Source organism: Pelodiscus sinensis, chromosome 1, assembly GCF_052426305.1.
Source record: "Pelodiscus sinensis isolate ZL-2025 chromosome 1, ASM5242630v1, whole genome shotgun sequence".
NCBI lineage: Eukaryota > Metazoa > Chordata > Testudines > Trionychidae > Pelodiscus > Pelodiscus sinensis.
This window is the reverse complement of record NC_143052.1, coordinates 356,167,200-356,238,241: the sequence shown is the minus strand read 5'-3', so window position 1 is coordinate 356,238,241 and position 71,042 is coordinate 356,167,200. Positions and strand designations below refer to the sequence as shown.

The 71,042-nt window shown below is 47.1% G+C and overlaps 5 protein-coding genes across 5 annotated transcripts; all 5 read left to right on the top strand.

The window, feature by feature from the left end:
- Window positions 1–10,530: 10,530 nt before the first annotated feature.
- On the top strand, window positions 10,531–11,478 carry LOC142827529 (olfactory receptor 52R1-like). Its single transcript, XM_075923132.2, has one exon. It carries the CDS (start codon window positions 10,531–10,533, stop codon window positions 11,476–11,478), a length of 948 nt encoding a protein of 315 aa, XP_075779247.1.
- A 9,718-nt stretch (window positions 11,479–21,196) lies between these two features.
- LOC102456304 (olfactory receptor 52R1-like) lies at window positions 21,197–22,144 on the top strand. The gene has a single exon (XM_006130379.2). The coding sequence runs from the start codon at window positions 21,197–21,199 to the stop codon at window positions 22,142–22,144; it is 948 nt and encodes a 315-aa protein (XP_006130441.2).
- Window positions 22,145–32,747: 10,603 nt separating this feature from the next.
- LOC102456064 (olfactory receptor 52E4-like) lies at window positions 32,748–33,737 on the top strand. The gene has a single exon (XM_075937416.1). It carries the CDS (start codon window positions 32,793–32,795, stop codon window positions 33,735–33,737), a length of 945 nt encoding a protein of 314 aa, XP_075793531.1. The 5' UTR covers window positions 32,748–32,792.
- Window positions 33,738–45,065: 11,328 nt separating this feature from the next.
- LOC142830721 (olfactory receptor 52E4-like) lies at window positions 45,066–46,061 on the top strand. Its single transcript, XM_089772277.1, has one exon. It carries the CDS (start codon window positions 45,066–45,068, stop codon window positions 46,059–46,061), a length of 996 nt encoding a protein of 331 aa, XP_089628403.1.
- A 9,710-nt stretch (window positions 46,062–55,771) lies between these two features.
- LOC102455580 (olfactory receptor 52E4-like) lies at window positions 55,772–56,746 on the top strand. The gene has a single exon (XM_014577149.4). It carries the CDS (start codon window positions 55,802–55,804, stop codon window positions 56,744–56,746), a length of 945 nt encoding a protein of 314 aa, XP_014432635.4. The 5' UTR covers window positions 55,772–55,801.
- Window positions 56,747–71,042: the final 14,296 nt, after the last annotated feature.

Genomic DNA, 71,042 nt, shown 5'->3' with positions numbered 1-71,042 from the left:
GCAAACAGCAGGGTAGCTTCTTAAAGACACCATAATAGCGGCTCAAAATAAAGGTCTCACCATGCTAATAGACATGGCAATATAACCGAAAAAGTGCCACCGTAGCTGAACTACAAAGCAAAAGAAGCAAAGCGCGTTAAAAATGCATCCTTGAAAGAGTGGATGTTAAATTCGAGTGAGGAAAATGGAAAGGGACATAAACTCTGGCAAATGAAGTATGAAGGGAACATTAGGAAGGCCAAAAGAGAATGTGAAGAACAGCTAGCCAAAGACGTCAAATGTAACAGCAAACCAGCTAGCAGGTGAAGGAACCATGAGGATGAACCTTCATGGGCCCTCTAAGAGGAATACTGTGCTGAGAATACTGAGTCGAGTGGAGAGAAAGAGTGGGGGGAAACTGGAAAGAATAAAGTAGGGGGAAGACACTTATTCCTCCTTGGAGGGGGATGATCCTTGATACATACCTTAGCTTTAGCTAAGTTTTTGATACGGCTGTGACTGTCCCCCCCACTTTATGAAAATTGGCTTATAAATATAACTATGTTTCACTCAGGGATGCTATAGACAAAACAACTCATGTAACCTACCAGTTGTAATGTTACCATCTGCTGGATCCTATTTTGGTGTGTGCATCATTCTTATATGTAAAGTGACATTTATGAACTATGAGACTGTTTGTTGTTTGAAATGTGCTAATCAGAGCCATTACTGATGCTTTGGAAACCTTAATGACCGGGTGATCAACTCAACAACGTGTAAACAGCCTTGTTTGCCCTGTAAGTTCACTATGACCATACCACGTGGTACTTGGATTCCAGTCGGAGACAGTTTTCCATGGATGGAGAATGGAGAAAGATTCCCACCATGGGTGAAGACTATTTAAGCAAGAGGAAGTTATCAGGTCTTTGTTTTCAGTTGGTCTGGGGAACGGCCTGGCGCACTAAAATACAAAGAGCATTCTAAAGAGGGCTGGAAATCCAAGTAAAAAAGATCAATTTTGACCTATAGACTAGCCTCAATAAGAACAGCTCTTTCGGAAAAGAATCTACTTTCAATACGATTTTAGTGAATTAGGACTAGCTATGCATTTTCTTTTCATTTTGATTTTTAATAACTTAATCTGTCTGTTTTCTCTTGTAACCATTTTAAACCTCCTTTTTGTGTTAAAAAACCCTTCCATTTATTCTCAGGCTCCGTGTAAATAATTATTACCTGCGGGAGTGTGACAACCAGTGTGTCTGTCTCTCTCTCAAAGATAAAGAGGACAAACATCCTCATGAGCTTTCTTTGCGTAAAGCTTTTACTCAGAGAAGGATGGGTTTATTTTAGGTTTTGATCCCTTTTCAGGGTTGGTTTCCTGGGAGTTAAGCCCTAGAACCGCATCCTCCCAGAGTGGAAGTGGTTTAGGGTGAGCATTGCTCTTTAGGGAGGTGGTAACACCAACTCTGTGTCTTGTCTGGGGGAGACCAGAGAACCTGGCCCGGAAGGACAGGATGGTGGGAAGATGCAGAGGTCAAGAAGAGAGGTGTCAGTGGCATGTGCAGCACATCGGGGAACAATCCAAAGGAGTCTTCTGTGACCACACCCCATCACAACGGTCTCCCACAGGATTCTTTCTAGCACATTAAAGAAGTACGGCTTGGGTGAATGGACGATAAGGTGGAAAGAAAGGTGGCTGGATCGTTGCACTCAATGAGTAGCGATCAACAGCGCAATGTATAGGTGGCAGCCAGTATCAAGAGGAGTGCCCCACGGGGAGGTCCTGGGACAGCACAGGGGGACCCGATCAGGCAACAGGACTTGTAGGGGAATCGCACTGGGGCAGGTCCCTTGGGAGAAAGGTCCCTGACACTCATGTGGCCACTGCCCAAGCTCCATGGCATCTCCACAGCACAGCCAGGGGCTGAACAGGGGGCAGGTACATGCGAGGGCCACACTGGGACCTGCCCTGACATCCCAGTGATGGGTGTTCGTGGTGTCCTGCTGCTACCGGGTGAGATGACGTGTTTCCCTTTAGCCTTTCCCGTTTGGTACTTTCAGAGGGTTGCTGTTTCATGAATTGTACTTGCCTGAGCAGAGACGTGTCCAGAGCAAGGAGAGCACCTCAGAATGAGGGCAACCTAGGCCCTGTCCTATGATTTCCAACAAGATCGGGTAAAATCCCCATGAATTCTGAGTCCAGCTTTTTCGAGGCTGACGCAGGAGAGTGGAAGGGGAGCCCTTTCAGGCAGGCCTCTGGATGACGACAGTGGGAGCGAGGACATACATCCTTTCTATAAAAAAAACCAACAAATGGTCTGGTAGCACTTTATAGACTTACAAAACATGTTGATGGGATCATGAGCTTTTGTGGGCACAGCCCACTTCTTCAGATGACATAAGAACATATGAACATAAGAACGGCCGTACTGGGTCAGACCAAAGGTCCTTCTAGCCCAGTATCCTGTCTGCCAACAGTGGCCAACACCAGGTGCGCCAGAGAGGGTGGACCGAAGACACGATCAAGCGATTTGTCTTCTACCATCTCTTTCCAGCCTCTGACAAACAGAGGCCAAGGACACCATTTTATCCCCTGGCTAATAGCCTTTTATGGACCTAACCTCCATGAAATTATCTAGCTTCTCTTTAAACTCTGTTATAGTCCTAGCCTTCACAGCCTCCTCTGGCAAGGAGTTCCACAGGTTGACTACACGCTGTGTGAAGAACTTTCTTTTATTAGTTTTAAACCTGCTCCCCATTAATTTCATTTGGTGTCCTCTAGTTCTTCTATTTAGGGAACTAAGAAATAACTTTTCTTTATCCGCCCTCTCCACATCACTCATGATTTTATAGACCTCTATCATATCCCCCCTCAGTCTCCTCTTCTCTAAACTGAAAAGTCCCAGTCGTTTTAACCTCTCCTCATATGCGACCCGTTCCAAACCCCTAATCATTTTAGTTGCCCTTTTCTGAACCCTTTCCAAGGCCAAAATATCTTTTTTGAGGTGAGGAGACCACATCTGTACACAGTATTCAAGATGTGGGCTACCATAGTTTTATACAGGGGCAGTAAGATATTCTGTGTCTTATTTTCTATCCCTTTCTTAATAATTCCAGGCATCCTATTTGCCTTTTTGACCACCACTGCACACTGCATGGAAGTTTTCAGAGAACTGTCCACGACAACTCCAAGATCTCTTTCCTGATTTGTTGTAGCCAAATTTGCCCCCATCATACTGTACGTATAGTTGGGGTTATTTTTCCTGATGTGCATTACTTTACACATTCAATTTCATTTTCCATTTTGTTGCTCAATCACTCAGTTTGGTGAGATCCTCTTGGAGTCCCTCACAGTCTGCTTCTGCCTTGACTATTCTAAACAGTTTTGTATCATCTGCAAATTTTACCACCTCACCGCTTACCCCTTTCTCCAGATCATTTATGAATAAGTTGAAAAGGATTGGTCCCAGGACTGACCCTTGGGGTACACCACTAGTTACCCCTCTCCAATCTGAAAATTTACCATTTATTTCTACCCTTTGTTTCCTGTCTTTTAACCAGTTCTCAATCCAAGAAAGGACCTTCCCTCTTACCCCATGGCCATGTAATTTACACAAGAGCCTTTGGTGAGGGTCCTTGTCAAAGGCTTTCTGAATATCTAAGTATACTATATCTACTGGATCCTCCTTATCCGCATGCTTGTTAAGCCCTTCAAAGAACTCTAAGGGTATGTCTACACTACCCTCCTAATTCGAAATAGGAGGCTAATGTAGGCATACCGCACTTGCAAATGAAGCCCGGGATTTGAATTTCCCGGGCTTCATTTGCATAAGCGGGGCTCCGCCATTTTTAAACCGCCGCTCGTTCGAACCCCGTGCAGCGCTGCTACACGGGGCATGAACTAGGTAGTTCGAACTAGGCTTCCTAGTTCGAACTACCGTTACTCCTCATTCTGCGCGGCACGGGGTTCGAACGAGCGGGGATTTAAAAATGGCGGAGCTCCGCTTATGCAAATGAAGCCCGGGAAATTCAAATCCCGGGCTTCATTTGCAATTGCAGTATGCCTACATTACCCTCCTGTTTCGAATTAGGAGGGTAGTGTAGACATACCCTAATAGATTAGTAAGACAGGATTTCCCTTTACAGAAACCATGTTGACTTTTGTCCAACAAATTATGTTCTTCTACATGCTTCACAATTTTATTCTTTACTATTGTTTCATGACTGGAGTTATGACTAGGGGATATGAAAACTCGAAATAAATAGGAGAGGGAAGGAGAGGGGGGAGAAAAAGAAAAAAAAAAGGTAATAAGACAGGGTGTGTGAGACAGGGCATCATTAAGTATGTGGAGAATTGGTACTCAAACCTAAGCAGATCAAAGTCAATAGATAGATGCTACGACAGGAAGGCTACCACTCACAGAGCTATTAGCATCTTCAGTGGTTATGAAGTAGGTCATGTCCTAGCCAGCCCATATCACGATTGAGTCCATTAGCATGTGAATTGAATGTGTGGATGAACGGGGATTCCAATCCTTCCCTGTGTATTTGGCTTGTGGCGCTGGCCTGTGACAAGACAGCCACGTGCAGATCCACATGTTTTGTTAGTCTATAGTGCTACCAGACCATTTGTTGATTATTTCTGTCACAGACGAACTCGGCTACCCCCTGAATATCTGTCCTAAAGTCAATTCCACCAGGGTGGTGCATACGCCAGGAAAGTTCTGCACAAAAGGGACCCTTCACCCTCTCGCCTCTCTGAGGAGTTTTTCAAAGGACGGGCCTCACTTTTCTCTGCAGGTGAAACTTTTACCTATTTCACACGTTGAAAGTATACATGGCTCTTTGCATTTCTGCAACTGTGTGTGATAACCTGATAGCTCCACTGGACAGGGGTTGTGGTGGTTTGGGAGGTTTCTGAAACTAGTTTCCCAGGATTCACTCCTCCCGGAAGTGGGAAAGCACAATCTCCAGCTATTTCTGAAAACCTCACGTTCACCTTGAGAGAAAAACTCAGGTTCCCTCTTCCAGCCTTTCCTCGGCTTCCCACCCAACACCCAGACCATGCCAAAGAGGTCATCAATTAAACCCTTGGCATGGCAGACAGACCGTGGTTATGGGAGGGAAGTTAGGACTGCTGATTCTGTCACCCTGCTACTGAATCTCTGTGTGACTGTGGCCAAATCTGTGCCTCAGTTTACAATGAGATTTGGTTCGTAGTGACTTTCTTTTGCTAAGTGTCATGATTGCTACTGATGAGAATCACTGATGAGAATCACTGGTCACTTAGTGCCAGCCCATGTGCCTGTAGAAAGTGATTTTCACGCCCCACACTCATCTGTCTCCAGAACTGTATGTTCACTTTCTACCTGTCCTGCCTGCGCATTTACATGGTACAAGAGACATAAGAATATAAAAACGGCCATTCTGGGTCAGACCAAAGGTCCATCCAGTCCAGAGTCCTGTCTGCCGACAGTGGCCAATGCCAGATGCCCCCAGAGGGAGTGAACAGAACAGGGAATCATCCAGTGATTCCTCCCTTGTCACCCATTCCCAGCCTCTGACAAACAGAGAGTAGGGACACCATTCTCATCCATCCTGGCTAATAGCCATTGATGGACCTAACTCCATGAATCTATCTAGCTCTTTTTTAAAACTTATTAAGTCCTGGTCTTCACAGCATCCTCTGGCAAGGAGTTCCACAGGTTAACTGTGCGCCGAATGAAGGAAAACTTTCTTCTGTTTGTTTTTAGCCTGCTATTGATAAATTTCATGTGGTGACCCCTATTGTTTATGTTATGGGAACTGTTAGAATTGAAGGTTTTATTCTTTTTTACATTTGTATTTTAGGTTTAGTAATGTAGTAATGTAAGGTAATATATATAATCATAGTTAATATTGTAGTAAGTCAAATCCTTTAGTTACATATATATCTTCTATATTTCCTTGTTCTAAAGTTTAGTAATTAAAGAGACAGGATCTCGTATTGTGTCTATGTCAATAAGATTAGAGGCGTGTTGAAGACCTGAGCCGTCAGTGTGAAGTGTTTTAATAAAGGCAATTTACAATGCTGTTTGCTTTTGTTTAATATAAAACGTTGCTGTTTGTAACTCTGTGAAAGACTGTTTGTATGAATGAAATACGGTGTGAAGGTCATCGTGAGAGCCAGATGGTCAAGAGAGAAGGGGGAGAATGTGGGGTGAAGACAAACTGTAAAAGACTGGCTGCGAAGAAACATATCGGCGTCAGAAAAACCATCAGTACATACCCACAGTCAAGAATTGATCAGACTGGCAGAATTGATGGCTCTAAAGGTGAAGGGCGGGCACCCCTGAAAACAACGGATTAAATCCAGGACAGGATGATTGACATCAACAAGATAACATTCCGGTCAAAGGCTGACAGAGAGGGATCCATAGACATCAACAGAGAAAAGGATTATAAAAGCAGGGTGCCTTGCTATGGAGTTTTGGGTTTGTCTTGCCACCAACTCCAGAAGAGCATCAGATCGATTGACCAACAAAGGTCCTGCTTCCCTTCTGTGATCAATCTGGCTGGCCACTAGATTGATACAGACTCTGGACTGGCAGCTATGACATTGTCTAGTGGGACTGTGTATGCATGGTGTTTGTGTGGGTAAGTGATTGAAAAGCATATGCAACTGTTGTATTCTCAATAAATACAGCATACTGTCTTTTCCCCTATAAAAGATCTCGTGTGCTTCGTTTAAGCAGATAGCTTTTCCTTATTCACTTTTTCCACACCAGTCATGATTTTATAGACCTCTATCATATCCCCTCTTAGTCTCCTCTTTTCTAAGCTGAAAATTCCCAGTCATTAACCTCTCTGCATATGGGACCCGTTCCAAACCCGTACACATTTTTGATTGCCTTTTTTTAACCTTTTTCAATAACAATATTTCTTTTTTTGAGATAAGATGACCTCATCTGCATGCAGTCTTCAAGATGTGGGCGTACCATGGTTTTAAATAAAGGCAATAAGATATTCTCTGCCTTATTCTCTTTCCCTTTTTTAATATTCCTAATATTCTGTTTGCAACCCTAACCCTATGGAGATCTTGGTGTTATCCCTAGTATTCTTAGTAGCCAACAATAATTTTTACATTTTACACAAGTACACAGAGCAGCCAATTCCTCTGACTCAGCCCAGAACCCAGGAGTTCTCATCTTCCTTAGTAAAGGTCCCTTAATTGCTGTTTACTCCCAACGCTGGATAAATAGCCCAGACGTCAAGACATGGAAGGAGTCACGGGAGAGTAACTGACAAGAAAGTCTTTGTTCTCCACCCTGGTTACATCCAGATGCCGCTTCTCCCATAGAGGCTGAGTGAACCCCACTGGGACTGCCCAGAGCTGTGATATAACCAGTGCACAGCCCTGTGCTGGTTCTCAGCGTGGGATGCTGCTGCAGATGGTGAGGTGAGAGAGGTGCAGGACACAGCTGCCTGAAGGGGATTCCCAGAAAAGACAATTTGGTCTCAGAATTCCCAGGTACCATCTCTTGCTGAGGAGCTCCCCTGCTTAACAAAGCCAGTGCTATATGGGTATGATGGGATAGACAGTAAGTCTGGGTCCTTTCTGCTTTGCACAGACACTAAACGTTCTGGGGTCCTTCCAATGTTGTAGAGCTCTCATTTTTTTCCCAGAAAAATTTCTGTTAGTACATTAAATGCCTAAGGGTGTGTCTAGACTACACCTCTCTGTCGACAGAGAGATGTACATTAGGCACATCGAAATTGCTCACGAAGCAGGGATTTAAATATCCTGTGCTTCATTAGCATAAACATGGCCACCACTTTTTTTTGAAACTGAGTTAAAAAAAAAAGGCAGTCTAGACGCAGATCTGTCTAAAATAACCCCTTTTTTTACAGATCCTGTAAACCTCATTTTTTGAGGAATGTAGGATCTGTCAAAAAAGGGTTTAGTTTGAACAGATCCACATCTAGACTGCCGTTTCAAAAAAAAGTGAAAGCGGTGTTTATACTAATGACGCGCAAGATATTTAAATCCCTGCTTCATTACCAATTTCGATGTGCTTGATTTGCATCCCTCTGTTGACGGAGGGATGCAGTCTAGACATAGCCTCAGAGACTGTTAAGTTCATTACATCTGCAGGGTTCCTTTGATCAACCAAATATCTACTGTCATTAAAGACAAAATCAAGCTCATTTGACAAGACCTGTTTTCCATAAACACTGTTGTTGACTGGCATTATTTAAATTCTTTGAATTCTTTAACTAGTTCTGGGCACCACATTTCAAGAAAGATGTGGAGAAATTGGAGAGGGTTCTGAGAAGGTCAATGAAAATGATTAAGATCTAGAAGACATGATATATGAGGGTATGTCTACACTACCCCGCTAGTTCGAACTAGCAGGGTAATGTAGGCATACCACACTTGCAAATGAAGCCCGGGATTTGAATTTCCCGGGCTTCATTTGCATAAGCGAGGAGCCGCCATTTTTAAAACCCCGCTGGTTTGAACCCCGTGCAGCACGGCTACACGGGGCACGAACTAGGTAGTTCAAACTAGGCTTCCTAGTTCGAACTACCGTTACTCCTCATTTCACGAGGAGTAACGGTAGTTCGAACTAGGAAGCCTATTTCGAACTACCTAGTTCGTGCCCCGTGTAGCCGCGCTGCACGGCGTTCCAACCAGCGGGGTTTTAAAAATGGCGGCTCCCCGCTTATGCAAATGAAGCCCGGGAAATTCAAATCCCGGGCTTCATTTGCAAGTGCGGTATGCCTACATTACCCTGCTAGTTCGAACTAGCGGGGTAGTGTAGACATACCCAGGGTGGTTAAACACTGGAATAAATTGCCTGGGGAGGGAGTGGAGTCTCCATCATTGAAGATTTTAATAGCAAGTTAGATCGACATCTATCAGGGATGTTATAGATGGTGATTGGTCCTGCCGTGAGGGCAGGGGACTGGACTTGATCTTTCGAGGTGCCTTCCAGTTCTCATATTCTATGACTCTATGATTCCATGATTTTAATATATATAATAATATCATTGTTGTATCCTTAGCTCTGCTTGATTTTTCATTGCCTTTAACATCCTTTATCAATTTTCATAACTTTCTATTTGTAATGCTTGCAACTGATTTTCCCAGTTTACTATATATTTCCCAGTTTACTATATAAACTTTTGCCCAGTTTACTATATATTGCTTCTCCCCAATTGCTGCCTGCAATTTGCAACTGAAGCATGTTTTTGTCCAAAGTTCTCTAACTTCTTGACTGTGGAATAGTGGCTTTTAGCTGTCTAATAAACTCTTTTTAAGAATTCTCAATTTATGTTAGCATTTTTCTATCTCATTTTTCCTCCAATCACTTTTGGTGATAATTTTTTTTCAGCTTTAGGGGATCAGCCCTTTTGAAACACTAAGGACTGATCTACACTAGACCAGGAAGGTCAGCTTAAGGTACGTGACTGCAGCTACGCAAAATGAGTACCTGGAGTTGGCTTACCTTAAGCTGATCCTTGATGGCGTCCACACAGTGGAAGGACAACAGGGTCTTCTCTTATTCCTCACAAAAGGAAGAATAGCAGATGACGGCGGGGGCTGCCCTCAGCATTTAATTTAGGGGTCTATACCAGACTCACTAAATCAAACGCCAGAAGATCGACCCCTGGGGTGTCGACCTTCCTGTAAGTATAGACAATGCCCTACGTGTCTGGAGATATTGCTGGTTGCGAACTGTTTTCTGTTTCTCCATTTGAACGTAATCAGTTCCATTCTTTTGTTTTGTTTTCGTCTCGATCATTTGCCTGATTTTTTGTCTCTTCTCTAAAGTAAACACTCCCAGCTGTTTCTGTCTGTCCATCTATAGCAGCCTCCACCATTCCCGCCACCTGTCTTGAGAATTCCTCTTTCTATCTGCTATATTCTTTAGAATGACTCGGTGACAGAAACTGAGGGAATGTCCAGACCAAGTCATTCTCCACCCCATTCCTTTGGCACCTGAATATTGTTTATTTTGGCCATTGTGCTGAATCATCGGCTGGTTCCATTGAGCTGCCAGTAATGACGCCCAGGCCTTTCCCTGAGAGGTATCCTAAATGGGAACTTATCCCCTGGCACATCCTGGGAAGTATTTATCTCCCTTTCCCTGATTTTGAGCAACTGGTTTAGTGGAGAGCTCCCCATATCATGGACTGTCTAGCTTGGCTTTTCTTGCATTAAGGAACAAAGATAGATAACCAGTATCCACACTTGTGCTTCCGCCTGGTGTCTATTAAGATTACCCTCATCACAGTATATAGGATGTATTGACATATGGAACTGCCATTCATAGGTTGCTCGTAACTCACTTCTCTGGATAATGAAAATAGCATTTCTAGTGTCTGACAAGTGATTAATCCACTCCACCAATGAGAACAACCTCCAGCAGTGCATGTCGTGTCTCATACGAACATTGTCTCTCCATTCAGGAATCGTGCTGTGACCATCACCTGAGACTCTAGGTATATACAAGAAGTCAGGGGAATGAACAGGTGCTTCAGAGTTGGACAACTTCTTTTTACTCCATGTCAGATTCCAACACAACTGATCTCACCAGCCCCTCCTCCTTTATCCTGCTGGGCATTCCTGGCCTGGAGGTGGCCCATGTCTGGATCGCCATCCCCTTCTGCACCATGTATATCATAGCCATCTTGGGAAACTTCACCATCCTGTTCACTGTCAAGATAGAGCCGAGCCTCCGTGGGCCCATGTACTATTTCCTCTGCATGCTGGCTGTCACTGACCTGGTCCTGTCCACCTCCACTCTGCCCAAAACATTGGCAATATTCTGGTTCAATTCCAGGGAGATAGAATTTAATGCCTGCCTCACCCAGATGTTCTTCCTCCACTGCTTCTCAGTGATGGAGTCTGGGATCTTCGTGGCCATGGCCTTTGATCGTTATGTGGCCATCTGTGATCCCCTGCGACATTCCACCATCCTGACGAACCCCGTGGTGGCCAAGATCAGCCTGGCCGTGATGCTGCGTGCTGTCATTTTCACATTGCCCTATGCCTTACTGGCAAGGCAGTGGCCATACTGCAGAACCAACATCATCCCTGAGCTGTATTGTGTGCACATAGCTGTGGTGAACTTGGCCTGCGCCGACATTCGTGTCAGCAATTACTACGGTCTCTTTATGGTGTTCTTTGTGAGAGGTCTGGATGTGATTTTTATCACTGTATCCTATGTCCAGATCCTCAGGGCCATCTTCAGCCTCCCCACCAAGGACGCCCGGCTCAAGACTTTTGAGACCTGCAGCTCGCACCTCTGTGCCATCTTGGCCTTCTACATCCCTGGACTTTTCATCTCCCTCATATACCGATTTGGCCAGAATGTGGCCCTGCATTTCCAAGTTCTCATTTCCAACCTGTACCTCTTCATGCCCCCCATGTTAAACCCCATCATCTACGGGGTGAGGACCAAACAGATCTGGAACAGGCTGCTCCGGCTCTTTATTCATAAAGGTACCTAAAATTTCCCCTGGTTCTCTGGCTCTGAGGTTCACCGTAGTGAAGAGGTGGTTGGTGATATGGTGCTGGGCTCTTCTCCGTGAATCCCTGACTGGGGAGACAAAGAGACATTATACATTGTCCTGACCTCACTGTAATGAGTCAGGGTGATAAACTGAGGAAAATATCTTTGTACAACTCATTAATTCATAATTAATTGCTGCTAAGCTGATCCCTGAGATTCCTTCCCCTTCCCCATCAATTTTCCCAAGTCCCCAACTCCTTCATAACCCCTTCCCACAAAATTTCTGCCTTTGTTCTACCTCATCCGCCAACACCTCAGACCTCTTGCTCTCTCCTTGATCCCCAACCCCACTCTTTCCCTGGATCATCTCCACCTCCCTCCCTTGCCAAGTGGGCTCCTTCTGCTGTGACCGGAGCTGCTGAAGCCCGACAAGGAACCTGTCATGAGGGCAGGGAGGATGCAGCAATGGGGCCAACAGACCAGTCAGGGGCAGAGAAGGAAGCCACAAAGCCATGTAGAAGCTGCTGGGGGTCAGAGCAGAGTTGTGTTGAAGGCAGGCAAGATTGTGCATCGTACAGCTGGTGGGCCCGACAGCTCAGATACAAAGCCTTGAAAAAAGAGAACATTGTGTTATTGTCTTTCTTATTCATCTATACCAGGGGTGGCCAAACCGAGGATTGCGAGCTGCATGCGGCTCTTCTCCCACCCTTCCCACCCTCCCTCCTACCAGGTGCAGCTCGCGAGCTGCCTCCCCTCCCCCGTGGCTCAAAAGATGCCCCCACGAATCCAAAAATGGCCCTCTCCTCCCAGCTCCCTGTGCTGACCTGGGCAGGGGAGCCATCCAGCACAGCCATTAAAGCAGCATAAATAAAGATGGCAGCAGGTGGCAGGAACCAGCTGTGCCCAAAAAGCCTCAAAATGTGGTTTCTTAAAGGGGAAGAGCCTTTTTTTTTGTTCAACAACTTTGCACTGGATCTACTGCTATCTTGGCTCTTTGCTCAGAATGGGTTGGCCACCCCTGATCTATACCTCCCTATTGGGGGCCTGTAGCTGGTAGGGTCTCCTCAATGACTGTGACTTGGGAGCCCTTTGCCCTTAGCATGGGAAGGGATCCGTTTTGAAGCTAGGTGGACAACAGCTGTGAGAGATGGAAGGATACGCCCCCACATTATCTGGGAAGCTGGGATGCTGGGCAGAGGCCATGGTGGAGGGAGATAAATGGATCCCCTTCCATACATAACAATTTACGCACGTACATGACACCTTCTCTGGAACCCTTTTCCTAGGGGCTGACACTGACCCGTGAAGCTGAGTACAAGCCATAAGTGTGGTCTCCGTAAGCACCCCAGTGCTTGGCTCACCATCCAGACACTGGTCTCCATCACGATCATTAACTAAAAACTAATGCTCTAATCTCAAGAGAGCAGCTCTTAGCTGGGTCAATATATAACTCAGATCTTACCCAATAATCATGTTGCTGTCCATCCATTAGTAACCAAAACCAGAAGACTTAATAAAGGAAAAGAAGAAGTGATAAAGGTTTAAAACTAATAAAAGAAAGTTCTTCTTCACACAGTGTGTTGTCAACCTGTGGAACTCCTTGCCAGAGGAGGCTGTGAAGGCTAGGACTATAATAGAGTTTAAAGAGAAGCTAGATAATTTCATGGAGGTTAGGTCCATAAAAGGCTATTAGCCAGGGGATAAAATGGTGTCCTTGGCCTCTGTTTGTCAGAGGCTGGAGAGGGATGGCAAGAGACAAATCGCTTGATCATTGTCTTCGGTCCACCCTCTCTGGGGCACCTGGTGCTGGCCACTGTCGGTAGACAGGATACTGGGCTAGATGGACCTTTGGTCTGACCCAGTATGGCTGTTCTTATGTTCTTATGATACATTCGGTTAATAATAGATTATCTGCAATGAACTGGAGAGAGTTTGTCTGTCTGTCTGTCTCTGATCGTTTGTTGAAGTATTTCTCTGAAACGGTGGGGAAAGGTACACAGCTTCCTCTGATCAGAACTTAAAGCAAGCTAAGGGTGTGGTTGTGCCAGGACAAAGAGATGTGCCTGGAACACGATTGCTTCTGAGAAAACTGAACAGAAAAGAGACAGAATCACGAGACGTGTGAAAGGGAGCCAGGTGGGTGTGTGCAAAGCTTCCTACCCCTTACACACCCTTTAGGGATGGCAGGCTAAGAGTTGATGCTCCCCCACCCCCGATTTGTATGTGAACATCGCTGGCTGTTCCTCTCCACCAGGGAGCAAGGGGGAAAGTGCCCAGTTTGCTGCATTCCTCACTCTGCCCAAGGAGTGCAGGGGCAGGTGAACCTGGACCTGCCCCAGCGAGGGGACATTCCCCCCTGTGACACGTCTCTTCCCCGTGCTTTATGAAATTGGCTTATACATATAAATATGCATAAATCAGAGATGCTTTGGACAAAATACCTCGTGGAACCTGTCAATGTTAAAATCTGCTGGATCTGTACAGCCTATTCTTGGTGTGTGTATCATTCTTGTATATAAAGGTGTAAATATGAAGTATGAGACTGTTTATGATTTTACATGTGCTAACGTGAGCCATTACTGATGCCCTGAAGCCTTAATGACTGGGTGATTGACTCAACTATTTGTAAACAGCCTTGTTTGTCCTGTAAGTCCAAAGGTGGCTGTACTAGTAAGACACGTGACCATTCCACCTGGAATTAGGATACCATTGGGAGCCAGGTAAATTTCCATAGAAATTGGGATGTTGAAGTCTAATTGAGCAAAGGGAAGTTATCAGATCTTTGTCTTTGGTTGGCATGGGACACCAAAAAGTGAGCTGAGTACCTGGGTCAGGGTAAAAGAGTATCTGACCTGAAGATTATGGGTCCGATAAGATCAGCTCTTTAGGTAAGAGGCTGTTTGTGGTAGGCTGGAGTTTATTAGAACTAGCTATGTGTTTTCTTTTCATTTTTACGTAGTAGCTTACTTTGATCTGTCGGTTTTCACTTGCAACCATTTAAATCCTACTGTTTGTACTTAATAAAAACACTTTTGTTTACTACCAAACCCAGTGTAGATAATTGTTTTCTGGGGGGGAGGGGGGGAACGACAACCAGAGTGTATCTCTCTCTTTCATTGTTAAAGGTGGCTTACCGGAATGAGCTTTCTTTGTGTAACATTTTTACACAGTGAAAGATGGGTTTATTTGGGGTTTTGATCTCTTTTGGAGGTTGGTTTCCTAGGTGCTAAGCCCTAAAACTGCATCTTTCCAGATTTGAAGTGGTTCAGTGTCTTAAGGAAAGTGCAAAAGCGGCGAGGAGTCCTGTGGCACCTTATAGACTCAGGGTATGTCTACACTACCCCGCTAGTTCAAACTAGGAGGGTAATGTAGGCATACTGCACTTGCAAATGAAGCCCGGGATTTGAATTTCCCGGGCTTCATTTGCATAAGCGGGGAGTCGCCATTTTTAAAACCCCGCTGGTTCGAACCCCGTGCAGCGCGGCTACACGGGGCACGAACTAGGTAGTTCGAACTAGGCTTCCTAGTTCGAACTACCGTTACTCCTCATTTCACGAGGAGTAACGGTAGTTCGTGCCCTGTGTAGCCGCGCTGCACGGGGTTCGAACCAGCGGGGTTTTAAAAATGGTGGCTCCCCGCGTATGCAAATGAAGCCCGGGAAATTCAAATCCCAGGCTTCATTTGCAAGTGTGGTATGCCTACATTACCCTCCTAGTTCAAAGTAGGAGGGTAGTGTAGACATACCCTCACTGAAGTGTTGGAGCATAAGCTTTCGTGCTCTTGCATCTGACAAAATGGGTCTTTGCCCAAGAAAGCTTATGCTCCCACACTTCAGTTAGTCTATAAGGTGCCACAGGACTCCTCGCCGCTTTTGCAGATTCAGACTAACACGGCTCCCCCTCTGATACTTAAGGAAAGTGGTAACCTCAACTCTGTACCTTGTCTGGGGGAGGCCAGAGGGTCTGGCCCAGCAGGACAGGTTGGTGGGCAGACCCAGCACGAAGGTAGGCATCCGTGGCATAATCAGCACACCAGGGAACAATCCCAAAGGGCCATCTGTGACCGTATCCCATCACATCCCCCTCCCCCAGCTGTGGTGGCAGAGGGCTGAGGTACTCCTCTCTCTTCAGGGCAGCCCGCATACTGAACCCCTCATCCCTAGCCCCAGAGCAATGAGTGAAATGAAGCTTGTACCTTTTCATTGTATTCTGTTGTACAAAGAAAGGAGGAAAGAGTTCTGTAAAAGTGAGCAGGAGGCACCTCTGAATGTTTCTGTTTTCCTTATCCCCCATACCAGTGATTAACACCCTCACCTGGAACACGGGAGGCCAACCAACAAGAGTGAGAGCCCACTCCAGAATATTCTCTTTCCCCAGGGCACTCACATGGGATGAGGGAAACCTGTGTTTCAGTCCTGGCCCAAAAAGAAGTAGAACTTCACCCGGGGACAGACCTCCAGCTGCTCTCTATCAACAGGAGGATCATTTGGTTGGTGCTGTTTTACTAAGTTTGTTCCCACAGTGGGACATCAGCGATTGTGATGGGTAGGCTGGTTTCTGATTTGGAGGGGCAAGTAGATTCCCATAGTTCACACCTTCCAGGAGCAGGATGCTCACAAACTCCAGATTCCTCTTGAGAGAAAGCTGAAAGCATGCTCTCCCAATCTTTCCTCTGCTCCCCACCCAACACACAGGCCATGCCGGAATGGGCATCCATTCCCCTCTTGCCATGACAGAGACACCATGGTCATGGCAGGGAAGTCAGGACTCCTGGTTCTGTCTGTTATCCTATCACTCAACCTCTGTGCGACCCTGCCCAAGTCCGTGCCTCAGTTTCCCTGTCAGTATAAAAGGGGATTGGATCACAGTGACTTTCCTCTGCCAGGTGATTTGAAGATACTGTCGTGAAAGGGGCAGCACAGGATGATGATAGTTACTGAGGAGAATCACTGATCTCTGACAGCCCGTGTGCCTGCCAAAAGTGGTTTTGACACCTCACAGTCATCTGTCTCCAGACCTGTTGGTTCACTCTCTACGGGTATGTCTACACTGACACCCTAGTTCGAACTAGGGTGGCAGTGTAGTCATACCCTACCTCTCCTGCCTGGCAATTACAAGATACAAGAGCCTATGGAAACCCTGGCATTATCCCTAGTTGTCTTCGTAGCCAGCAATATTTTTTTCAATATACACAAATGAACAGAGCTGCCAATTTCTCTGACTCATCCCAGAGCCCAAGAGTTCACGTCGCCCTTTGGGAAGGGCCCTTAATTACTGTTTACTTCAAAATCTGGATAAATAGCCCAGAGACACGGAGAGAGTCACTGGAGAGACACGGCCAAGAAAGTCTTTGTTCTCCAGCCTGTTTACATGCACATGTTGCTTCTCCCCTAGAGGGTGAGCGAACCTCCCCAGGATTGCCCAGAGCTGTGTTATAAACAGCGCACACCCTTGTTGGCTTCTGGTGCGGGATGCCGGGCTGAGAGAGGTGCGGGACGCGGCTGCCTGAGGGGGATTCCTAGGGAAGACGCATCCCTCTCGGCACTCACAGATCTCTTGCTGAGGAACTTCCCTGCTCTACAAACCCAGTGCAGCGTGGGCATGATGGGATAGGCAGTAAGTCTTCGTCCTTTCTGCTTTTCGCAGCCGCTAATCATGTTGGGGTCCTTGCCACAAGGGGGATGAGTTTGTTCCAATATTATTGGTTAAAATGTCCCTCTTTGCTCATGGCCTGCAGCCCCAAGTCAGCTGCATTTCAGTCGCAAAGTGGATCCTTTAGTATGAAAGGTTTTAGTAGATGGACAATATTCTTTGGTCATGGACCATACTTCACTCAGCCCACACCAAGGGAAAAAACTCCCTTTGGAATAAGACCTGAGTAAAGAACTCAGGAGCCAGCTGTGTGAATGCATGGACAAGGTCAGCTCCTCTCCTTGCATCTTACGGCTCTGGCTGTTAACGGGGGGCTGTTGCATGACTTGTATCTGCTGAAAAGCAGGGAGGTGCTGGGGATCCCCACTAGAACACTTGTGAGAACACGGCCCGGCTTCCTTCTAGAAGTTGGCTGAATAGTTACACCTCTAACTTTCCAAAAAACAAATCAGCCAGAAGGAGACATCCAAGGACTTAAAGTTCAGCCAATTTACTTAGTCATTTTTCTTTTCGATTTCAAGTTGTCAGGCAGCCTCAACTAAATATGAGGTCACCATGATCACTAACAATGCTCTGTCCGTGTATGAATCCCATTCAGCTAAGATTTTTGCTCCAATAATAATAGGCATCGTGTGAAGAATTTTCTTATGCCAGTGTTATATATTGAGAATTTCAATGCAATTGAATGCTCCCTTGTTGGTGTGTTGAGACACAGTCCATAGAAATGCTTGATCTACTTCTATAGATCGATTTGTGGGGTGTAAGGCCAAAAGGGACCCTTAGATCATCCTGTCTGAAATTCTGTTTAACACAGGCTATTAAATTTCACCCTATTGTCTCTCTATTCAGTGATCTGTGTGTGAATAAAGCTTGGTGTAAACTAGGATCATGCAGGATAGAACCATAGAGCCACAGGTTGAGAAGGGAACATATGGGTCAGCTCGTCTATCCCTCTGCAAAGATGACCTATTCCTTTTGTCCGAACCATCCCAGACTAATGATTATGCAGCCTCCTTTGGAAAACCTCAAGTGAAGGAGCGTCAAACATCTCCCTAGATACCCATTCCATTGTTGTGCTTTTATTACAGTTAGGGATTTTTTCCCCTGAGTTTTCATTTAAATCTTCAGTAGTTTAAATCCATTTCCTCTTTGGCTGCCATCTGTCTGAAAGGAGAACAGTTCTCCCCCACTCTTCTAAGGGAAGCCTTTCAAGTGTTTGAAGAGCAATGTCAGGTCCCTCTTCAATCTTATAAAAACATAAGAACGGCCAGACTGGGTCAGACCAAAGGTCCATCTAGCCCAGTATCTTGTCTACTGACAATGGCCAATACCAGATGCGCCAGAGTGAGGAAACACCACAGGTAATTCTCACGTGATCCCTCCCTGGTTTCCCATTTCCAGACAAACAGAGGCCAGGGACACCATTCCTACCCATCCTGACTAATAGCCATTGATGGACCTAACCTCTATGAATCTATCTAGGTCTTTTTTAACCCCTATTACAGTCCTAGCCTTCATCACATCCTCTGGCAAGGAGTTCCACAGGTTGACTGTGCACTGTGTGAAGAAAAACTTCCTTTTGTTTGTTTTAAACTTGCTGCCTTTCATTTCATTTGATTGCCCGTAGTTCTTATATTGTGGGGATAAGTAAATAAATTTTCCTTATTCACTTTTTTCACACTTGTCATGATTTTATAGACCTCTATCATATCCCTCTCCTCTTAGTCTCCTCTTTTCTAAACTGAAACATCCCAATCTTTTTAATCTCTCTTCATATGGGACACGTTCTAAACCCCTAATATTTTTATGCCCTGTTCTGAAACTTTTCCAATACTAATATATCTTTTTCAAAATCAGATGACCACATCTGTATGCAGTATTCAGGATGTGGGTGTACCATGGTTTTATACAGAGGAAATAAGATATTCTCTGGCTTATTCTCTATCCCTTTTTTAATGATTCCTAGCATTCCGTTTGCTTTTTGACTGCCACTGCACACTGGGGCTATGTCTAGACTGCAAGCCTCTTTGGAAAGAGCATCTAGACTACAACCAGTACTTTTGAAAAAGCAAGCTGCTTTTTTGAAAGAGAGCACTCAAGCAGTCTGGATGCTCTCTTTTGAAAAAGCACTGTTTGCATTAATCAGTGCCTTTTTTCAAAAGAGCACTTTTGAAAAAAGGCGTTATTCCTCATAAAACGAGGTTTTCCATGGTCAAAAAAACTGCCACGTTCTTTCACTTTACTTTCGAAAGGATGTGGCAGCAGTCTAGACGCAGGGGAAGTTTTTTTTAAAAAATGCTGTAATATAGACACACTGAGTGGATGTTTTCAGAAAACTATCCACAGTGACTCCAAGGTCTCTCTGGGTATGTCTATTCTACCACCCTAGTTCGAACTAGGGTGGTTAATGTAGGCAACCGGAGTTGCAACTGAAGCCCGGGATTTGAATTTCCCGGGCTTCATTTGTATGTTGCCAGGCGCCGCCATTTTTAAATGCCGGCTAGTTCGGACTCCGTGCCCGCGGCTACATGCGGCACGGACTAGGTAGTTCGGATTAGGCTTCTTATTCCGAAGGAGTACAGGTAGTTCAGAATAGGAAGCCTAGTCCGAACTACCTAGTCCGTGCTGCGTGTAGCTGCGGGGCACGGAGTCCGAACTAGCCGGCATTTAAAAATGGCGGCACCTGGCAACATGCAAATGAAGCCCGGGAAATTCAAATCCCGGGCTTCATTTGCAACTCCGGCTGCCTACATTAACCACTCTAGTTCGAACTAGGGTGGTAGTGTAGAGATACCATCTCTTGAGTAGCTGTAGCTAAATTAGTCTCCATCATATTGTATGTATAGTTGGGATTATTTTTTCCAATGTGCATTACTTTATATTTATCAACATTTTGCTGCCCAATAACTTAGTTTGGTGAGATCTTTTTGAAGCTCTTCACATTCTGCTTTGGTCTTAATTATCTTGAGCAGTTTGGGATCAGCTGCAAATTTTGCCACCTTATGGTTTACCTCTTTCTCTAGATCATTTATAAATATGTTGAATATGATGGGTCCCAGGACTGACCCTTGGGAGACCCTACTAGCTACTTCTCTCCAGTCTGAAAACTCCTCTTTTCCCAAGTGAACATGCCCATTACCTGCAGGCGTTGTCCATAGGGTACACATTCAATCTCTTCCACTGTCTTTGTCTTTTACTTTCAGAATCTTCCCAGATTTTCTGAATTGTCTATCTGTCTGCATATGGTAGCTTCCCTAATTCTGACATGCATCTGACGAAGTGGGTCTTTGCCCACAAAAGCTTATGCTCCTACACTTCAGTTAGTCTATAAGGTGCCACAGGACTCCTCGTCGCTTTTCCCTAATTCTGATAGATGATCTCAGGAACCCACGTACAAATTGATATGTCCTTTATAGACACGGGATGATCCAAACTGAGAACATGTCCCAAGCAGGTTACTCTCCATCCCACTCTTTAGGAATCTGTACATTGTCTTTGTTTTGGCCACTGCTGTGAAGGGTGCTTCTGTGAAGTTTCTATCAATGATGGTCAGCATGTTTTAGTTGGGATGTTTCCCTCTTGAAAATGTCTTGGAACAGGTTTGGATTTTTTGCCCTCTCTGGTTTGGACCAGCTAAGTGAATGGGGAGTTCCCTGCAGCATAGCTCTCTCGCCTCCATTAAGGGTCAATGAAACATAACTAGTATCCACCCACGAGTATCCTGCTGGTGTGTATTAATGTTTACCAGAGCACAACATAAAGGAATTATTGACAGCTGGGGCACCATCAAATCAACTGGCATTCGTAGGGTCCGTTCTTCACAGTTCATTTATCTTCATCATGAAAATATCCTGTTTCAATGTGTTAAGACCAATCCATCTGCTTCACCCATGAGAACAGCCTCTGGTAGTGCATGCCGTGTCTCATATTTATATTGTCTCTCTATTTAGGCATTTGTACTGCAGCCATCACCCTACACTCTCAGCACGTACAAGAATTTTATGGAATGAATGGTAGATAAAGGAGACACTGTTCTGGTACAGAATTATATTCCTGCTCTACTCCATGTCAGATTCCAACACCACAGCCTTCACCAACCCCTCCACCTTCATCCTTCTGGGCATTCCTGGCCTGGAGGCGTCCCATGTCTGGATCGCCATCCCTTTCTGCATTATGTACGCCATAGCCGTCTTGGGGAACTTCGCCATCCTGTATGTCGTGAAGATGGACCTAAGCCTCCATGGGCCCATGTACTATTTCCTCTGCATGGTGGCCATCACCGACCTGGTCGTCTCCTCATCCATCATGCCCAAAACGCTGAGCATCTTCTGGTTCAACTTCAAGGAGATCGATTTCAATGCCTGCCTCACCCAGATGTTCTTCATTCACGGATTCTTAGTGATGGAGTCTGGGATCTTCGTGGCCATGGCGTTGGATCGCTACGTGGCCATCTGTGATCCCCTGAGACATTCCACCATTCTGACAAACTCAGTGGTGACCAAAATTAGCCTAGCAGTAGTGCTACGTGGCAGTCTGCTTGTGCTTCCCTATTCCCTCCTGGCAAGGCAGTGGCCTTACTGTAAAACCAACATCATCCTGCACACTCACTGCGAACACATGGCCGTGGTGAAGCTGGCCTGCGCTGACACCCACATCAGTAGCTACTATGGCCTCTTTGTGTTATTGTTTGTGAGGGGTCTGGATGTCTTTTTTATCACCTTGTCCTATACCCAGATTCTCAGGGCCATCTTCAGCCTCCCCACGAAGGACGCCCGGATCAAGACTTTTGGGACCTGTGTTTCCCATCTCTTTGCTATCTTAGTCTTTTATATTCCACATCTCTTCTCCTCCCTCACACACAGGTATGGGACTAATGTGCCCCTACATTTTCACGTTCTCATTGCCAACATGTATCTCATGATGCCCTCCATGCTAAACCCCATCATCTACGGGGTGAGGACCAAACAGATCAGGTCCAGGCTACTCTGGCTCATTGCTCATAGAGGCACATAAAGTTTTCTCCTAGTGCTTGGCCTTTAGACGGAGATCTGGGCAAATCTAGCTGGTGACATGCTGTAGAGGCCTCTTCCCTGAATCACTGAATGAATAGTCAGAGAGACACTACAACTTTTCCTGGTCTCACAGTGCTCTTTAAAGAATCAGGTAAAAAAGCTGCAGCCAGAAAAAAAATAGGATACCACACAGCTCAATCTTCAGCCTTGTCGTGTTCGTTGACCAGGTATGCTGAATGCTGACATGCTGCCTAGAACTCTGCATAGAGGCCAATGATGTGGTGTAAGAAACTAAATGAGTGTACAGTATGACTTAAGGGTTCTGATTAGGGCCTTCAAATCAGTGATGGAATCAAATGAAAAGTCTTTCTGTAAATTTCCCAAGCAGGTTGGGGGTTATCAGTCCTTGCTCACAGCTTCCTTTGTGGAAGCCCAGCCAAGAGAAATTAAGATAAGATGGGGGGATCTCTCAGGGAACCTTTGATATTCTCTGCCCTGTGTGTGGAATGTTAGTGTCCCAAACAAAACCCACAGTTCATGTGCTTGGAAAATTATTATCCCAAGCTGTAGGCCAGAGTGGAATGATCATCACATATCCTCTGTCATGATCATGAGAGATGGCCAGCAGCCTGGGGACTAAAGGGTCAACTATACCTAAGCCAGATAGAGTCAGCCAATAAAAACACAGAGAGGGATTTCAAACTGGGACAAAGGAATTTTGGGGTTTTTCCCTCCTTTGTCTCAGGGCAGTTTCTTTCCAGCTACTGAGTGGGACAGACAAAACATCTCCCTCCAAGAAAAGACTCTTCACTATCTCTAAGTAGGGTGAAGTTTAGATAAATCCCCCCATAAGTATATTAATTGGTGACTTTTCCATCTAGTAATTATCCTTGCAACACGAATATTGTGGTGATAATAAAAGTTCTTTCTCTTTTCTTTTATTAACCTCATATTGGTTAATTTTTGTGTCCTGGTTTTACTTTTGGGACTGAGATTTCTCTGGTTTCTTTATTATTACTTGGATGGTGGCAGCGGATTTTTTATCCCCACAATCTAGAGTTTTAAGACTTGGGGGTGGGAAGTTTTTTACCAAAGCCTGGTGGATAAGGTTTTGAGGTACTTTTGCGGCGCACACTTCTGCATTTATCATGCCAGAGTGGGGAAGAACCCTTGACATCTTCCCATTCCTAGACACATACAATCATAGAACTGGAAGGAACCTAAAGAGGTCATTAAATCCAGTCTCCTGCCCTCACGGCAGGACCAAGCACTGTCTAGATCCGAGTTTCTGAAAGTATTGCACTGAATCACTCTCAGAAACACATTAACACGTCACTTTCCGTAGCTCCCCTTGGCTGCAAAGGACAAAACGGAGCCAATGGGAGCCGCGAGGCTCTGTGGCCGCAGTGCCGGTAAATAATCAAACCAGAGAGGCCAGTTAACGTGTTTCTGAGAGTGATTCTGCGGAACACTTTCAGGAACACTGGTCTAGATCATCCCTGATAGATGGCTATCTAACCCACTGTTAAATATCTCCAGGGATGGAGATTCCACAACCTCCCTAGGCAATTTATTCCAGTGTTTAATCACCCTGACAGTTACAAAGTTTTTCCTAATGTCCAACCTAAACCTCCCTTGCTGCAATTTAAGGCCGTTGCTTCTTGTCATATCATCAGAGACCAAGGAGAACAATTATCTCCCTCCTTCTTGTAACACCCTTTTAGATACTTGAAAACCATTACCATGTCCCCCCACTCAGTCTTTTATTTTCTAAACCAAACAAGCACAGTTCTTTCAGTCTTTCCTCATAGGTCATGTCTTCTAGACCTTTAATAATTTTTGTTGCTCTTCTCTGGATCGTCTCTAATTTCTCCACATCTTTCTTGAAATGTGGAGCCCAGAACTGAACACAATACTCCAACTGAGGCCTAACTAGGGCTGAGTAGAGCAGAAGAATGACTTCTCGTGCCTTGCTCACAACACTCCTGATACCTGAAAACGGTTATCATGTCCCCTCTCAGTCTTCCCTTTTCTAGACTAAATAAACCCAATTGTTTTTCAATCTTCTCTCACAGGTCATGTTTTTTTAAACCTTCAATCATTGTTCTTGTTTTATCTAGAGATTTTTTACCCCCATTTGTCAACATTTTACCTCACATGAGACGTCCAGAACTGGAGCCTATACTTCAGTGTAGGTGTGATGTGCAAACAAACACAGTGCAGATTGTACAGCTTCCATTAAGTAAGATGCTTTGTGTACTGCAGTACTCCAGACAAGGCTTATTCAGCTTCAAGTCAAGTGGAAGAGTTACTACTCATGTCCTGCTTATTACATTCCTCTTAATGCACCCAGAAAGAGGTTTGTGTTTATTGCAACTGTGTTACTCTGTTGATTCATATTAGGTCCTGGTCCTCCATGACCACAAGCAAAATATGATAACTCAGAAGGCAAGCCATTGATCATATTCTTCCAGAGATGTTTTTAATCTATTGCCCGCTGTAAAAGCTAAGGCTGCGGCTACACTGCATCCCTCTTGTGAAAAAGCCTATGCAAATAAAATGTGGATTAGCATATTGCCACACTTAATTTGCATAATTCATTAGGGGCCGTTTTTGCTTAAGAGGCTTTTGAGCAAAAAGGCATCATCTTTGCAGCTCCTTTTTATGCAAAACCTGCCTTATGCACAAGAGCCGTTCTTCCTCATTTTTTCCTCTTGTGCAAAAACGGGCCCTAATTAATTATGCAAATGAAGTGTGACAATATGCTAATCCGCACTTCATTTGCATAGGCTTTTGCAAAAGAGGGATGCAGTGTAGATGTAGCCTGTGTGTCCTGAAAGCAACAACTGCATCCTCCTTCCTCAAAGGGCAAAGAGCACATAACTGCCCTGCCTTAGCTATCTCAGGTATTACCCCATCATAAAAGACAGGTGGAAGATGCTAGTAGATTGCAAATATTCATAACTTCAAATGCAAACATGACACATGCATAGAAGCATGAGAATGAGACTTAGCAAATCATCCCTTTCCCAGGGGCTGTGTCCAGACTCAGGGGTTTTTTCGGGAAAAGTAGCCTTTTTCCGAAAAAACTTCACCTGCGTCTAGACTGCAGCCGCGTTCTTTCGAAATTAAATCGAAAGAACGCGGATTTTCTTTCGACGGCGGTAAACTTCATTTCACGAGGAAGAACGCCTTCTTTCGAAAGTGCTTCTTTCGAAAGAAGGCGTTCTTGAATGTAAATAGGGCTTCTTCGAAAGAGAGCATCCAGACTCACGGGGGGTATGTCTACACTAGAAAGTTAGTTCGAACTAACGGACGTTAGTTCGAACTAACTTTCCTATGCGCTACACTAGCGCTCCGCTAGTTCGAATTTGAATCGAACTAGCGGAGCGCTTAGTTCGAACTAGGAAAACCTCATTTTACGAGGACTAACGCCTAGTTCGAACTAGCTAGTTCGAACTAAGGGCTGTGTAGCCCTTTAGTTCGAACTAGTGGGAGGCTAGCCCTCCCCAGGTTTCCCTGGTGGCCACTCTGGCCAACACCAGGGAAACTCTATGCCCCCCTCCCGGCCCCGGACCCCTTAAAGGGGCACGGGCTGGCTACGGTGCCCGTGCCAGGTGCAAGCCTGCCAGCACCCAGCTAGCAGACCCTGCACCTGGCACGGCACAGAGCCACCCACCCGATGCCTCCCAGCCCACCCCCTCTTGCCGGGACCAGGCTGGCGGCTCCCGGGAGCTTGCCCTGGACCGCAAGAGGCGGGCACCTTCCTGGGCTAGTGCGGACATCGTGGACCTCGTCCACGATCTCCGCACTAGGCACAGGAAAGTGGCCGTCTAGGGCAGGAGAGCTGCCAGCCTGGCCACCCAGGAGCAGGTGTGCATGAAAATCAAGGGGGTCCACTGAGACCCCCGACCCTGAGCCCTGAGCTTACAATGGCCGTCCTGGGTCAGACCAAAGGTCCATCTAGCCCAGTAGCCTCTCTGCCAACAGCGGCCAACCCTAGGGACCCTGGAGGGGATGGACCGAAGACAATGACCAAGCCATTTGTCTCGTGCCATCCCTCTCCAGCCTTCCACAAACTTTGGGCAGGGACACCACTCCTACCCTCTGGCTAATAGGACTCCATGGACCCAACCTCCATCACTTGATCTCACTTCCCTTTAAACTCTGTTCTAGTTCTAGCCTTCACAGCCTCCTGCAGCAAGGAGTTCCACAGGTTAACTATTTGCTTTGGGAAGAAGAACAACTTTCTCTTACTAGTTTCAAGCCTGCTACCCATTCCTTTCCTTTGGTGTCCTCTAGTCCTTCTTTATGGGAACTCATGAAGAACTTTTCTGAATGCACCCTCTCCACCCAACCCCTGCTTTTAGAGACCTCTATCCTGTCCCCCCTCCGTCTCCTCTTTTCTAAGCTGAACAGTCCCAGTCTCTGTAGCCTCTCTTCATCTGGGACCTGTTCCCAACCCCTGATCATGTTAGTTGCCCTCCCCTCTCCCAGCCTTTCTCTTCCCCTCTCCCACCTCCTTTTCCCAGTCTCCCCCAGTTTTTTTCAATAAAGACAGAGTCAATGTTGGAAGAAACATTAGCTTTATTTTGTACATCAATAAGAAGGGGGGCTAGGGAAGGGCAAGTGGAAGAAGGTGAGGGAGGAATGGGGCACGAGCCCCCGATGGGGAGGACTGGGCTGGCTCTGCGGGCTTCTGGGGGTGGAAGCTCTCCTGCAGCCCCCCAATTACTCCCTCTCCCCAGATGGCAGCCTGCGGCAAGTGCAGCCGGGCTGATGGCCGAGTGGTGTGATGTGCCCAGTGTGGGCACTCAGGGCACTCCAAGACAGAACTTCTTTGCAAGCGGGGCACCCCTTAGAACTGTGTGTCCGGGGTGGGGGTCGGGACCCTTTAAGCGCAGCCCTCGGCTAGCCTGAGACAGTATCTCCACGCTCTAAGTCCTCCTTTTATGCCCTGCCGGCACTGCTTCCGGCCATCATTAAGCCCTGTTCAGAGTCCACTCAATGTGGACTTACTAGTTCGAACTAGCAAAACGCTAGTTCGAACTAGTTTTTAGTTCTAGATGCGTTAGTTCGAACTAGCTTAGTTCGAATTAACTAATTCGAACTAAGTTAGTTCGAACTAGCGCTGTAGTGTAGACGTACCCTGGGTGCTTTCTTTCGAAAAAGCGGCCTGCTCTTTCGAAAGTTCCGCGTGCAGTCTAGACGCTCTCTTTCGAAAGAGGCTTGCAGTCTAGACATAGCCATGGAGAATGGAGAGGTCATGCCTTGTACAAAAATTATGGCATTTGCATAACCCTGGTAGCGACAATGATAAAAACGGTTATAGTCAGTCATACAACACCACGCCATGTTCTTGTCCCATGAGAGTGCCCAGCTAAAGAAGGGACGTTGCCCAGGGTCTAGCAGGACAAGTGAGTGGAAAATTGAAGCCACTTCAGGACACAAACAACAGATAAAATTGCGTTTTGTTGCAGGGAGCCTGCTCCTTGAATGCAAAAAGTTGGAAAGGGTTCTTCAAACGTGAGAAGTGGCTCTCTGTGAACTTGGATGTTTCTTACGAAGGTGGCCAGTCGGCCCCCTTGGCATTGAACAACCGGCATGGCCTGGGGTTCTTTTGAGAGTGCCTGTGTTTCCTGGGACATGACCAAAGAGAAACCTGCTGGGATGGGTCCTTGGGGTGCAACCAGGACTGTGGGACCATAAAGCCCTCCATCCCACCAACCAGAGAGAGACACCCGGGTGGGTAGGATGGAGGGTTCTATGGTCCCACAGTCCTGGTTGCACCCCAGGAACCCATCCCAGGAGGTCTCTCTTTAGTCATGCCCCAGAAAACACAGGTACTCTCAAAAGAACCCCTGACTGTGCTACTTGATTGCACCTCAGGATTCTGCCTTTCTGCCCTACTCTGAGATCTGACCGGTATAAGCTGATGACCCTCTCTGTTCCCCTTCACTGTGGAAAGTCTAGCCTTTGTAACTTGAGCTGTAGCCAAGCACCTCAACCAAAGCCCAGTGTTTTAGGTGACATATAACACGGAGATCTGAAATAATGACCAGTAGGAGGTGTGGGGATCAGCGCAAGTTACACAAGAAACAAAATTAAAAGGTCAATGAAAATGTGGCGAGCCTGATAATTTCACTTGTACAATTAATAATGCTCTAAGTAAGTCTGCTAGCCATCTCCTAAGGCAGCATTATGCCTCCACTACTTATCTATGCAATAAATAATCCCAGTGCCAATAAAGCTAGAAAGAAAGGTGTGGTCGGCAACATCGTGAAAAACTCCCGCCAAGCCCATGCTTGTAGGGGATACACACTAGAGCTGTGTCTAGACTGGCCAGTTTTTCTGGAAAATCAGCCACTTTTATACTGGCTTCTTGAATTTCCGGAAAAGCACTCTTTCGGAAAAGCACAGTTTGCACTACATAGTGCCTTTTTTCAAAAGAGCACTTTCAAAAAAAGGCGTTCTTCCCGGTAAAACGAGGTTTTCTGCAGTTGAAAGAACTACCGTATTCATTCAATTTACTTTCAAAAGAACAAGGCAGCAGTCTAGATGCAGGGGAAGGCCTTTTTTTTTCGAAAAAAAACCCTGTAGTCTAGACACACCCTTATGGAGGGCCTGGGTCAGCTAGGCCTGGTACCATGACTGTACTCTTATGACTGAGCCCTAGAGACACTTCCAAAAATTGGAGATGTATGAATAATATGAGCATGGTGCACACTGCACAGTATGATAATAGCTAGTATTGAGAGTTACTTATCCCTGATCTCTGATCCCTTAGCAAAAGCCATTTCCCTGCAGAAAGTACTCGTGTCTCCCTTCAGTCATCTCTCCAAAGCTCTGTGTGGTTACTATGTCCCCATCCTTGCGGTGACCTGGACAGTCTTCGTAGATTTCTTCCTAACCAGCTATAATTTACAAATACACACAAAACAGCCGATTCCTCCCTGACTCAGCCCAGAGCCCAAGAGTTCTCTGCCCCCTTGGAGAAGGTCCCTTAAGTGCTGCTTACTCCTACGAGTAGATAATTGGCACAGAAGCAGACTGGATTGTTTCCAACCTCTTCGCATTCATCTGCCCTCTTCTCCTCTAGAGGCTGAGCCAACCCCACTGGGACTGCACAGAGCCGTGTTATAAATGGCTAAAAAACCCCTGTCGGCTCTCGGCGCGGGACGCTGCTGCAGACACTGGGCTGAGAGAGGTGCAGGACACGGCTGCCTGAGGGGGGTTCCCAGGGAAGACCCGTCCCTCTCAGCACTCACAGGTACCAGCTCTTGCTGAGGAGCTCCCCTGCTTTGCTGTGACGGGATGCAGAGTCCGTCTGTGTTCCTTTGTGCTCCACACAGCCATTAAATATCCCCGGCATCCCCGTTTGCTCTAGTATCAGAGGCCAAATGTTGCTTTTCGCTGAGCAATCAGGATGGCTGGTGGCCTCCAGCCCAGAGGTGGCTCCAGTTCAGAGCATAAAGGATCCTTCAGCAAAACAATGTTTTAGCAGATGAATAATATACCAGCACATTCTGAGGCTGTGGCCAATACACTGCTGAAGGGCCACTGAGACAAAACTCCCCTCGGAGTGAGAGCTGAGTGAAGACCTCGAGCTAGCTGTGTGCTTGTGCAGAGACACTGTCACCTCCTCCTCTTGCATCTCACAGCGCTAGCTGTTCATGGTGTGCGGTGAGGCAATGTACCTGACTTTTCTCTGCTGGAAGCAGGGTGGTTCTAGGCCTACTCACTGGAATGATCAGAAGAACATTTCAAGAGGAATAAGCCAGAGATTCTCCTAGCTGTATTCTAGAAGTCAGCTGAACTGTTGTGCCTGAAGCTCAATTCAACCAGAAGCAGACAGCCGGCATGGGAAGTTTGACTCCAAATGCCTAAAATCTCCCAAAGCGATAAGCAACAATAATTGAAGGTGTCAGAGAGACAAAACTAAAACTACTGCCAGCAGCACTGAATACAGTCGCGCATAAATTGTGAATCCCATTCAGCAACATGGTTCACACCAGCAAGGTCAGGATCAAGGAGTTTCTTGTCTCTGATCTGTTAGCAAAGGCACTGCATGCCAGCAGAAAGCGCAAGATCATCTGATACCAGCTATTCCATTCTTTTGTATCTTTGCATAATCCTATTTATAAAACTTTCCCTTTTCAGTGTTTACATGTAAAACTGGAATACTCGTATCGTTTTCGAGGATTTTTCTTGTATTTAATATATTTAACACCACTTTTTGCTGATCTTTAGCCCCACCAAGCATGGACTTTCCCCTGAGGGCTTTAATGTCACTGAGGGTCCATCTAGACTACAGGCTTTTATTGACAGAGGCTTTGTCGACAGACACTATCGACAAAGCTTCTGTCGACAAAGAGCATCTAGATTACAGCCAGGTCTGTTGACAAAGCAAGCCACTTTGTCGACATGACAGTGTAGACCCAAAGGAAGGTGTAGATGCAATAACACCTTCTGTCAACAGAACTCTATTGACAAAAGGTGTTATTCCTCATAGAATGAGGTTTACCGCCGTCGACAAAACTGCCGAGTTCTGTTGACAGCACTCGGCGGTAGTGTAGACGCGGGTATAGTTTTGTCAACAAGGGTGTGTCTAGATTACATACCTCCGTTGATGGAGGCATGTAGATTAGACAGATCGGCAAAGGGAAATGAAGCCGCGATTAAAATAATCGCGGCTTCATTTAAATTTAAATGGCTGCCCCACTCTGCCAACAAACAGCTGATCAGCTGTTTGACGTCAGATCGGGGCAGTCTGGACGCGCCGCGGTCACAAGGAAGCCTTTGTTGATCGGCGCAGGTATGCCTCGTGAAACCAGGTTTACCTGTGCCTATCAACAAAGGCTTCCTTGTGACCGCAGCGTCTCCAATTTCATTCCCATTTTCTGTCTAAATATTTCCTCCCAATCAGCTGATAATTCTCCCCTTGCTCTTTAGAAGCAGTGTGTGTCCATAGATGGTAGCAGTTGGGAACTCTTCATTTGAATGCAATCAATCCCACTGTTCATTTTCATCTCCTCTCACTTTCCCTGTTCTTATCTCTTCTCTAACATTACTGTCATGATCATGAGAGATGGCTAGTACCCTGGGGACTAAAGGGTTAACTACACCTAACCCAGGTAGAGTTGGCCAATAGGACTATAGGTAAGAATTTCAAACTGGGACAAGGGAATTTTGGGGTTTTCCCTCCTTTGTCTCTGGGGCGGTTTTCTTTCCAGCTACTGAGGGGAAGGAGGATGGTGGCAGCGGTGGGATCACTTTGAGAACCCAGGATTTTTAAATGGACACAGTTTTTTCTTTTGAGTTGCAAGCTTTGCAGGGGTTTTTTTCTCTTGTTTTTTTTTCTTTTCTTTTTTTTTCTGTGCTGCCCTGGGGAAGGGCAGACAGAAGGGTAGAAGGGTAGACAGAAAGGTACTTAAGCCAGACACAGACCATCCTACCCAAACAGTTTGTTTTTTTATAGCTTTCAGGATAATTGGATAGCTAGGCCAGAATAGGGCAGGGAAGGAGCCAAGTGAATGCTTTTGAGGTCGGGCAAAGTAGCCCGAGAGCAACCAACCCTTAAGCAACACCCTGAGGTAGAAACAGCCTCAGGCATGATGTACCACTCTAGGACAGATTTATACCCCAAAGAGAGGGCAGGGGCAAGGTATAGCAGCCCTCCTCTCCCCTCACCAATGTCCTCTATATGGGATTATGCCTTAAAGGCAGGCAGACCTCTATTTGAGAAAGAGATTCTTCACTCTTCTGTAAGTAGTGTAAAGTTTAGATAAATCCATTAGGTTTTATTGTTTTCTGGTTTGGGTACGGGATCTGATGTCTGTGCATTTAAAATGGGATTTTCTCTCTTTTGCAACTAAGTTTGGGCCCATGGTGGAATTGCACATTAGTATAATACTTTGTGACTTTCCCATCTAGTCATTATGCTTGCAACAGAATATTGTGGTGATAATAAACGTTCTTTCTCTTTTCTTTTTATTAACCTGGCATTGGTTAATTTTTGTGTCCTTGTTTGTACTTGAGGGATGAGATTTCCCAACTGATCTCCCCGCTGATTTTCTTATCCTGACTTGGGTGGTAGCAGTGGAGTTTTTATCCCCAAAATCTAGGTTGTTAAGATTTGGGGGGGAAGTTTTTTACCAAAGCCTGGAAAGATCAGGTTTTGGGATTCTTTTACAGGCCCCCTCTGCTACATTAATCGTACCAGAGTAGGGAAGGAGCCTTAACAATAACAATGCCAGATTTTCAGTCTGCCCCCTATGGCAGCCTGCCCCATTCCCTCAACCTCTCTTGGAAACACATTTCCCATCTGCTGTGTCCTTTATAGAGACTGGGCGAGCAACACTGACCACATGGCCAGAGCATGTTACTCTCCATCCCATCCCTTAGGCACCCAAACTTTATCTTTGTTTTGGACATGACTGCGAATGACCAGGTGTTTACTCTGGGCTCCTGGCAGTGAGACTGTCCTCAAACTGTGCACATTGTGCCTCATATTAATATTGTCTTTCCATCCAGGCATTCATGCTGGACCACGACTGAGAACCTGGGCATATGCAGAAAACCAGGGGCAGACACTGTAACTGCAGGTGACACCATTCTGACTCCGTGTAGGACACCTTCTCCCATGTTCCATGTCAGATTCCAACACTACCATCTTCACCAACCCCTCCACTTTCATCCTGCTGGGCATTCCTGGCCTGGAGATGGCCCATGTCTGGATCTCCATCCCCTTCTGTGCCATGTACGTCATCGCTCTCTTGGGGAATTTCACCATCCTCTTCATTGTGAAGACAGAGCCGAGCCTCCATGAGCCCATGTACTATTTCCTCTGCATGTTGGCCGTCACTGACCTTGTCCTGTCTACATCTATCCAGCCCAAAATGCTGAGCCTCTTCTGGTTCAATTCCAGGGAGATCGATTTCAATGCCTGCCTCACCCAGATGTACTTCATTCATGGCTTCTCAGCAATAGAGTCTGGGATCTTATTGGCCATGGCGTTGGATCGCTACGTGGCCATCTGCCATCCCCTGAGACATTCCACCATCCTCACAAACCTCATGGTGACCAAGATCAGCCTGGCCATGGTGCTGCGTGGCTGCATGCTTGCATTGCCATACCCCTTCCTGACGAAGCGATGGCCATATTGCAGAACAAACATCATCCCCCACTCATACTGTGACCACATAGCAATCGTGAAACTGGCCTGCGCTGACATTCGTGTCAGTAGTTACTATGGTCTCTCTGTGGTATTATTTGTGAGTCTGGATGTGTTCTTCATTGTTGTATCCTACAGCCTGATCCTCAGAGCCATCTACAAGCTCCCCACAAAGGACGCCCGACTCAAGACTTTTGGGACCTGTAGCTCCCATGTTTGCGCCATGTTGGCCTTTTACATCCCAGAAATATTCTCCTCCCTCACACATCGGTTTGGCCACAATGTGCCCATGCATGTTATCATTCTCTGTGCCAATGTGTACATTCTGGTTTCTCCCGTGTTACACCCCATCATCTACGGAGTGAGGACCAAACAGATCCGGGACCGTCTGCAGCAGCTCTTTACTTATAGAAGGAATTAAACATTTTCTCCTGATGTCTAGACTTCAGAACGAGCCCTGGGCAGAGCACTCAGAGGGTATGTCTGCACTACAGCGTTATTTCGAAATCGCTTATTTTGAAATAACGCGTCTACATCCAAAATGCATTTCAAAATAGTTTTTTTCTATTTTGAAATAGTGTGTCCACACTGAGTGGACGTTGAATCACATTGAATGCTGGTTGGAACCAGTTCTGGCAGGGCATCAGGTCAGAAGTTACTTTGTGGCCAGGGAGGCCAACAGGGCACCCTGGGAATGGCTGGAGGCCCCCTATTTTGAAATAAGTGTCTACACAGCACTTATTTCAAAATAGCAATTTCAAAATTGGTGCTATTCCTCATGGAATGAGGTTTACCAATTTCCAAATAAGCCCTCCGCTATTTCAAATTAATTTCGAAATAACGGAATGGCTGTGTAGATGCTAGGAAAGTTATTTCGAAATAACTTTGCTGTGTAGAAATACCCAGATAGAGATGCTCAGATAGACATTAAGGCTGTGTCTAGACTGGCAAGTTTTTCCGGAAAATCATCTGATTTTCCAGAAAAATTTGCCAGCTGTCTACACTGGCCGCTTGAATTTCTGGAAAAGCACTGATGATCTCATGTAAAATCATCAGTGCTTTTCCGGAAAATCTATGCTGCTCCCATTCGGGCAAAAGTCTTTTTCCGAAAGACTTTTGCCCGAAAGGGCCAGTGTAGACAGCATAGTTCTGTTTTCTGCAAAAAAGCCCCGATTGCGAAAATGGCAATCGGGGCTTTTTTGCGGAAAAGCGTCCGTGGCCAATCTAGACGCGCTTTTCCGAAAATGCTATTAACGGAAAACTTTTCCGTTAAAAGCATTTTCGGAAATTCATGCCAGTGTAGACGTTGCTCTTGCTCTTATTGACCTTGCTGTGCTGTATCCACTTGAACTCAGAAAATTACTATGTACTGTGTTGAAACCTTCCTAACTGCAGGTATCTGAACCCCTTTGACCTAACGCTTCTGCCCATGTTCTGTCTCTGCTCTGCCTCTCCCCCATCACTTCCCCATCACGTCACTTCCTCCTCACTCCCTCTTCCATTGTTAGTCACTGAATTATTTCCATCTCTCTCCCTCCTACCCCAAATGGAAGGGGCCACTTCAGATGTTTTCTGGGCTTTCTACAATCAGTTCCAATATCTCTGCTGTGGAGGGACAACCAATTCGGCACACAGTGTTCTAGATGCGGGCGTGCCATCAATTGATTTAGAATAAATGTCATGTTCTCTGTCTTATTCTCAATCCCTTTCTTAATGACTCCCAACATTCTGAAAGCTTATTTAAATGTGCATGTGTTTTTAGCAGATATTTTAACACTTATGAATTACACGAGACTGTACGAATCCTCTGTATCCTTACGTCTTTGGGCTTTTCGTGTACTATTTGCTCAGGCTCCTTGGAATCGGGGGAAGAGGCATCAGTCTACACATATCTTTAATGACCAACCTCTCAGCTCTAAAGACATCTTGCGTGAACGGAAGGAGTAACTGCCTTCTAGATCAAACCAGTTTTCTCCAGGTTCTCTGCCAAGGGGTGGGCATAGGAGGAATGGAACCGCCCCAGAAAGGGAAAGGAAGAGAAGGTTTTGATCCAGCCCTTTTAAATTACAGAGGGGCTGCATCTAGACTGGCCAGTTTTTCCGGAAAATCAGCCGCTTTTCCGGAAAAACTTGCCAGGTGTCTACACTGGCCGCTTGAATTTCCGCGAAAGCACTGACAATCTCATGTAAGATTGTCAGTGCTTCTTGCGGAAATACTATGCTGCTCCTGTTCGGGCAAAAGTTCTTTTGTGCAAAACTTTTGTGCAAAAGGGCCAGTGTAGACAGCTCAGATTTGTTTTGCGCAAAAAAGCCCCAATTGCGAAAATGGCGATTGGGCCTTTATTGCGGAAAAGCGCGTCTAGATTGGCCACGGACGCTTTTCCGCAAAAAGTGCTTTTGCGGAAAAGCATCCATGCCAATCTAGAAACGATTTTCCGAAAATGCTTTTAACGGAAAACTTTTCCGTTAAAAGCATTTCCGGAAAATCATGCCAGTCTAGACACAGCCAGGCTGTATTACTAAGCTGGGACAGAAGCGAGGAGTTAAGGTGATAAGCCCAACTTTTATTATTTGCAGAGCTATGGCTGCACAAGAGAGACAGACACCAGCTGGAGACAAAGCAGTTCGCACTGCAAATCACAACTCAGCTTTCCATATCTAAATGTAAGGTCTGAATGATCTATTACCACCCAGGAAAGCACGTGAAAGTGCATTGCCCTGCACTGGCCCTTAAAGGGGCTGAGAGTGGAGTCAGAGGCAAGCCCAGCTGAGGCAGCTAATGAGAGCACAGCTGGAGGCCATAAAAAGCGACTCCTGGAAGGAGGAGAAACCTGCCTGCTGCTCTGGGCCAAGAGCAGGAGAGACCTGACTGCCAGGGAAGCAAGAGGCTTCCTGGAGGAGGGCAGGGCTGGGGAGGCTTTTGGGCCTAGCAAACCCAGACTCCTAGGCCTGAGTCCCTAGGGGCTGCGAGAGGCAGATGCAGTAACTAGGGAAGCTGGGACCAGGGAAGCCCCAGGCCATAAGGCCTGAAGGCAGGGTTGCAGGAGGCACCCTGGTAGGCAGCGGTAGCAGGTCTGCACCCTTTGCCAGGGAGGAGAGGCCTGTAGGGACTGCAGCCTGCCCGGAGACAGGGCTAGAGAGGGACTGGAAGTCGGCCATTGAGGCCTGGAGGATGCAAGGGGACGGGGTGTTCCTGGAGGGAGCTGGGTGTTCCTGAGGGGGCCACTGAGGCTTGGAGGATGCAAAGGGACGGGGTGTTCCTGGAGGGAGCTGGGTGTTCCTGAGGGGGCCACTGAGGCCTGGAGGATGCAAAGGGACAGGGTGTTCCTGGAGGGAGCTGGGTGTTCCTGAGGGGCCACTGAGGCCTGGAGGATGCAAGGGGACGGGGTGTTCCTGGAGGGAGCTGGGTGTTCCTGAGGGGCCACTGAGGCCTGGAGGATGCAAGGGGACAGTGTGTTCCTGGAGGGAGCTGGGTGTTCCTGAGGGGCCACTGAGGCCTGGAGGATGCAAGGGGACGGGGTGTTCCTGGAGGGAGCTGGGTGTTCCTGAGGGGGCCACTGTGGCCTGGAGGATGCAAAGGGACGGGGTGTTCCTGGAGGGAGCTGGGTGTTCCTGAGGGGCCACTGTGGCCTGGAGGATGCAAGGGGACAGCGTGTTCCTGGAGGGAGCTGGGTGCTCCCGGGTAGAAGAACTGGGAGCCCTAAGGAATAGAGAGGACCCTGGAGCAGTGAAGGCAGAAAAAGACCAACGCCCCCGGAAGGGGGCACAGACGAAGAGCAGAGTGAACACTGCCGGAGGGCGGTGCTCTGAAGATACCACCCCACCCAAGGGGGCGTGTTGGAACAGCCAGCTACTTTCCTGGAAGCCATCCTGGAGGGAAGAGCCGGCTGCAGTGAGAAGACCCCGTTACAAAGCAATATCGGGATCTTTGTAGATAACAGGCTGAAAACAAACACAAAAGGCTGCGTCTAGACTGGCAAGTTTTTCTGCAAAAGCAAATGCTTTTGCGCAAAACCTTGCCAGCTGTCTGCACTGGCCACTTGAATTTCCGCAAGAGCACTGACGAGCTCAGGTAAGAAATCAGTGCTTCTTGTGGAAATACTATGCTGCTCCCGTTCGGGGATAAGCCCTCTTGCGTAAACGCTTTTGCGCAAGAGGGCCAGTGTAGACAGATAAAAACTGTTTTGCGCAAAAAAGCCCCGATGGCAAAAATGGCGATCGGGGCTTTCTTGCGGAAAAGCACGTCTAGATTGGAACGGACGCTTTTCCGCAAAAAGCGATTTTGCACAAAAGCGTCCGTGCCAATCTAGATGCTCTTTTCTGCAAATGTTTTTAATGGAAAAACTTTTCCGTTAAAAGCATTTGCGGAAAATCATGCCAGTCTAAACGCAGCCAAGGCAGTCTTTCTCCCCACAACACAACCTTCAGATTTGTTGGCCACAGAATGTTGTGAAGGCCAAGAAAATAACAGGTCTCACAAAAGTACTCGGTACATTCATGGAGGAGAAGTCCATCAGTGGCTGTTAGCCAGAATGGACGTCTTTGGTATCCCTAAACCTCTGTTTGTCAGGCACTGGGAATGGGATCATTACTTGTTCTGTTTATTCCCTCTGGAGCATCTATTATACATGTCATCTGTGTGGTCTATCGCTCCATTTCCCTCATAACTCTCTCTGTCCCCTGCCCCACACACCTCACTGTCCCAAGAGAGGGCACTGAGCTAGATGGAGCTGAGGTCTGTCCCGGTATTCCCATTCAAATCTTAAATGTCAATAGCCGGACTGTCCCGGCTGTATTCAAAGCCCACGCCCTTAGGATGCAAAGTTCCCCTCTGAGGGTCTGTCTACACTACCACCCTGGTTCGAACTAGGGTGGTTAATGTAGTCAACTGGAGTTGCAAATGAAGCCCGGGATTTGAATTTCCCGGGCTTCATTTGCATGTTGCCGGGCGCCGCCATTTTTAAATGTCCGCTAGTTCGGACTCCGTGCCCCGCGGCTACACGCGGCACGAACTAGGTAGTTCGGACTAGGCTTCCTATTCCAAACTACCTGTACTCCACATTCCACGAAGAGTACAGGTAGTTCAGAATAGGAAGCCTAGTCTGAACTACCTAGTTCGTGCCGCGTGTAGCCGCGGGCATGGAGTCCGAACTAGCGGACATTTAAAAATGGCGGCGCCTGGCAACATGCAAATGAAACCCGGGAAATTCAAATCACGGGCTTCATTTGCAACTCCGGTTGGCTACATTACCACCCTAGTTCGAACTAGGGTGGTAGTGTAGACATACCCAGAAACTGAAACAGATCTAAGGGTAAAGAATCTGGTGCCAAGAGCCCCTTATGCAGCTCCTCTGCAGCAAAGCCATTCTTGGGTGGACAAGAATCTTTGGAAGTTACCTTCTCTGTCCTCACCATCAGAGGGCGTGGGCTAGCTTTGTTAACACAAGGTAATCATCCATTAAGACAGGAGTGGGGAACCTTTCTGGCTCAGGGAACGCTGACCCACAGAAAAGCCACTTGGGGGCTGCACACAATTGAGAAGGAAAAAAAAAGCATCCAAACCATCACTGACGTAGCTCTTGATACAGAAGAAGAAAGACGTCCCCCACATTTCCCTCACATGCCAGAGACTTGGGGGCCCAGGAGAATAGATTTTGTGTGCTCCAGCCACCGGGGAAGGCTGAGGGGGACTGGACTACCAGCACAGGTTCCCCAGTACTGGGGGAGAGGGGAGCCCTAGGCCATGGGGGCTGGAAGCAGGCAAGCCGCATCCAGCCGCTAAGCCTTAAGTTCCCCGTCCCTGCATGAATAAGCTTATACTCAGTTTACAACAAACTTTTAAGAGACGTGGGGGGAATTATTGGGTACAATTTTCATCGAATCATGTTTCCTGTTGATCTCTGAATTAACAGGACACAGCCCTAGACAGGAACCGTTGCTTCCACTGTTAACTTGGAATGAGCTCTCAGTAAACAGAGACAAGCACAGTCCCTATCTGCTTCCAGTTCTTTAACCTCACCCGTCTGCAGAACAACGGTCGAGTCCACCCAACGGGGAATGGTCCTAGTGGCCACAGATGGACTTTTTTAACCCGTGTCACACAGCCCCTTCGGCAAGGCCTGGGATATTTTTTTAAGTGATCCTGTGCTCAGAACAGATAATGTAGAATAGCTCCAATAGGGAGCTGTGGGAAGAGCAGGCTGAAGACATTGGAGAGTCCGGGGGAGTCCAGCAGAAACTAGTTTCAGCACCTTGGTGCTCGGTGCAGAGGTCTCTGCTCCCTGCATAAGTTTCTAGAATGGAAGTTGCGCTCCAATATTGAGCCAAGAAACCCTGAGCCAGAAACAGGCCCAAATGCTGCTCTAAACAAAATAAATAATACATAATAATAATAATAATAATAAGTCCAGTGTGTGGGACCAAAATGTGTCTGCCGGAGAGGTGCAGAGCTGCAAGATCTCTTCGTGGGGCTGTGACAAAAGCATGGAGCTGCTACCGGGACATAAGGGGACTGTGAGTGGAGAACGAATGCGGCTGGTGGAGAGGATACCACAAGGTGCTCTCTCTACACAACTATAGCGTCTCTTCTGGCAATGTTTCCCCTCTTGCTCTGGCTTCTGGGTGGATCCAGCTGGGCTCCCCAGATGGAAATGTTTCTTGCTAAGATGTGAGGCAACCGGAGCAGGTTTGTACTAATTTGTTACTACTTTTACCTAGGCCTCAGGCCTCAAACCAGGCCTATCACACAAGGGCTTATGTTTTAGGGATTCTGCTTATTCCCCTACATTTTTCTCTTTCAATGGGAATCAGGTTTACCCATTCTACCAAAATGGCGTAATACATGGACTGAAGATGACCCAGTGAGCTAAACACACTTACGTGGCCACCTGACTTTGCCATCCACACACTCATGATCCATCTGTCCCTTGGTCTGCACATGCCCTCCTATGACCGACGGACAGAATTTATTTTGCCAATTTATCTAGGCCAGCGATTCTCAAACTTTTTGGGCTCCGGAGCCCTTTACATGCGTAAAAATGTATGTGGAGCCCCAGCGGTCCACTGATTCTACATGTTGTACCTATCGATGTTTCCAGTTCGTCAACCGCATGGAGACCATGGAGCACAGTTTGAGAAACACTGATCTAGGCCCTTGTGGTGTCCCTGGGACTGGTAGGCCCGGGACCATGACTGAGGAATGTACTTTTATGTCTGAGCTCTCGAGGGCACTCCGAAATATTGGAAACATATGAATAATATGGGTTTGTACATACTGCCCAGTATGAGGAGAGTGCCTGTTGACAGTCATTCATCTCTCATCACGGAACGAAAGCTTTGCTTGCCTGTGGAAAGTGCTCATGTCTCCCTCAGTCATCTGTCTGTCTACAATGTTCCTGTCTCTAGGGAGACCTAGTTTTTCTCCTAATCAGCTAAAATGTATGACTACACACAAAACAGTCAATTCCTCCCTGATTCAGCCCACAGCCCAAGAATTCTCCTCTCCCCTTGGGAAGGTCTCTTAATTATTGTTTACTCATTAATCTGGATAATCAGCACAGAAGCAGACAGAATAATTCCCAGCCTCTTCACATTCAGCTGCCCTCTTCTCTAGAGGCTGAGCGAACTCCACTGGGATGGCACGGAGGTGTATTATAAACACTGCACGACCCTGTGTCAGCTCTCAGCGTGGGATGCTGCCGCTGCTGCTGCTGGGCTGAGAGAGGTGAAGGACATGGATGCCTAAGGAGGACACTTAGGTAAGAAACAGGTACCATCTAAGTATGCACAGGTACCATCTAAGTATGCACAGGTACCATCTCTTGCTGAGGAGCTCGCTTGCTCGACAACCCCAGGGCAACATGGGTTTGATGGCATAGAGAGAAAATCTGTGGTCCTTTCTGCTCTGCACAGCCATTAAATATTCCAGGGACCCTGACACATGGGAGGAGAGTTCTCTAGATCACAGGCCAAAATGTCTTTCTTTGCTGGGCCTTCAGGCTGGCTGATGGCCTCCAAATCGGATGTAGGTTCGTTTCAGCGACAGAGTGGTTCCTTCAGGAAAAAGGTGTTAGTAGATGTACAAGGCCAAAATCTGAGTTTGTTGGTCAGGCTCCACTCAGGCGAAACTCCCCTTGGAGTAAGTACGGAGTTAAAACTCAGGAACCAGCTGCGTGTTAATGCACAGACACTGTCACCTCCTCTTCTTGTGTATCAGTGCTCTGGCTATTAACAGGGTGACTTTTGCATGAGCTTTGTCTGCTAGTAGCATCGAGGCTCTAGGTCTCCTTCATGGAACAACTAGAAAAAAATAGTTCCACATGTATATGATTTAGATTCTCCTTGTTTTATTCTAGAAGTCGCTGAATTGTTACACTTGAAAGTTACAAACAAACAAATAACAAAAAAAAGCTCAGCTTGAAACAAACCCCCAGCATGGGATATTTCAGTCCAAATACTTACAATTTCACAAACGTATAAGCAGCAGATGAGGTCTTCTATTTGCAGTTGTCAGGCACACACAACTAATGTTGGTGCCACCAGAACTGCCCACAGTGTCCAGTGCACTGTGAATCCCATTCAGCTACGTTCTTCACTCCAATAATGTTGATAGTAATGTGTTACTTTTCTCTGATCCCTTAGCAAAAGTCCTCTGTCCCTGCAGAAAATGCAAAATGATCCGATACCAGCCATTCCATTCTTTCTGAGTTTTATCAAATCTTTTTTCAAAATGATCCTTTTTAATATTTACATGGAAAACAGGAATAGCCCTAAAATATTTCCAGGACCTCAATTGTTTTTTAATATGCTTAACAAAATCCTTTTATCATCCTTAAGCCCACCAACCATGGAGTTGCAGTTGATGGGGAGGTGTGAATACCAAAAGAAGGAAAATTGCCTTTGTAGTGAGATATCCATTCTAAGTTCTTATTCAGTCCTAATTTGATCATGTTACATTTCCAAAGCACTTGCAGCTGTGCTATTTCTCTTTGGAGTCTGGTTTTGAAGGGTTTGTTGTTGCTGTTGTTTGTTTGCTTTGTAGGAGTTTTTAAGATTACTTATTAATTTTCATGACTTCCAATATTTGTTAGTTCTCCTTTTTTTCCCTTTTCCAGGTTCTTGCATATTGTTCCCCCCTCGACGAATACACAATTCACACAATTGTTTCACGTTGCTTCTGAACTAAGTTGTCCACTTTCTTGTCTGTAGAATTGTAACTTGTTCGCTATCTAATTATCTCTTCTGAAAGGCATCCCAATTTATATTCCTCGTTTTCCTGTCTACATTTCTCCCCCCAATCAGCTTTCACTGAGTGTCCATAGATAGTATTGACTGGGAATGGTCTCTCTTTGTCCATTTGACTATTTCATTCTTTATTTCCCCCTCCTCTATCATATAACCCCTTCTTGTCCCTTCTCTAAGGCTACGTCTAGACTGGCATGAGATTGGGCAAATGCTTTTACTGGAAAAGTTTTTCCGGTAAAAGCATTTGCGCAAAAGGGCATCTAGATTGGCATAGATGCTTTTGTGCAAAAAGTGCTTTTGTGCAAAACCATCCTTGGTCAGTCTAGATGCGATTTTGTGCAAGAAAGCCCCAATCGCCATTTTCGCCATCCGGGCTTTTTTGTGCAAAACAATTCTTCCCTGTCTACACTGGCCCTCTTGCGCAAAAACATTTGTGCAAGAGGACTTATCCCTGAGCGGGAGCATCATAGTGTTTGCGCAAGAACACTGACAATCTTACATTATACAGGACTAGGTAGCACTTTAAAGACTAACAAGATGGTTTATTAGGTGATGAGCTTTCGTGGGCCAGACCCACTTCCTCAGATCAAATAGTGGAAGAAAATAGTCACAACCATAGATACCAAAGGATACAATTAAAAAAAAGTGAACACATATGAAAAGGACAAATCACATTTCAGAACAGAAGAAGGATGCGGGGGGGGGGGGAAGGAGGAAGATAAATGTGTGTGAGTTAATGATATTAGAGGTGAGGGAAGGTAAATGTCTGTGAGCGAATGGTATTAGAGGTGATAACTGGGGAAGCTATCTTTGTAATGGGTAAGGTAGTTGGTGTCTATGTTGAGCCCGAGACGTAGAGTGTCAAATCTTAGCATGAATGACAGTTCAGAGCATTCCCTTTCAAGGGCAGATTTGAAAGTCTTCTGGAGTAGGATGCAGGTAATTAGGTCGTTGAGACAGTGTCCTTTCTCGTTGAAATGGCAAGAAACTGATTTTTCTTTGTGATCTTGTCTAATATCTGTTTTGTGGGCATTGATCCTTTGATGAAGTGTCTGAGACGTTTGTCCAATGTACATAGCAGATGGACACTTTCGGCACATGATAGCATAAATTATATTTCTGGATGCGCAGGAATATGTATTCTTGATCTTATAACTCACTTGGTTGGGCCCAATAATGGTATCAGCAGAGTGAATATGTGGACAAAGCTGGCAACGGAGTTTGTTGCAAGGGAAGGTACCAGGGTTGGTATTAGTGTGGTATGTCCTGTGGTTGTTGGTAAGCCCGTTGGTGTAAGAACTGAGTAAGGGCCTCAGGACATTCATTTTTTTAATTGTATCCTTTGGTATCTATGGTTGTGACCATTTTATTCCACTATTTGATCTGAGGAAGTGGGTCTGGCCCACGAAAGCTCATCATCTAATAAACCATCTTGTTAGTCTTTAAAGTGCTACATAGTCCTGTATTTTGTTTCAGCTACACCAGACTAACACGGCTACATTTCTATCACCAATCTTACATTAGATTGTCAGTGTTCTTGCGCAAATTCAAGCGGCCAGTGTAGACAGCTGGCAAGTTTTTGTGCAAAAGCGGCTGCTTTTCTGCAAAATCTTGCCAGTCTAGACGCATCCTAAAATAACAGCTCCTGTTTTTCAGCCTGTTTGCATATGTCAGCTTCCCCCATTCTCATAGCTTATGATGTTGAAAATCCCTTTATAGCTGCTGCATGCTTCACAGAAACTGGATGAAGAGTAAGTCCATACTTATATCAGTGATGGAGATGCAGCCGTGTTAGTCTGGTCTAGCGGAAACAAAAGACAGAACTATGTAGCAATTTAAAGACTAACAAGATGATTTATTAGCTCATGACCTAATAAACCATCTTGTTAGTCTCCATCCCATTCCTTAGGCACCCAAACATTACCTTTATCTTGGATGCTGCTATGGATGTGCAAATGGTTGTCTTGAGCTTGAGACGTCTCTCCCCAGAGTGGTGTTCTTGCTGCTATGGTTTCCACTGGTACAAGTCCTAGCAAAACTTTATTGCTTTTTTTCCCCAAAACAGATACTGAGCAACTGGGTGAATGAGGAACTCCTTATAGTCTCCATTCTATACCTCGTGTTACATTGCAGTAGGGACCACAGAGGAAAATCACTATGAACACTCATGTTTCCTGCTGGTGCCCCACTGTGATGTACATGAAATATTGGTGCATGGACCACCATGAACTATGCATTTGGCATTAGTAGGGTGGGTTGTCCATAACACATTTCTCCGAATAATGAAAATTTCATTTTTCAATGTGTGAAAGTGACCAATCTGCTTCACCCATGAGAACAGCTTCCAGTAATGCATGGAGTGTCTCGTCTTTACATTACATTGTCTCTCCATTCAGGCATTTGTACTACAACCGTCGCCTGAGAGCCGGGGCACAGGAAGTCAGGGGAACATACAATTCATGCAAGAGTGACCCTTCTTCCTCAGAGCTGGACACTTTCTCTACTCTATGTCAGATTCCTACACAACCAACTTCACCAATCCCTCCACCTTCATCCTGCTGGGTTTGCCTGGCTTGGAGTCAGCTTACACATGGATCTCCATCCCCTTCTGTACCATATACACAATAGCCATCTTGGGGAACTTCACCATCCTGTTCGTTGTGAAGACAGAGCCAAGCCTCCATGAGCCCATGTACTATTTCCTCTGCATGCTGGCTGTCACTGACCTGGTCCTGTCCACGTCCACCCTGCCCAAAATGCTGAGTATCTTCTGGTTCAATGCTAGAGAGATTGATTTCAATGTCTGCCTCACCCAGATGTACTTCATTCACTCCTTCTCAGCGATGGAGTCTGGGATCCTAGTGGCCATGGCTGTTGATCGCTATGTGGCCATCTGTGTTCCCCTGAGACATTCCACCATCCTGACAAACCCCGTGGTGGCCAAGATCAGCCTGGCCGTATTGCTACGCAGTGGCATACTCCCTTTGCCCTATCCCATCCTGGCGAGACAGTGGCCATATTGCAGAACCAACGTCATCCCCCATTCGTACTGTGATCACATAACTATAGTGAAACTGGCCTGTGCTGACATCCGGATCAGTAGTTACTACGGCCTCTTTGTGATATCTTCTGGGTGGCTGGATGTGTTGTTTATTGCCATATCCTACACCCAGATCCTCAAGGCAATCTTCAGCCTCCCCACGAAGGACGCCCGGCTCAAGACTTTTGGGACCTGCAGCTCCCACCTGTGTGCTATAGTAGCTTTTTACATCCCACAGTTCTTCTATGCTCTCGCAAAGCGGTTGGGCCAGAATGTGCCCCTGTATTTCCTTGTTCTTTTTGCCAATGTGTACCTTCTGGTTCCTCCAGTAGTACATCCCCTCATCTATGGGGCGAGGACCAAACAGATCCGGGACAGGCTGCTTTGGCTTTTTACTCATAAAGGAACCCACTTTATTTCTCCTGGGTCTCTGGCTCTCAGATCATGTTTTGAGCAGAGATGACAAAGTGCTGGGTCTTCTGTCCTGAGGTACTTATTAAACACTCTGAGGGATATAAAAGAATTTTTGATCTTTTACATATCTTTCACACACCTGTTTTACATAAGAACAAGGCAAACTGCGATCTGTCTATGTACAATACACTGCATTGCCAGCTTTCTAACTATGGGTAGCTGGACCCGTGAAACCATGTTCGGGTATGTCTACACTACAAAGTTAGTTCGAACTAACAGACGTTAGTTTGAACTAACTTTCATAGGCGCTACACTAGCGCTCCGCTAGTTCAAACTTAATTCGAACTAACGGAGCGCTTAGTTCAAACTAGGTAAACCTCATTTTACTAGCTAGTTCGAATTAAGGGCTGTGTAGACGCTTAATTCGAACTAGTGGGAGGCTAGCCCTTCCCAGGTTTCCCTGGTGGCCACTCTGGCCAACACCAGGGAAACTCTATTGCCGCTGGTCTTGTTGCACCACAGCTGCAGCACCTGGGCCTGCAGGGCGCACCACCCCGCCTGCAGCAGCCGCCCGCGCCTGGGCCAGCAGGACAGCCAGGAACCAGGAGGACTACCAAAGGTGGCACCTCCGGTTCCTGGATCACCAGCTCCGCACCCAGGACCACTGGGTCCAGGAGGACCTGAGGCTGCGCAGGAGGAGTTTGGAGGCCCTGGAGGAGCAGGGCCGTGCCCTGCGAGGCCACCTCCAGAGCCTGCTCGACCGCTTCCCAATTCCTCCTGCTCCTGCTCCTGCTCCTGCTCCCCCTGCTGCTCCCTCTGCTCCTCCTGCTCCCCCTGCTGCTCCCTCTGCTCCTCCTGCTCCCCCTGCTCCCCCTCCTGCTCCCACTCCTGCTTCCTCCACACCCCCGTCCCTCCTGCCCCCCCCCCCACAACCATTGCCCACCGATGCCCCCGGACTCGCAGTATTGCGAGACGGGAGAGGCAGCCGGACTCCCACCCCTGAGCTTTCCTTTCCCTTCCTCCCTTCCCGCCCCTTCCAGCTCCCTCATCCCAGGTTTCCCCCTCCCCTCTACCACCCTCATTCCTCCCTTCCTCCACCCCAGTTATGTGAAATAAACAGACGTTTTTGTTTGAAAAACAGGTGTCTTTATTTTACAGTAGGTAGGGAGGGGAAAGAGGAAGGGGGGTAGGGTGGAAGAAGGCCCCAGTGGGGCATGCAAGGGAGAGGTCAGTCCTCCTCCTCCACCTGGAAGCTCTCCCGCAGGGCTTCCCGGATCCGGACGGCCCCCCACTGGGCTTCCCGGATGGTGGCGGTGTGGGGCTGACCGTTGTGTCCAGCCATGCGGTCAGCCTCAGCCATCCAGACTGGCAGGAAAGCCTCCCCCTTTCGCTCACACAAATTGTGGAGCACACAACATGCTGCTACCATGGGAGGGATGTTGTGCTCGGCCAGGTCCAGACGGGTGAGGAGGCATTGAAAGCGGGCTTTCAGTCGCCCGAAGGCCCCCTCCACCACGATGCGGGCCCTGGTCAGCCTGGCATTGAAGGCCTGGCGAGAGGGATTGAGGTGCCCCTTGTACGGCTTCATCAGCCATGGCTGCAGTGGGTAGGCGGCATCCCCCACCAGGCACATGGGCATGTCCATGTCCCCGACCCTGATGTGGCGGTCGGGGAAGACGGTGCCGTCCTGCAGCCGCTGGCACACGGAGGAGTTGCAGTACGCCTGGGCGTCGTGTGCTTTGCCGGACCAGCCCACATTAATGTCCGTGAACTGGCCCCCGTGGTCACACATGGCCTGCAGGATCATGGAGAAGTACCCCTTGCACTTGACGTACTGGGAAGCCTGGTGTTCCGGGGCACGGATGGGGATGTGCATCCCGTCGATGGCCCCCCCGCAGTTGGGGAAGCCGAGGGCGCCGAATCCCCGGATGACAGCGTCCGGGTCGGCGAGGCGGACCACCCTGCGGAGCAGCACCCGGTTGATGGCCTTGACCACCTGCGGAGAGAGACACAGTAAAGTGCCAATCAGTGGGGCGCCCAGGTGGCTGGGAGCGTGCGTGCCCTGGCAGTGCCCCGCACCCCAGTCCTGGAAGCAACCCCCCTGGCGGTGTGTAGTACGGCCGGGACAGACCAACCACTCCGGTGCGGGGCGCGTTCGCCTCTTCCCGCCCCCCCTTTGTCCCTGGGGCGGCCCATCCCCTCCTCGCAGCCCCCCTTCCTCCCCTGGCGCAGTGGCCGGCGAGTGCCATACCTGCATGAGCACCGCTCCGACGGTGGATCTCCCCACGCTGAACTGGTTCCCGATGGATTGGTAGCTGTCTGGCGTGGAGAGCTTCCAGAGGGCGATGGCCACCCGCTTCTGGAGGGGGATGGCGGGCCTCATGCGAGTGTCCCTTCTGCGCAGGGCAGGGGCGAGCCACTCGCTGAGCTCCAGGAAGGTTTCCTCCTCATCCTGAAGTTCTGGGTCCACTGTCGGTCCTCCCAGCGCTCCAGGACAATGCGGTTCCCCCAGTCGGTGCTGGTGTCCAGACGCGGCGGGGCACGCCGGTGCCGGGGCACCACCGCGGCTCCTCCATGGCCCCCAGGGCGGCCAGGCGGAGAGGCAGGGGGCTGACGTGCACCAGGAGGTGCCAGGCAGCCTCGAGCCATTGCTGGCAGGCTTGCAGCAGCAAGTCCAGAAAGTGCACCAGAAGGTGCAGGGCGAGCTCTGGCTCCATGTTGCTACCTACGGCGGCCTCCCTGAAGGGCAGCACCGACACAGACGGGCACAGAGACCGACGCTTTGCTGTCCCTCGGCGAGTTTGGCAAGCAAGCAGGAAAAGCTGAGAACCGGCTGTCCGGGGGGGGTCCCTTTAAGCACGAGCCTCAGATAGCCTCAGACAGCAGCCACACAAAGCAACTACTGACCTGATGCCCTGCCAGAACCGGTTTCAGCTTCCCTTAAATGCCCCCCTGCGTCCAATCAGTGTGGACGCGCTAGTTCGAATTAGCAAAACGCTAATTCGAACTAGTTTTTAGTTCTAGATGCGTTAGTTCGAATTAGCGTAGTTCGAATTAACTAATTTGAACTAAGTTAGTTCGAATTAGCGCTGTAGTGTAGACGTACCCTTCCTTACCCCAGGTCTTCTGTCTGTGTTCCACCTCAGCTCTGCTCCCCCTGCCCAACTCACATGCCTTTTACTATTCTCTTCCACTCTGATGTTTTGTTACAGGCAGGAGCGGTAGGTTTGCAAAAATGTTGGGGATGCCCAAAATGCACAGGCTGCACCCAACCCCCAATCACACTCTCCCTACCCCCCTGCCTAAAGCTCTGGGAAGAGGCTGGGTAGAGGCTCTTCACTGGAACAGGGAATTGGGGGCAGGGGTAAGGTCAGGCTTTGGGAGGGAGTTTGGGTGCAGGAGTTCTGGGGTGCAGGGTCTGGGAGGAAAGGTGGGTGCAGCGGGGTCTGGTCAGACTCTGGGAGAGTTTGGGTGCAGTTGCGGGTCTGAGATCCAGGCTCTGGGAGGGAGTGTGGGGACTGCAAGGGGAGAGGGAGTTTGCAGATTCAGACTAACACGGCCACCCCTCTGATACTTTGGGCAGGATGGAAGATGGAGGGCAGGTTGCAGGCTCTGGAGGGAGTGGTGTGCACTTGCGGGTGTAGGAATGGATGCAGAGGTACCACACTTACCTGCAGGCACCCCCTCTGGAAATGGCTCCTGGGAAAGTGGGGGTGCATGGGCGCTGCTGCACTCATGCGCTCTCACAACTGCCCTGCAGCCTTGTGCACTCTCTGCACAATTTGAAATAATTTAATATGTGCCTGGCAGCTCCATCAACAGGGCAGCAGGGTTAGATCAACTTCCGACATCTCACTAACCCTGCCTCCCAACATGTGCATCCCTATGGCCAGAGGAAGGGTGGAGGGGTCTTCCGTACCATGCCCTGCTCCATGTTCTACCCCCATACACCGCACAAGGTGTGCCTCCCGTACCCCTCTCCCGCTCCAGCTACCCACATACTACCCACCCCCTGCTGTGACGTCTGCCTTGACACCCAAATTGTCCCTCACCGTAGACTCACACTGGAGGGCAGAGGATGGAGCTGCCCTTTGTTGCGGTAGCAGGGGAAATTGTAGTATCAAGCTGCCCCGCACTGGGAACTCACTCTGGGGCAAGAGTGGTGGCCGGGGGCAGGGAGCTCTGAAAGTCCCTCCAAAGCCTCCTCAGGCAACAGCTGCACAGGTGCCAGGTCCCTCCTCTCCCGATAGCTAAGAACAACACAGACAGTGAAGAGCTTCCAAAGGATCTCACAAAACTAGGTCAATAGACAACAAACTGGCAAATGAATTTTAATGTTGATAAATGCAAAGTAATACCCATTGGAAAACAGAATCCCAGCTATAGATACAAAATGATGGGGATTAATTTAGGGTATGTCCATGAGGAGTACCCGTAGTTCGAATTAGCGATCCTAATTCAAACTACCTACTCCATGCCACGTGTAGCCGCGGGCACGGAGTTCGGACTAAGGGGGATTTAAAAATGGCGCCTGCCCAGGAAGATGCAAATGAAGCCTGGGATATTTCAATCCCGGGCTTTATTTGCAACTTCGAATGCCTACATTAGCCACCCTAGTTCGAACTAGGGGGCTAGTGTAGACATACCCTTAGCTATTACCACTCAAGAGAGAGATCTTGGAGTCATTGTGGGTAGTTCTCTGAAAACATCCACCCAATGTGCAGCAGCTGTCAAAAAGCAACTAGAATGTTAGTAATCCTAAAAATGGGATAGAGAATAAGACAGAGAATATTTTATTGCCTCTATATAAATCCCTGGTACGCCCACATCGTGAATACTGCGTACAGATGTGGCCTCCTCTCAAAAAAGATCTATTGGCATTGGAAAAGGTTCAGAAAAGGGCAACGAAAAGGATTAGGGTTTTGGAAAACCCTAGTTCGAACTACCTGTTAAACCTCATTCCAGGAGGAATACCAGGTAGTTCGATTTAGGGCTTTATTTCGAACTACCAGGTCCCTGCCGCGTGTAGACGTGGGCAATTAGTCCCGACTTGTAAATTTCAAAAATGGTGACCAGCCAAGAAGATGCAAATCCAGCGGGGGATATTTAAATCCCAGGCTTGATTTGCAACATCAAATGCCTACATTAGCCTCCCTAGTTCGAACTAGGGGGCTAGTGTAGACAAACCCTCGGGCTATGTCTAGACTGCAAGCCTCTTTCGAAAGAGAGCGTCTAGACTGCACGCCGCTTTTTCGAAAGAAAGCACCCAGTGAGTAAAAAGCCTGTTTGCTTTCAAGAATGCCTTTTTTCGAAAGAGCACTTTCGAAAAAAGGCGTTCTTCCTTGTGAAATTAGGTTTACCGCCGTCGAAAGAAAAGCCGCATTCTTTCGATTTGATTTCGAAAGAACGTGGCTGCAGTCGAAAAACCCCCTGAGTCTGGACACAGCCTAAAGGAAGCTGGAGGAAGGGTGGCTCTATTTCAAAATAAGTGCTGTGTAGACGCTCCCAATTTCAAAATAAGCTACGCAATTGAGATAGCTCAATTTGCGTCGCTTATTTCGAGTTAAGCCCTGCTGTGTAAGATGCTCACTATGATGATAACTACAGTTGAGAGTTACTCATCTCTGATCCCTTAGCAACAGCCCCGTGTTCCTGCAGAAAGTGCTCATGTCTCCTCTCAGTCATCTCTCCAACGTTCTGTCCCCATCCCTGCAGAGACCTGGACAGTCTCCTTAGATTTCTTCCTAGCCAGCTATAATTTACAAATACCACAAAACAGCCCACAGCCAGAGAGTTCTGTGGGAAGGTCCCTTAATTGTTGTTTACTCCTAAAACTGGATAATCAGCAGAGAAGAAGAGAGGGTTGTTTCCAGACTCTTTACCTTTAGCTGCCCTCTTCTCCTCTAGAGGCTGAGAGAACCCCACAGGGACGTCACAGAACTATATTATAGATGTTAAAACCCCCATGTCAGCTCTCGGCATGGGATGCTGCTGCAGATGCCAGGGTGAGAGAGGTGAGGGATACGGCTACCTGAGGGGGACTACAAGGCAAGAAACTTCCCTCTAAGAATTCACAGGTACCATCTCTTGCTGAGGAGCTCACCTGCTTGGCAACCCCAGGGCAACATGGGTATGATGGCATAGAGAGAAAATCTGAGGCCTTCGTGCTCTGCTCAGCCATTAAATATCTCAGGGACCCTGCTACAAGGGATGTGTAGGGCCCTCAGACTGGCTGGTGGACTCCAAACCTGAGGTAGGTTCATTACTGGGGCAGAGTGGAACCTTCAGGGGGAAAAAACGTTAGTTGATATATAATGTGGCCGCTCTACTCTGCACTGGTTAGGCCTCAGCTGGAGTACTGTGTCCAGTTCTGGGCGCCACATTTCAAGAAAGATGTGGAGAAATTGGAAAGGGTACAGAGAAGAGCGACAAGAATGATGAAAGGTCTAGAGAACATGACCTATGAAGCCAGGCTTCATGAACTGGGCTTGTTTAGTTTGGAAAAAAGAAGATTAAGGGGGGACATGATAGCGGTTTTCAAATATCTAAAAGGGTGTCACAAGGAGGAAGGAGAAAATTTGTTCCTCTTGGTTTCTGAGGACAGGACAAGGAGTAATGGGCTTAAAGTGCAGCAGGGGAGGTTTAGATTGGACATTAGGAAAAAATTCCTAACTGTCAGGGTGGTCAAATATTGGAATAAATTGCCAAGGGAGGTGGTGAAATCTCCCTCTCTGGAGATATTTAAGAACAGGTTAGATAGACATCTGTCAGGGATGGTGTAGACAGAGCTTGGTCCTGCCTTGAGGGCGGGGGGCTGGACTTGATGACCTCTCGAGGTCCCTTCCAGTCCTATTATTCTATGATTCTATGATTCTATAATATAAGGCCAAACTCTGAGGCCATGGCCAGTACATTGCTGAGGCCTCTCTCAGGAAAAACTCCCCTTGTAGTAAGATCTGTGAAAAGCCTCAGGAGCCAGCTGTGTGTAAATACACAGACACTGTCACCTCCTCCTCCAGCATGTCTGGCTCTGGCTGTTCGCAGGGGACTTTTATCTGAGTTTTCTCTGCTAGATGCATGGTGATGCTCAGTCTTCCCACTGGGATAATTAGAATCATTTTTTTCAACATGGGCAAGACAGAGATTCTCCTGCTTTTATTCCACAAGTCAGCTGAGCTGTTGTTATGCCTAAAATGTTCAATAAAACAATCCAGAGAGAAGCAGACACCCAGCATGAAAACAATTAGTCCAAATGCCTAAAATTTCACAAACATTATGCAACAGATAATGGGGGCTTCTAATTGAAGGTGTCAGAGAGTGATAACTAAAAATGCTGCCCCCAGCAACACCCACATAAGAACATAAGAACGGCCGTACTGGGTCAGACCAACGGTCCGTCTAGCCCAGTAGCCTGTCTGCTGACAGTGGCCAGCACCAGGTGCCCTGGAGGGGGTGGACTGAAGACAATGATCAAGTGATTTGTCTCCTGCCATCCCTCTCCAGCCTCTGACAAACAGACGCCAGGGACATCATTCCTACCCCCTGGCTAATATGGACCTAACCTCCATGAAACTATCTAGCTTCTCTTTAAACTCTGTTATAGTTCTAGCCTTCACAGCCTCCTCTGGCAAGGAGTTCCACAGGTTGACTATGCGCTATGTGAAGAAGAACTTTCTTTTATTAGTTTTAATTAAGCCCACAAAGTCTAATACATTGTTAATCCCATTCATCTATGCTCTTGTCTCCAGTAATGTAGATAGCAAGGAGTTCTATGGGCCAAATATGGGTAACGTTAGCAAGCATCTTTTCTAAATGTTATATGTTCGGAGTTTCACTGTAACTAAATTTTCCCTTGTTTGTGTGTTCTGAGAGACAGTACAGTACAGATGAATCCCTGATCTCATTTCTTTATCAATATATCCAGAGGGCTCAGAAGGGATCCATTAAGTCTGACCTCCTATATAATACAGGCCCATCAAAATTCACCCAGTTACATCTGTATTAAGAGTAATACCTTGTGTGTGACTAAGTCCTGTCCTCAGCTAAGGTTTTACATTATAGAATCATAGAGGCTCAGGGTGAAAAGTAATGGTCACCTTTTTTGGAGACCTCCACAGAACAAGCTACTGCCGCCTCCTAAGCTGTCGGTTGCATTCTCTGCCTCTTCTGTTAAGACTATTTTCCTCAGATTTAATTTAATTCTTCTATGCTACAGTTTGAACCCATTGCCTCTTATTCCCGCTCTGTGGTTAAGAGAGAACAACTTTCCTACAACTTCTTATGGCAGTCTTTCAATTTTTTAAGAAGACCACTATCATGTTCTCATGTAATCTTTTGTTTTCCCAACTAAATACACCTGGGTTTTTTCGCTTGCGTTCCGTTTCTTTAAAAACCTTTGCCACACGCCTCAAGACTCTTTCCCTTTTCTTTATATCCTTTCTTTGCATTGGTGACCAAAATTGAACGCAGTGCTCCATATTAGGCCTAAACGCATGGAGTGGAGGAAAACTGCCATGTAGCACAAGCTGGCATGCAAGCTCTCTGCTAATGCAACCTATGCTGAATGTACGTTGTTTGAAACAGCAACAAACCCATACCCCTGAGAGATGCAGCTATATCAACCTCATCCCCATGGAGATATGATGAAGTTGACAGAAGATTTTTTCTCTTTACCTAGCTACCGTCCTTTGTTAAAAGAAGAATCTTTGCTTTCTGTGTGAGTACTGTCTACACTATGGGTTCCCAAACTGGGGCGCATGCTGGTTCAAATGCACTATGCGTAGCAATTATGCAATTTAATTAATAGTTTGAAGTTAAAATCCTACAAATTTAAAACTGTTCTTATACTTCCCTTTAGCAAGCACATTAATAAACAATTCTATTACATATATTTAATTGCTTGAACTTTCCTGTAAGTGTAAACTACAGAAAATGACTTTGCCCCGTCAATGACAGGCGTCACCTGCTAGCTAACTATTTTTCTAGTTAAAAAAATAATAGCACAAAAATCAAGCATGGCGTTTCCTCTGATGTTTTATAGTCACTTATCAATTTTCCTAATGTTTGTATTGCTGGCTATCTACGTTTCCTTTCCCCAGAAATTGCTCCCTTCAGTTATATCTGCTACATCCTTAATAGAAACTGGGGGACGAAAAGTGAGTGCACTTCCATCTCCAGCCCATTCCATAGGCACCTAAACACTGGCTTTCTTTTGGCCACTTCCGTGTCTGAACAGATGATTACTTTTAGCGCCTCTCAGTGATGCCCAGATCTCGTATGTTTCCCATTGGCACAAGTCAAAGAGAAGCTTTGGTGGGTTTTTTTCCACTTTCAGATTTTGAACAACCAAGTGGCTAGGTTTTCCACAAGGCAGGAGCTCTTTAGTCTGTGTTTCATTGGGTTAGGCACAAATGAAGGAAAACATGTATCTACACGTCAAATTCCTGATAGTGCTCATGGTGCCGCGCTATGATATGCAGGAATTTTTGATGCACGAAGCACCATAAACTATGAAATGGACATTAGTAGGGTCCGTTCTTCATATTTCATATGTCTGAATAATGAAAATTTCATTTTTTTCAGTGTTTTAAGAATAACCAACGAGCATCATCCATGAGAAAAATCTCCAGCAGCGCATGTACTCTCTCATATTAACATTGACTCTCTTCACTGCCATTTCTGCTGCAACCATCACCCTAGACCCAGGACACATAAAGAAGTAAGGAGAACATACGGTACACGCAAGATAAACAATTAAGCCTTATAGTTCAGCACAAACTCCCTTACTTCATGGCAGATTTCAACACAACCGACTTCACCAACCCCTCCACCTTCATCATACTGGGCATTCCTGGCTTGGAGGAGGCCTATGTCTGGATCTCCATCCCCTTCTGTGCAATGTATGCCATAGCCATCTTGGGGAACGTCACCATCCTGTTCATTGTGAAGATAGAGAGGAGCCTCCATGAGCCCATGTACTATTTCCTCTGCATGCTGGCCATCACTGACCTGGTCCTGTCCACGTCCACCCTGCCCAAAATGCTGAGCATCTTCTGGTTCAATGCCAGGGAGATCGATTTCAATGTCTGTCTCACCCAGATGTACTTCATTCACTGCTTCTCAGCGATGGAGTCCGGGATCTTCGTGGCCATGGCGTTGGATCGCTACGTGGCCATCTGCCATCCCCTGAGACATTCCACCATCCTGACAAACCCCATGGTGGCCAAGATTGGCCTGGCCGTGATACTGCGCAGCAGCATTCTCACACTGCCCTACCCCTTCCTGGTAAGGCAGTGGCCATACTGCAGAACTAACATCATTCCCCACTCATACTGTGACCACATAGCTATAGTGAAGCTGGCCTGCGCGGACATCCGAGTCAGTAGTTATTACGGCCTCTTTGTGGTGATCTCTGTGTGGCTGGATGTGTTGTTTATCACCATTTCCTATACTCAGATTCTCAGGGCCATTTTCAGGCTCCCCACAAAGGACGCCCGGCTCAAGACCTTTGGCACTTGCAGCTCTCACCTTTGTGCTATATTAGCTTTTTACATCCCACAGTTCTTCTACTCATTCACACTCCGGTTTGGCCAGAATGTGCCCCGATATTTCCTCATTCATATTGCCAATGTGTACCTTCTGGTTCCTCCAGTGTTACACCCCATCATCTATGGCATGAGGACCAAACAGATCCGGGACAAGCTGCTTCAGCTCTTTACTCATACAGGGACCTAAATCTCATCTTCTCGTGCTTTGGCGCTCAGACCCGGCTCAGTGCAGAGGTCGCTGGCGACCCCTCTTCCCAAAATAATGTATTAGATGGTCAGAGAGACATTAAAACTGTATTGCCCTTACTGTGCTAAATTCAGCATGACAAACTGAGGAATCAGCCAATGTACAATACACTGTGTTGCTATCTTTTCAACCGTGGGTAGCTGGACCCCCATATCCATGTCCTTTGCCCCACTTCTTCTGCTAATGTTCCACCTCTGCTCTGGGTCTTACCCCCACCTGTGCCCCACCATGTCACTTTCTCCTCTTCCCTTATCAGTCACGGGCTCAATTCCAACTCAATCTCTCCTCCCCTACATGCCAAGGAGCCAGTTCAGATTGTAGGAGGTTGGCCACTTTAACTGGGATGCCAGGGGCCACTTAAGCTCTTGGGATCTCTCCTCCTGGGAGGGAGACAACTAAGCAGTGAGCTGGCAGGGGCACTGTGTCTGATTCCTGTATAAAACAATGAGCATTAAATTAGTATTAGAGACAGCTCGAATGCGAACATGTTCTGACCTCTTGTCACAAGTCACTTCAGACTTGTTCAGGTTAACGTTTGGTGGTGTATTTTCTTACTTTGCAACTAACTGAGCAGTCCTCATCACACATCCTCAGTTCTCTCCGCTCTGGAGCCAAGAGGGATCCATTGGGTTACAGCGGGTGGAGTGCTTATATCTGGGATCTATAGGAAAACAACAGAATCGACTTGCTGAATAAAACCAGTGGCCCATGTATCCCAGTGTCCTGTCTTCCAACAGTGTTCAAAGCCAGGGATATGTCTAGACTGCAGGCTTCTTTCGAAAGAGAAATCCGCTTTTTCGAAAGAGAGCACCCAGCGAGTCTGGATGCTCTCTTTCGAAGACGGCCTCTTTACATTGAAGAACGCCTTCTTTCGAAAGAGGGACTTTCGAAAGAAGGCGTTCTTCCTCATAAATTGAGGTTTCCCGCCATCGAAAGAAAAGCCGCGTTCTTTCAAAATAATTTCGAAAGAACGCGGCTTGAGTCTGGACGCAGGGGAAGTTTTTTCGGGAAAAGTAGCCTTTTCCCGAAAAAACCCCTGAGTCTGGACACGGCCCAGGTGCTTGAAAGGGACTGGACGGAACAGGGAATCATCAAGTGATTCATGCCCCGTTGCCCACTCTTGGCTTCTAGCAAACAGAAGCTAGGGACATCATTCCTGTCTGTCCTGCCTCAAAACCATTGGTGGACCTGTCCTCCATGAAACTAGTTAGTTATTATTGGAACTGAGTTATAGTTCTGAAAACCTCAGATTCGCCTTGAGAGGATGGGGAAGGCTCAGGCTGCCTCTACGATGCTGCCCCTGCAACCCAGCTATGAACAACCCCTGCCAGAGCTGGAGTCTATGTCCCTCTGGGTGTGATGGAGAGGCCGTGGTTCCAGGGAAGTCAGGACTCCTGGGTGTGTCTAGACTACAGGGTTTTGTTGGCAAAAGTCCACTTTTGCCAACAAAACTACACCTGCGTCTACACTGCCGCTGAGTTCTGTCAATATAACGTTGACAGAACTCAGCAGTTTTGTCAACGGCGGTAAACCTCATTCTACAAGGAATAATGCCTTCTGTCAACAGAGTTCTGTTGACAGAAGGCATTATTGCATCTACACTGTCCTTTGCGTCTACACTGTCATGTCGACAAGGCATCTTGCTTTGTCGACAGAACTGGCTGTAGTCTAGACGCTCTTTGTCGACAAAAGCTTTGTCGACAGAACTTCTGTCGACAAAATCCTGTAGTCTAGATGTACGCTGTGAGACCTTGGCCTAGAGACCAGTTCAGTTTACCTGAAAAATGGGGATATTTTCCAGTTGACTTTCCTTTGATAGGTGTTTTCCAGATCCACCAATGAAAGCCACAACACAGTTAAATGGTGGCTACTTAGGAGAATTACTGAGCTTTGATACCTTAGCAACAGCCCTGTGTGCATGGAAACTCTGTTTGTGTCCTCGATCAGTCACCTGTCTCCAGAGCTCTCTGACTACAACCCAATTATCCTTGGAATTTACAGGGAAATTGACTTTATGGAGATCTGGGCATCTGTCACGTTACCAAATTGGAGGGAAGCAGCCAGATCGCTGCTGCACCCCTAGGTGGGGGTATTGGCCCCAGAAATCTGTATGAAAGGGAGCCATGTGGGGTATTGAATGGGAGCTTGTTGTTTTCTGATCCTGTGTACACTGTTTATGTGAGTGTATAATGTCTGTGTGTAGAGATCTGTACTCTGTGTGGAAACTGAAGATTTCCCTGCATGTGGTTAAGCATTGGGCAGGGCCGAGCCTGTGGAGCCTGTGGACATGCTAATTACCTTTGGAACAATGGTTCTCAATGGGCCAAAGACACACCCAAAGAATGGGGGCTGTCCCGAGGGCAGCCAGCAGGGAACACAGAGAGGCTGAGGACCAGGTGACCTGCTACATACTAGAAGAGGCCAGGAAGGAGTATAAAGAGGCCATGTGGTCGATGCCATTTTGTTCTCAGCTCAGCACTTCATCCCAGAGGCAGCATTGCAGGGATTGAAGAGCCCGGAAGACCTGTGAACCCATCCTGATCGTAGGATGTGCAATAAGAACTTTTAAACCAGCAGCTGCAACATCTCTGCTAGAGCCTGCATCGAGAACTGGGAGATTCGGTGCATGTAACGTACTGTACTTTAATAACCTTACTCTCATGCTTTTCTTTCCTGTAATAATAAACCTTTAGGTGTTAGATTCTAAAGGATTGGCCCAGCGTGATTTGCGGTAAGGTCCAGAGGGTAAATTGACCAGGGATCTGTGGCTGGTTTCTTGGAACCGGACAGAACTTGTTCGGGGTAGGTGGGATTGGGTGCTAGGACCCCCACCTGTGTATAGGCCCGGGGCCATCTCGGGCACAGATATTGCTGGGGTGTCGGAGGGGTTTTGCTCGGGAGGCTTCAGGCAGGCAGCTGAAGCGCTCTGTGAGACTGGTTTGTGGCCTGTTTGGAGAGGTCGCCAGTCAGGGGGACTGTAAAGAGCCCCGGATTTGAGCAATTCGCCCTGAGCGGACGCCCTAAGCTGTGCCCAGACACGGCCCGGTCCACCACAGTGGCGTAGTCGGCAGGATCCACAGATCTTGGTCAATTGAGCTTTGGGATCAGGACCCCACGCTGTCTAAATTTGATTTTTGGTGTTGAGAGTTTGGTTGATTAAAGAGCCGCTGCGATGATCCCGGAATTATATGAGAGTCTGAGCAAAAATGCTCTGAAGGATTTGTGCTTGGGGAGAGGCATTGCCTTTAGGAAAAGGGCCTCTAAACTAGATCTGGTAGTGTTGTTACTAACCAGAGATGTGGATGAAAGGGATCAGAAGCGAGCCAAGGAAGCTGCTGAAAGAAGGCAGAAGGCAGATGAAGAAATTGCTAAGAGACAGAAGGAGATGGATCGGGAACTTGAGGAGAAAAAGGCAGAATATGCTGAGAGACAGCGGAGGGAAGAGGTAGAGCATGCAAAGAAGATGGCCCTAGCCAGGGAGGAAAATGCTAGACTTGACCTCCAGCTTAAGAGACTAAAAGAACAAGAGAGACTGTATTCTCCTGAAGGTTCAATGTATAACTCTGTGGGTATGCGGTGTGCTTATGATATGGCAGACGTATTTTGCCCAGCTGATGTGATGACCCAACCCCAAAGCATGTGTGAATGCAAACCTTGTGTATTACCTGTAGCTAACAGGGAGGTTTGGGAAGGGGGTGCATGTGGGTATGAAAAGTTTCCTGGAGCTGGTCAGTCTCCCTGTAACCAAGGGGAAAGTGTCTCTACATGTGAGCCTGTGGGTGAGGGCCCGTCTGATGCCTCAGAGGTGAGGCTGGAATCAGAACCAGGGCAGGAAGAGCCCAGAAGTCAGGGAAATGTTTCTCTGAGGCAGCCTGGAGTGGCTGGCCAGAGTGAAGTTTTAGTCGAGGAGCTGGTGGCTGGTGAGGTTTGTGGAATTGAACCTGCACAAGCTGAAAGTGATTTGTGTGAAGAAGCACAGTGTGTGCAAGCTGGCAATTTGGCTGGTGGAAGTAGCAAGGGGGCAGTAAAGGAAGCTGTCCCAGTGGCTAGCTGTATGACTGAGATTAGCCAGGGGTGTTGGGACAAGGGAGAAGCTGTCTCTGGTTGTCTGGCTGTGTGTGGGGAAGAGTTTCTTCCTGTGTCTGAGGAAGGTGCCCCACAGCCTGTGAAGGCTGAGAGCAGTGTGGTTGTCCCAGAGTTGGGTCTGGATATGGCTAAGGCCCAGGAAGGGGGTGGCCCAAGGTTTGTGTCTGCTGGGGAGAGGGATGAGGTGACTCAGGTAGAGTCAGTCAGTGTTTTACCAGAACCCCAGAGACCGGACAGTGGTGACCCTGATATTGTGCCTGATGCTGCTGTGTTGCTGGCAGAGGGGGGAGCTACTCGGTGGGAGCAGGGAGACCCCTTAGCCCGGGCACAAGGAGAGAATGAGGGTGTGTTAACTCTGGTGCCTAATGATGGTGTGGACGTTTACAGCCATCTAGAGAGCTGCACAGGGAGTGAAGATGCCTCTGACCCTGTCTCTTGTGGGTCTGTCTATGTGCCTGAGAGGGGATTGTCTGTGAATCCACCTGAGGGGCCAGAGATAACTCAGGGAGTAAGGGAAGTGCAGGAGGAATTGGTTGGGGCTCAGCAGGGCAATGCTACTGCAGAGCCAGGGAAGGGTGAACTGCTGCTTAAGGAAGCTCATAGGGAGGAGAGTCCTGGCAGTGCTTGTAGCAAGCAGTTTGCAGTAACTGAGAGAGGTGACGATGCCTGGCTTGGAGAAGGCATTCAGGAGAAAGCTCTGCCTGTAAAAGGCAGCAGCTTGTTGTGTGAGGCACTTGTTGCAGTGCCTGGCAGACAGAACTTGTCTGTTGGCAGTGACTCCACTGACTTGGGTTTAGGGAAACCCAGTGTGGATGGTGTTGGAGAAGTCTCGGAGGGACTGAGGGTTGTTCCAGATGAGGCAGGAACATCCAGAGAACTGGAGCAGGCTGCTAACCCAGTAACTGTGGGTGACCAGCTTGCTGGGAAGTCAGTGTGTGTGGGACAGGATTGTTCCCAGGTGAAGGAGGAGAGTGGGAACTTAGTGTCTCAAATTCAGGAGAAGGGCTGGGTAGCTAAGTATGCAGAGCAGAACAGCTGTGTGGTCACTCTCCCTAGGATGCAGGAGATGGCAATTAAGCTCCCATCTCTGGACACTGTGGACACTCATAATCAATCAGGGAGGTGGATATCTGGTTCCATGTGGAAACAGAGGTTGGAGGTGGACAGAGGAGAGACTTGGGAGTCTACAGCTCACTGCTGTTACCCCACTGAGTGGGGGAAGGGGGAGAATTCCAGGGCCATTGTGAGCCAGGGAGTCACGCCCAGCCAGCCCATTGTCTTGGTCAGGCCAGAGGTTTCAGGCCTGGAGCCCAGAGGACAAGGGGGAGGGGCAGGACTTGCTTTGGCCAAGAAGATTTGCAGTTTAAACCTGAAGGGCCAAAACTGCAATGGGGTGGGGCCAGAGAAGGGGCCTGATGGAGAATTTCAGTATACACCTGAGATAGGATTGTTCTTGTTACTGATGTTAATTCTTGTAACCAATGTACTATTGTTGCAGAGAATTGTAACGGTATACAGGGTGCATGATCCTATGAAAATACCATGTAATCTGTCTGGAGATGTACCAAACGACAGACGGTATGTAAGGGGACATTGTGATGTTGATATCTCATGGTTAACACTTGTAACTGGTCTTGGAACTTTTTACAGGACAAAAGGGGTTCCAGCCAGAAGGTCCTGTGTGAGAAGGGAAACTGAGGCACACCACCATTTTGGTTGGGGGAGGCCTGTGATGCCCTCAGTGATGTTACTGGCATCACTTCCTGCATCAATTTTGCGTTGGGGGTGTCACGTTACCAAATTGGAGGGAAGCAGCCAGATCGCTGCTGCACCCCTAGGTGGGGGTATTGGCCCCAGAAATCTGTATGAAAGGGAGCCATGTGGGGTATTGAATGGGAGCTTGTTGTTTTCTGATCCTGTGTACACTGTTTATGTGAGTGTATAATGTCTGTGTGTAGAGATCTGTACTCTGTGTGGAAACTGAAGATTTCCCTGCATGTGGTTAAGCATTGGGCAGGGCCGAGCCTGTGGAGCCTGTGGACATGCTAATTACCTGTGGAACAATGGTTCTCAATGGGCCAAAGACACACCCAAAGAATGGGGGCTGTCCCGAGGGCAGCCAGCAGGGAACACAGAGAGGCTGAGGACCAGGTGACCTGCTACATACTAGAAGAGGCCAGGAAGGAGTATAAAGAGGCCATGTGGTCGATGCCATTTTGTTCTCAGCTCAGCACTTCATCCCAGAGGCAGCACTGCAGGGATTGAAGAGCCCGGAAGACCTGTGAACCCATCCTGATCGTAGGATGTGCAATAAGAACTTTTAAACCAGCAGCTGCAACATCTCTGCTAGAGCCTGCATCGAGAACTGGGAGATTCGGTGCATGTAACGTACTGTACTTTAATAACCTCACTCTCATGCTTTTCTTTCCTGTAATAATAAACCTTTAGGTGTTAGATTCTAAAGGATTGGCCCAGCGTGATTTGCGGTAAGGTCCAGAGGGTAAATTGACCAGGGATCTGTGGCTGGTTTCTTGGAACCGGACAGAACTTGTTCGGGGTAGGTGGGATTGGGTGCTAGGACCCCCACCTGTGTATAGGCCCGGGGCCATCTGGGGCACGGATATTGCTGGGGTGTCGGAGGGGTTTTGCTCGGGAGGCTTCAGGCAGGCAGCTGAAGCGCTCTGTGAGACTGGTTTGTGGCCTGTTTGGAGAGGTCGCCAGTCAGGGGGACTGTAAAGAGCCCCGGATTTGAGCAATTCGCCCTGAGCGGACGCCCTAAGCTGTGCCCAGACACGGCCCGGTCCACCACAGCATCGCCCCTCGTTTTTTTACTAGTCAATTATAATTTTAATTGTACACAAATGCACAGAGCAGACAATTTCTCTCTGACTCAGTCCGGAGCCCCAGGGTTCTCTTCTCCCTTTGGGAAGGTTGCTTAATTAATGTTTATTCCTAAAGCTAGACAAAAAGCCAAGAAGCATGGACAGGCTTCTCCGCAGCCTGTTTGCATCCAAAGGCCTCTTCTCCCCAGAGGCTAAGCAAAATTCCCTTGGATCCCACAGAGCCGTATTATTCACGGCGCTCACCCCTGTGTTGAGTTTCATTGAGCGATGCTGCTGCAGATGCGTAGGTCAGAGAGGTGTTGGATTCAGCTACTTGAGGGTGATTCTCAGGGAAGACGGTTCTGTCTCAGAACCCATAGGTACCCATCACTTGCTGCTCATCTCACCTGCTCCATGAACTCAGCGCAACATTGGAGTCTCAGGTCCTTTCTGCTCTGCACAGTCTCTAAATATTACAGGGCTCTTGCCAAAGCGGTGAGTTTGCTCCAGTACCATGGGCTAAAATGCACCTGTTCGATGTGCCTCCCTGTCTGCTGGCTTCCAGCTCCCAGACGTCTGTGGCACAGGTGATCCAATAAGCTGAAAGGTATTCATAGATGTACAATATAAGACCAAATTCGGAGACTCTAGCTCATACTTTGCTCAGGCACCACTAAGGTAAAAAATTCCCCTTGGAATAAGAACCGATAAAGAGCTCACCTGCCAGCTATGTATAAAGGCACAGAGCCTATCACCACACCCTTTGATATTCCAGTGCTCTGGCTGCTAATGGTGCCAGATCTGTTATCTGACTTGCACCTCCCGGAAAGCATCTGTAGCCAGATGTGAACCCCCATTTTAACATCCATCTTTGTCTGCTTGAAACCATGCAGGGCACATAAGAGCAGGAAAACAGCATATTCTTTGAAAACCTTGGAGCAGGAGGTTTAGATATGCTGGCTCAGCTGGCTTAGATAGGGTGGTCAAACTAATTGTTGACCAAGAGGCTGTACATCGCGCCCTTTACTTAACCCATATTGATACGAACACATACCCGTCCACGGGGGAAGGAATCTCCCACCCAACAAGAACATCCGGCAGTCCTAATTTAGCTATCTTCCTCTCTTACAAGTGTAAATTAACTTGTAACCTGCTTGTAAGAACTGGCACCACAAAACGGACCAGTACAATTTGGCCTCTTAAGATAAGAAAGAGGATACGGGCCCCCAGGGGTATAAAGATGAGTCCAGCAGCGCACTTGCTTTGTGTGTCAATCTACCATCTATCTGCTGGTCGGGTTTGGTGTTTGATCTCCCGAGGTTCCAGAGGGGACGCCCACCTCGTATTCGTCTTTCTGAGGAATTGAGAGACCGGCCCTGGCCTGACATGCTGGAGTCGAGGGGCACAGAAGGGGTAAAAATTGTACCTGGATGTGGTCCTTTGTTTAAGTATATATACATAGTGTCAGAGCTCTTTAAAGATTAAGCTGTCATTTGGTACCATTATTTCTATTTTCTATCTTTACCTTTTTCCTGTAACCACTTTTTAAGATCTATCTATATTTTACTAGTATTTAAGAAATAGAGCAATAGCCAGTGTAACCATATGATTTATAAGTTCCTTTAATAAACCTGTAACTGTTTAAGTTTAACCTGACTCCTTCAGTTGCTGTAATAGAACCAAGCACAATTTAAAAGAACTTCAGCCGGTCATAAAGGGACAGACATAGGGAGAGCTTGGACGTTTGGATCTGTGTCACTCCCAGGTGACAAGATCCGTTGGGGCACCTTTCCAGCCTTTCCCAGGCTGCCCGCTGCGAAGGAACTTTGTGTTCTAGCAGTTAAAATCTAAGGTGTAATAAGCTCTTCCTACACACTAGGGCGTCTGTTAGCCTGTTTGGCTACCCTCTGCGACGGGACCTCGGTCCTAGCAGTAAAGTCACGGACGTTAAACACTCGAGGCTCCTTTCAGCCTTCTGGGCTGCCCGCTGCGACGAGACTTCGTGTATTAGCAGTTGACTTAGGAGACATACCCACACACACTGCCCTGACCGTCGGCTGACAGCATGGCAGTGCTAGGGCACCTCACTGGAACAATTACGGGAATCTTTCAGCTGGGGGAAAATAATTTATCTCCTAAATTCATTTGAGAAGTTACCTGAACTGTAATGTCAAAGACTTTCAAAGAAATGCTGGTGGAAGCAAACACCCAGCATAGGAAATGTCAATGCCAACAGTGAATGTTTGGCAAAGGTATAAGCAAGTGAAAATGAGATCTCTAGTGGAATGTGTCCAACAGCCTTCGCTACAGTCAGTGCAACCAGTCCTGCATAGAGTGAACAGTCGATTGGTGAGTCCCATTCACCTCGGCTCTTTGCTCCATTAACGTGTATGGCAAGGAGTTCCACAGGCCAAATATGGATTGTGTAAGCAGTTTTCTTTTATCGGTGTTATATATACCAGCTTTCAATACAATTGATTATTTCCTTCTACATGTATTGTGAGACAGTAAAAATATATGCCTGTTCTACTTTCTTCATCAATAAGGGTACGCCTACACTAGACCCTAGTTTGAACTAGGGAGGTTAATGAGGGTGACCGAAGTTGCTAATGAAGCACGGGATTTAAATATCCTGAGTTTGATTAGCATAATCCCGTCCAGTCGCCATTTTGGAAACTGACTAGCCTGAAGTTAACTGCCCGCGTCTATACATGGCAGAGAAGCAGGATTCCAAGATAAACCCCTTAGTTTGAATTAACTGTTAAACTTCATTCCACTTCTCTGCCGCGTGTAGACATGGGCAGTTACCTCATTAGCCTCCCTAGTTTGAACTAGGGGGCTAGTGTAGACGTACCCTCTATGTATAGAATGTAAGGTTATGAGGGACCATCTAAGCTGACTTCCTGTTTAACAGAAGAGCAGGCTGTGCGAGCAGGAGCAACAAATAGGGAGTTTTGAGAGGCAGTTCTCCAGGAAAAGGAGGAGCAAATACGGCACCCTGGAGGTAAGTGGCTGTCTGTAGTGTGTGTTGGGGGGGGGGGGCGTTACTTGCTCTGTGCTGAGCTTGTGTTTATCTGTTTGGTTTGTTTGTCTGTTTGAAGGAGCGTGTGCTGTGGCCGGCAGTTGGAAGCTGTGAGCTTCTACAGGTTTCAAATCTAGAAGCCTCTGTTCATTGGCTGAGCCTTAGACAGGGGGCGGGGCTATCAGGAAGGCCAGGGCTTTATAAAGCAGTGAGTCAGTGACCAGAGAGCTTTGCAAACAGGAACAGCAAACAGGGAGTTTTGGGCCAAGGTACTCTTGCCAGTCTTTATAGTTTAGTTTAAAGGTTTTAATCAAAACTTCCTGATTTAACTAGAAACCCTCTCAATAACCTTGGTAGCTGTAGGAGAGAATGCAGGCAGAAGCCCAGCAACAAAGTGGAGCTATCCTGTTTAGTGAGCTCAGTGTAACATGTGTGATTACCTGCCCTGTGGGCGGGTGGCGTATGTGTGCATTCGGTGCAAGGAGCTCCTTGCCCTCAGAGACCGCGTACGGGCTTGGGAAGCCAGGGTGGCTGAACTGGAGGAGCTGAGGGAGACAGAGAGGAATGTAGACGAGGCTTTCTGGAGCACTGTAGAATTGTCCCATCTCCGGTCAGACAGCCCCTGGACTGTAAAGGAGGATGAAAGGCTCAGGGAAGGAGAGCAGTCAACAGGAGCAGAGGGAAACCTTCCCATAGTTGGGACCCTCCTTCCAGATGTTGGGGTATCCTCTCGCACTGAGGTTACCTCTCCAGGGAAGGGAACTCCAGTCAGTAGGAAAAGGCAGTTTTAGTAATGGGAGATTCAATCATTAGAAATGTAGATAGCTGGGTTTGTGATGACCAGGAGAACCATATGTTGACTTGCCTGACTGGTGTGAAGTTTGCAGATCTCTCAAGGCATCTAGATAGACTTATGTGTAGTGCTGGGGAGGGGTTGGTGGTCGTGGTCCATGCAAGTACCAATGACATAGGGAAGGGTAGCAGAGACGTCCTGGAGACCAAATTTAGGCTGCTAGGAAAGAGACTGAAATCCAGGACTTTTATGGTGGCATTCTCTGAAATACTTCCAGTTCCACGCACAGGGCCAGATAGGCAGGCAGAGCTTCAGAGTCTCAATGTGTGGATGAGACAATGGTGTAGGGAGAAGGGGTGTAGCTTTATAAGGAACTAGGGAAACATTTGGTATGGGGGAGCCTACAAAGGAAGGATGGGCTCCACCTACACCAAAGTGGATCCAGACTGCCGGAATTTAACATTAAAAAAGTTTTTAAACTAAGAGATGGAGGAAAGCCAATTGGTGCAAAGGAGCACATGGATCAGACAGAGACGTCTCTTAGAGGAGAGTCTATTGATAGAGATTCTCTAAGTTTTAGTCAGGAGGAGAGGATGGAAGAGGATAACGTATGGGCCAGATCAGATGAAAAACATTCACATAAAAAAGAATCAGACACATCAGAAAAGGGGAGACAACGAAACAGTGACAAGTTTTTAAAGTGCTTGTACACAAATGTAGAAGTCGAAAAAATAAGATGGGTGAACTGGAGTGCCTCGTGTTAAAGGAGGATACTGATATAGTAGACATCACAGAAACCTGGTGGAGTGAGGACAATCAATGGGACACGGACACATTCATTCCGGGGTACAAACTATATCGGAAGGACAGAACAGGTTGCGCCGGTTGGGGAGTGGCACTATATGTGAAAAAAAAATTTAGAATCAAATGAAGGAAAAATCTTAACTATATCAACATGTTCCATAGAATCGCTGTGGATAGTAATTCCCTGCTCTAATAAGAGTATAGCAGTAGGGATATATTATCGACCCCCTGACCAGGATAGTAATAGTGACTATGAAATGTTAAGTGAGATTAGAGAGGCTATCAAAATAAATAATTCAATAACAGCGGGGGATTTCAACTATCCCCATAATTGACCGAGTACACATCACCTCAGGACGAGAAGCAGAGACAAAATTTCTCAATACCTTAAATGACTGCTTCTTGGAGCAGCTGGTACAGGAACCCACAAGGGGAGAGGCAATTCTCAATTTAGTTCTGAGTGGCGTGCAGGATCTGGTCCAAAAGGTAACTATAACAGGACCGCTTGAAAATAGTGACCATAATATAATAACATTTAACATTCCTGTGGTGAGAAGAACACCTCAAGAGCCCAACACTGTGGCTTTTAATTTCAGAAAGGGGAACTATGCAAAAATGAGGAGGTTAGTTAAACAGAAATTAAAAGGTACAGTGACTAAAATAAAATCCCTGCAAGCTGCATGTACACTTTTCAAAGACACCATAAAAGAGGCCCAACTTAAATGTATACCCCAAATTGAAAAACACAGTAAAAGAACTAAAAAAGAGCCACCGTGGCTTAACAACCACGTAAAAGAAGCATTGAGAGATAAAAAAGACATCCTTCAAAAAGTGGAAGTCAAATCCTAGTGAGGTAAATAGAAAAAAGCATAAACACTGCCAAATTAAGTGTAAAAATGTAATAAGAAAAGCCAAAAAGGAGTTTGAAGAACAGCTAGCCAAAAACTCAAAAGGTAATAACAAAATTGTTTTTAAGTACCTCAGAAGCAGGAAGCGTGCTAAGCAACCAGTGGGGCCCCTGGATGATCAAGATACAAAAGGAGCCCTTAAAGAAGATAAAGTAATTGCGGAGAAAATACATAAATTATTTGCTTCAGTCTTCACAGCTGAGAATGTTAGGGAGATACCCAAACCTGACTCGTCCTTTGTAGGTGACAAATCTGAGGACTTGTCACAGATTGAAGTGTCCTTAGAGGAGGTTTTGGAATTCATTGATAAACTGAACAGTAATAAGTCACCGGGACCAGATGGCATTCACCCAAGTGGTCTGAAAGAACTCAAATGTGAAATTGCAGAACTTTTAACTATGGTTTGTAACCTGTCCTTTAAATCAGCTCCTGTGCCCAATGACCTGAAAATAGTTAATGTAACACCAATATTTAAAATCGGCTCTAGAGGCAAACCCAGCAGTTATAGACCGGTAAGTCTAATGTCAGTACCGGGCAAATTAGCTGAAACAATAGTAAAGAATAAAATTGTCAGACACATAGAAAAACATAATTTCTTGGGCAAAAGTCAACATGGCTTCTATAAAGGGAAATCATGTCTTACTAATCTATTAGAGTTCTTTGAAGGGGTCAACAAACATGTGGACAAGGGGGATCCAGTAAATATAGTGTCCTTAGCTTTCCAGAAAGCCTTTGACAAGGTCCCTCACCAAAGGTTCTTAAATAAAGTAAGTTGTCATGGGACAAGAGGGAAGATCCTTTCTTGGATTGAGAACTGGTTAAAAGACAGGAAACGAAGGGAGGAATAAATGGTAAATTTTCAGAATGGAGAGAGGTAGCTAGTGGTGTTCCCCAAGGGTCAGTCCTAGGACCAATCCTATTCAACTTATTCATAAATGATCTGGAGAAAGGGGTAAACACGGAGGTGGCAAAGTTTGCAAACGATACTAAACTGCTCAGGTAGTTAATATCAAAGCAGACTGTGAAGAAATTCAAAAAGATCTCACCGAACTAAGTGATTGGTCAACAAAATGGCAAATGAAATTAATGTGGATAAATGTAAAGTAATGCACATTGGAAAAAATAACCCCAAATAGACATACAATATGATGGGGGCTAATTTAGCTACAACTAATCAGGAAAGAGATCTTGAAGTCATCATGGACAGTTCTCTGAAGACGTCCACACAGTGTGTAGCGGCAGTCAAAAAAGCAAACAGGATGTTAGGAATCATTAAAGAAGGGATAGAGAATAAGATGGAGAATCTCTTATTGTCCTTATATAAATCCATGATATGCCCACATCTTGAGTACTGCATACAGCTGTGGTCTCCTCATCTCAAAAAAGATATAATGGCATTAGAAAAGGTTCAGAGAAGAGGAAGTGAAATGCTTAGGGATTTGGAACGGGTCCCATATGAGGAGAGATTAAAGAGACTGGGACTTTTCAGCTTGGAAAGAGGAGACTAAGGGGGGGATATGATAGAGGTCTATAAAATCATGAGTGGTGTGGAGAAAGTGAATAAGAGTATAATGGAGATTGCCTATCTCTTAGAACTGGAAGGGAGAGGTCATCAACTCCACTCCCCTGCCCTGCCTTCACAGCAGGACCAAGTACCATCCCTGATGAATTTTTGCCCCAAATGGCCTCTGCAAGGATTGAACTCACAACCCTAGGTTTAACAAGCTAATGCTCAAACCACTGAGCTATCCCTCCCCCCAAGGAAAAGTTATTTACTTGTTCCCATAATATAAGAACTAGG

Coding starts and splice junctions, on each gene's coding strand:
- LOC142827529 (XM_075923132.2), top strand. CDS start 10,531: ATGTCAGATTCCAACACAACTGATCTCACCAGCCCCTCCTCCTTTATC.
- LOC102456304 (XM_006130379.2), top strand. CDS start 21,197: ATGTCAGATTCCAACACCACAGCCTTCACCAACCCCTCCACCTTCATC.
- LOC102456064 (XM_075937416.1), top strand. CDS start 32,793: ATGTCAGATTCCAACACTACCATCTTCACCAACCCCTCCACTTTCATC.
- LOC142830721 (XM_089772277.1), top strand. CDS start 45,066: ATGTCAGATTCCTACACAACCAACTTCACCAATCCCTCCACCTTCATC.
- LOC102455580 (XM_014577149.4), top strand. CDS start 55,802: ATGGCAGATTTCAACACAACCGACTTCACCAACCCCTCCACCTTCATC.